The 70,715-nt window shown below is 48.4% G+C and overlaps 2 protein-coding genes across 6 annotated transcripts; one reads left to right on the top strand and one right to left on the bottom strand.

The window, feature by feature from the left end:
- Nucleotides 1-10,814: 10,814 nt before the first annotated feature.
- On the bottom strand, nt 10,815-40,700 carry LOC119843035 (zinc finger protein 271-like). The gene is made up of 8 exons (XM_043497478.1): nt 39,444-40,700; nt 37,556-39,139; nt 33,438-33,453; nt 27,941-28,164; nt 20,168-20,256; nt 15,671-15,797; nt 14,205-14,318; nt 10,815-13,779 (listed from the first exon to the last, which is right to left on the bottom strand). Exons 1-8 carry the CDS (start codon nt 39,520-39,522, stop codon nt 12,779-12,781), a joined length of 3,234 nt encoding a protein of 1,077 aa, XP_043353413.1. The 5' UTR covers nt 39,523-40,700; the 3' UTR covers nt 10,815-12,778.
- A 3,848-nt stretch (nt 40,701-44,548) lies between these two features.
- LOC119842476 (zinc finger protein 566-like) lies at nt 44,549-66,191 on the top strand. 5 transcript variants are annotated; one of them, XM_038370674.2, is made up of 8 exons: nt 44,549-45,665; nt 47,793-47,879; nt 57,331-57,564; nt 58,399-58,421; nt 59,180-59,292; nt 59,598-59,630; nt 60,419-60,532; nt 61,671-66,191. In XM_038370674.2, exons 1-8 carry the CDS (start codon nt 45,444-45,446, stop codon nt 62,489-62,491), a joined length of 1,647 nt encoding a protein of 548 aa, XP_038226602.1. In that variant the 5' UTR covers nt 44,549-45,443; the 3' UTR covers nt 62,492-66,191. The 5 variants fall into 5 exon arrangements, with proteins under 5 accessions (XP_038226602.1, XP_038226600.1, XP_038226601.1 ...); XM_038370672.2 differs by having other exon boundaries at nt 61,668-66,191; XM_038370673.2 differs by having other exon boundaries at nt 59,177-59,292.
- Nucleotides 66,192-70,715: the final 4,524 nt, after the last annotated feature.

The raw sequence follows: 70,715 nt of genomic DNA, 5'->3' as shown, positions 1-70,715 counted from the left end.
TCCAACCATTCCAGTTCCGCATATGGCACAGGGCTGGATGCCACCATGGCAATGCTGATGGTCTGTCACGAGCATACTGCCTGGCGTCCCAAGTTGCCCAACTCTATGGTGTTGAGCAGAGGGGGGAGATATGTGACGGGGCAAGGCGAGATGACTATGGAAGAGTAGTCTTATTGGGATCCGGGAAGTGGGTGGGCGAAGCCCATCCACTGCTAAAGGATCCCCCCCAGCCTAAAAGGGGGATCCACAGGATCTAGATACCCAAAAAATTCTGGGGGACAACTAATAAAATAACAGGGACAGGAGTGCGGTCAAAGGGTCAAAAGAAGGGAACCAGAAGGGGACACCGAGCAGAGAACCCCGGACAGCGCCCACTGCTCTTCAAAGGCGTCAAGGGAGTCAGAGGACGCCGCCCAGAGGAACTCTGCCCGGATACGTGAACGGACCGAGGATCGGAAATAGGCCCTACAGTCACAGGAAACTCCATCGGCCAACCTCCTCTCTCTGGTTTTGTAGATGGCCATTTTAGCTAGGGCCAGGAGGAGGTTGACCAGGAGATCCCGTGACTTTGTGGGGCCACGGATAGGGAGTGCATAAATGAGAAGGTGAGCGGAGAAGTGCAGCCAAAAACGTAATAAGATATTGGTGAGGAGCCGGAATAGGGGCTGCAGCCTGGCACACTCCAGGTATACATGTGCCAGGGTATCCCTCACGCCGCAAAAGGGGCAGGTGTCTGGGATTGAAGTGAACCGTGCCAAGTACACGCCCGTGCTCACGGCTCCATGAAGGAGCCGCCAACTGACATCCCCGGCGGGCCTTGGGACTAAGGTGGAATATAGGCTGGCCCACCGGGGCTCCTCACCCTCCAAAGGTGGCAGGAGGTCCCGCCATTTTGTATCGGGGCGGGACACGAGGGTGCGGGTGTGAAGGGTGTGTAGCACGAGTGTGTAGAGATGTTTTCTTGGCGTGGTTTGAAAGCAGACCGGCTGCATCTCGTGCAGCCGGCTTCTAGTGAAGGGGTGAAGAGGTCGGTTGGGTCCACGGGGCAGGGGTCCAATTAAAAGGTCCGGCGGGCCTGGGGTAATGGGTGGGCGGGGCGTGCCCTCGTGCAGGATCCGGTCGAGATGAACCCGAGCAGTGGGCAGCAAAGCGGCCTTAACCTCCTGAAGTATGCGCCGGGGAGTACAAGGTCTGGAAAGCCCCATGCGCTGAGCAAGCGTCAGGGGATCCAGCCAGTCTCCCCGGTCATAGTCCAAGAGGTCTCCGACTCTTGTGACCTCTGCCAGGACCAAACTCTGGCGCACCGAGCGGGACTCCACCACCTGCAGACGGAGCTGGGGGTTGTGTAGCAGGGGCTCCGCGAGGAGATCTGCCCCCTCGGTGGCCGCCACGGACCTGGTCGTTGTAAAGAGTTTCCAGGTCCGGAGGAGGTCCTGGTAGAAGAATGGCAGCCCGGAGAGGTCTCGCGGAAGACCTCTCGGATGGAGATAAAGGAGCTGCCGGTCGTATCGGAGCCCTCGGAAGCGGCGCAGGAAGGCGTGCGCCAGTATGCTCCACGCCGGACTACGTGCACCATAAAGGAGCCTCTGCAGGCTCTGGAGGTGGAAGACATGGACCTGAGTAAGCATACATTTTAGGCCCTGCCCTCCCTCCTCCAGAGGTAGATGGAGAACCCCTGCAGGGACCCAGTGCAGTCCTGACCAAAAGAACTCCAGAATCGATGTCCGGAGGTTGGTCAGGAAAGCCGGGGCCGGGACCAGGGTGTTGAGCCGGCACCAGAGCATGGACAGGACTAGTTGATTAAGCACTAGCGCTCTCCCTCGAAGGGAGAGACACCGGAGTAGTCCTGTCCATTTCCGGAGCCGCTCTATCACCCCGCCCTCTAAATTCTGCCAGTTCTCCGGCAGAGAGGGATGCGTGGCAGAAAGGTAAACGCCCAGATAGAGCAGCAGACCCGTGCTCCACCGGATGGCCTGAAGCGCGGCTGGGAGGGAGCTCACCTGCCGCCAGTCCCCTACCACCAAGCCAGAGCTCTTGACCCAGTTGACCCGCGCAGAGGAGGCTGCCGAATAGATGGCCTGGCAAGCCTCCACCCGCACCAAGTCGCCCGGGTCCTGGACCACGAGGAGCACGTCATCAGCGTACGCCGATAGGACCAGCCGCAGCTCCGGCTCCCGCAGCACCAACCCTGTCAACCTTCTTCGGAGGAGACAGAGGAAGGGCTCGATCGCTAGAGCGTACAGCTGGCCTGAGAGGGGGCACCCCTGCCGTACTCCTCGCCCGAAGCTGACCGGTTCGGTCAGGATCCAGTTGAGCCTTACCAGACACTCTGCGGAAGCGTACAGCACCCGGAGAAAATTCACAAACCTGGGTCCGAAGCCAAACGCCTGCAGAGTGCTCAGGAGATACCCGTGATCCACCCGTCGAACACCTTCTCCTGATCTAAGGACAGGAGGGCGAACGACAGACCATCCCTACACCCAAGTTCCAATAGGACCCGGACCAGATATAGGTTGTCGAAGATGCTGCGGCCCGGGACGGTGTAGGTCTGGTCTGGGTGGACCACGTCCGCCAGCACGGACCCTAGCCGCAGGGAGATGGCTTTTGCCACGACTTTGTAGTCCGTGCTGAGGAGCGAGACAGAATGCCAATTTCGTAAATCGCTGACGTCCCCCTTCTTCAGCAATAAGGTGAGCACGGCTCGCCTGCACGAAAGAGGGAGGACCCCGCTCTGCAAAGACTCGGCCCAGACGGTGACTAGGTCTGGGCCCAGGACGTCCCAGAACATGCGGTAGAACTCCACGGTCAGCCCATCCATGCCCGGAGATTTATTGGTGGGCATGCGACGGAGGGCTTCCGAGAACTCGGTCAGAGTGAGAGGCAGCTCTAGTCGGTCTCGGTCGCCCACGCTGACCGTCGGGAGCTCCTCCCAAAGCACTCTGCAAGCGTTAGGATCGGTCGGATCCGGGGAGAATAGGCTTGCGTAGAAGGCTCTCGCCCTCTCGCACATCTCCACCGGATCCGTGAGAGGGGTGCCATCTTCTGCCAGTAGGCAGATGATATGTTTCTTAGCCCCCCTCTTTTTCTCCAGGGCATAGAAGAAGCGGGAGCCGCAATCCATCTCCCGAAGGAGATGGATGCGGGATCGAACAAAGGCACCCCGGGCCCGATGGTCCTCGAGGGTCCGGAGCTCCTCCCGCTTCTCCCGGCACGCTCCGCAGAGGGGTGGATCCTCGGGGCTGGCGGCCAGACGCCTCTCCAGCTCTAAGACCTCCTGTTCCAACTGCTCTATCGCCGCATCCCTCCGTCGGCTGGCGCCCCGGGTGTAGTCACGGCAGAAGAGCCAGGAGCGCACCTTCCCTAAGTCCCAACACCGCCGCGCCGAGGGAAAGACACGCCGCTGCCCTCACCAGGCCAGCCAGAACTCCCGGAAGGATGCCACGAAGCCTGCATCCTCCAGCAAGCTGTTGTTAAAATGCCAATAGGCTGGCCCCGGCCTCTCCGCGCAGAGGGAGGCTGTCACGGTGGCTATATGATGGTCAGAAAATGGGGCCAGCCGGATGCTGGAGGAGTGGGCTCGTGAAAGATGAAAGCGTGATAAATAAATGCGGTCCAACTGGGAGTGGCGTGACCGATGGGCCTCCACACGGACAAAGGTGAACGTGGAAGTGTCATCCGGGTGGTGGTCGCGCCAGACGTCCACCAGGGAGTGGTGTTCGACTATCTCCTGGAGGACGGCGACGGCGGCCGGGCTCTGCTCGGTCCCCGAGTGGTCCCGCTCCTCAAGGGTGATGTTAAAGTCCCCTCCCAGGACCAGGCACTCCTGAGGATCCAAGGTGCCGAGGAAGGCGGATGTCTGCTGATAGAATTGCAGCCGCTCCGGGCTCGCTGCTGGGGCATAGATGTTGACGAGGTTGACTACGAGCCCCTCCATGCGGACCCGGAGGTGCAGCAGGCGACCTGGCACAACCTCGGTGACCCCCAGCACCTCGGGCCGTAGGTCGGGGGAGAACAGGGTCGCCACTCCAGCCGTATGAACTGTGAGGTGGCTAAAGTAGACCCTGTCCCCCCAATCCAGCCGCCAGCTGTCTTCGGCGGTCGGATCCGTATGGGTCTCCTGCAGGAAAACCACAGAGTACTTCCCCTCTCGAAGGAAGGAGAGCACCTGGGACCTGCGGAGACCCATCCTACAGCCACGGGTGTTCAATGTTGCGATGGTAAAGGGTGCCATGAGGAGGGCTGGGGGGGATCCTCGCCAGCAGGGATGCTCGTGGCTCCTGGCGGGCCGCACAGCAGTCCGTGACCCACCCCGTAGGTGAGTAAGGAGTCACGGAAGTGGTGGACCCGCTGGTAGGCCGCGGCGCTCTGCCTCCCGGTCCTTTTACCCTCCCCCATGAGGGCCCTTGCGGCCCGGAGGATTTGATTAAAGTCCCCCCATCGCTGTAGGGCAAGCTGGACTTTGTTGCGGGAGCCATGGACGTCTTCTAGAAACTCCCGCAACTCCTCTCGCAGCGCATGGGGGGCTGGGGTTATGGTCTGGTTACTCCCGACGGGGCCCTTGGTACAGCCCCGTGGCCCACCGAGACGGGCAGACAGCGTGCGGACCCCCCGACGGGGCTCCTGATGGGTTGACCTGAATGCTGGGGCGATAGGGGGCGGCGGAGGGAGGATAGCAGCCCCTGGTGGATCGGGACGGATAAACACAAAGGCCACTCCCTGGGAGTCATCTGTTGGAAAGGGGAAGGAGACAGTCCCAGGGGTGGCAATAATATCTCGGGAGGTGGGCGGGATAAGGGCAGGGGCAGGGATAGAGGTGAGAGTCTGGGTCGGGAGAGGGCTCTCACTGATGCCGGGCGCAAGCTCTCTGGTGGATTTGGCAGCCACGGCATCAGGAGGTGGACTTTCTTCTGTAGGGTCCTCTCCCGGGAAGGAGGTCGAATGCTCCTCACCAGCGCGGGATGCCCCTGGTGGCTCAGGTTCCAGCCGCGTGGCATTGGCCGTCGCCTCAACTGGCTCGGCGGCTCTCAGCGGGGTGCCCTCTGCAGCTGGGTTGATGGAGGAGTCCAGGGGCTCCTTGGAGGTGGGAGCAGAAGCAACGGTTAGGGGAAGGGAACATGGGGAAACGGGGGCTGGAGTGAGGTCGCCCAGATCGAGGCCCGCTGGCATAGGATCGTCCTCCCCCTGGGTGACCGGGGTCAGACCCAGGGCCTCGATCTCCTCATATATAGACGGGAAATTGTTTTCCGCTACCCCAGGATTCTCCCCGCCGGCACCTGACGCGACGGTTGCTTTGGGGCACACTGGGGTTTCAGATGGTGCCTCGGGGGTCTTGGAGGGGAGGGACTCCCATGGAGGGGAGATACTGCCTTCCAGTGCTGCCACGTCTTCCCCAGCTGGCTCTGGTGGATGGAAAACACCCGTGGGTAGAGCAGAAGGCTCGGCATCAGTGCCCCCCTTCCTGGTCTTCCAGGGGGCCTCTGCATCAGATGGGAGGAGCGGAGCTCGAGCCTTCCGCTTGCCCCGCTTCCCCTGGACTAGGGCCCAGCCCTCCATGGCATCATCCAGGGGCTGGCTAGCAGGGGTTGTGTCAGGGGGCAGAGGCGATGGCTCAGGGACTCGAGGGGGTAACGGTGGGGCAGCACAAGGGAGGGAAGATTCCCCTTGGGGCGGGCCCTCTCCCATGCTTGGCGGTGTCCCTGCCGCACCCTCCTCCACAGGCCCCGCCAGATTGCAAACAGCGGGGGCGGGATTCTCCCGCTCGTCTGGGCAGAGGTGGGGAGGTGCCCCTTGGGCCCGAGCGGGAGCAATGGTGGACTGGGAAGGAGGAGGGGTGGTTTCGGGCGCCGGGTAGCCAGGGGTGTTGGCGATGACAGGGCCGGTGCCCTGCCGGGGCTCAGGGGTCCTGGATGCCCCTCCTTCCTGGGCCAGGGGGCAGTCCCTCCGGATGTGCCCCATCGCCCGGCAGAGGTAGCACCGGGCCTCCCCCGTGGAATAATGCACCCGGTAACGGGCCCCCTGGTAGGGGACTAGGAAGGACCCCTCCAGCGCCTCTCCGTCACGCGCCGCCGGCGGCAGTTGAAGCTGCACTTGCCGGCGGAACGAGAGGACGTGACGGAGGGCGGGGTCTTTGCAGCCCAACGGGAGAGGGCTGATGACAGATATGGGCTTCCCCAAGGTAGAAAGGGCGGGTAACAGGGCGGCATTGGGGAGAAAGGGAGGGACGGAGGTCAGGACCAGGCGGATGCCCAGGTCCTCTAGCGGCTCTAAGGGGATGAACACGCCCCCCACCGCCAGGCCCTTCTCCACCGCCTCCTGGACGGCGGCCTCCGATGTTAAGAAGACGACCTTACCATACATTTTGGAGGCCGCCACAATGGCCGTGGGCCCCACCACCCTCGCCAATGCCCGCACATAGGTCTCCACGTGGGGTGAAGCGGGCACCAGGAGGCAACGACGCCGTGCTTCCTGGTCATGGTGGGAAAGGGGCCCCGGCCGCTATAGATGGTAGTGGAGGCGGTGGGCTGGAGAAATGATGTAGCGGCAGGCGGGGGGGCTGCCGCCACCTGGGCGTATGCTCTGGGGGCCGGGGGAGGGACACCTGCAGAGCTGGTGGCGGGAACAGCGGGGAGGGGTGCCCCAGCTGGAGATGGGGCCGGGGCATTGGGGGCAGCCCCTGTCATGGAGGGCCTGGTCTTTTTAGCGGGGCCCTTCCCCTTCTTCTTCCCCGGCCCTTCCCGCCGGCTGGGGGGACTCCTCCCGAATCTGAGGGGGTGATAGACGTGGCAGCAGTGGAGGTCACTCCGGTGCCCGTCGCTGCTGGTGCCCCAGCGGGGGCGATGGCAGATGGTTTGGCAGCGGAGGTAGAAGCTTGGGGGGGTGACAGAGGGGTAGGTGGGGGAGGGGGAGCTCGGGCTGCTGGAGGGGTCTCACCCATCTCATCCCCCGCCATCATGAGCAAGGAGGAAAGGGGGGACACCAAAAGGAGGAGAGGAGAGGGGAAGCAGGTCGACTCTCCTCCCCGCTAGGCTGCAGGCAGGGGAGGAGGGCGCCAAAAGGGGTGGGCTGGATGGGGGGCAATCGGGGTTAGGGGTCAGTCACCGACACAAGGTGGAATTCCGGCTCCTCTTGGTGCACTAGGGGAGGGGGGGATACAACAACATTCGGGGTGCAGTGAAAAGGGTTGAAACTAAAATGGGGAGTTGCACAAGCACATGGGAGGGGGCATGGGCACACGGAGCGGCTAAGCGGTCTGGAGGTAGAACAGGGAAGCCAAGGGGCTAGCTTCAGAGGTTGGGGCGGGACAAACAAACAAAGGCTGCAGAAGGAAATGGGCGGGGCAGGCAAACAAACTGAAGGTAGTAAGCAGGGGCTGGGGCAAAGGGGGGGGCAAAGCTGCAAGTAGCAAATGGTGCAGGTTGCAAGGGCAAAGCTGTGGGATAGGCAGTCCGGGGGGGGGGGGGTATGTGCACCCACGTGCACTTGCACAAGTCTTTTTTAAGCTGGCTGCTGCTTCTGGCCCAAAGGGTGGAAATAGGGCGTGGCAAGCCAAGCAAGCAGCTGAGTCCAGAGGCAGGAGCTGAGGCAGATGGTATACAGCCAGTGGGGGTGGTGGAGGGGGCAGCAGTGGTGGTAGTAGTGGTGGGGGTTGGGGGGGACACAGATGGATCGGGGGGCAGCTCCACGCCACACCCCCTGTGTCCCTGGAAACACAGTCAAGACCCCCACCACAAGAGCACAGTTTGAAAATTACTCAGTCTTAGGGCCCCCTCCACTGTGGTCTGCAAAGTCTCTAGGTGTTCCCCCACTGGTAGATGGTCCTCTTCTTCTCCTCCTTGGGCTTCAGCAGCTCCAGGCAGCAGACTCCGCAGCAGCAGCTGCTCCAGGAACTCCAAGTGGTGGTCCAGGCAGGCAGAAAGGACCCCTCTCAGGTGGTGGTGGTGTCCACAACAGCAGTGGCTGGGGTCCCTCACTCCTCCTCTCTGGGGAGTGGGCTAGCAGCCCCTCCCCCCCGGGGCTGCAGTTCGAGCAGTAGCAGCCCCCAGAGTGGGGGGTCCAGCAACCAGGTAGCAGAGAACAGGGGGTGTTTGGCCCAGTCAGGGGAGCAGCTGGAGCAGCAGGGAGAACTTAGGGTCTAGCAGCAGGAGCAGCAGCTTCCCACCTCCCTCCAAGCTAGAAGGCCATGGAAGAGTCGTGGGAGAGAGAGAGAGATTCGCTCCAGGCTAAACAAATCCCTGGTACCAGGATAAGTGAAAAGGCAGCTGCTCTAGGTCAATTAAGACACCTGGAGCCAATTAAGAACTTTCCAGAAGGCAGGGAGAAGGCTAGGTTGATTGGGACACCTGAAGCCAATCAGGGGCTGGCTGAAACTAGTTAAAAGCCTCCCCGTTAGTCAGGTGGGTGTGCATGTCAGGAGCTGTGGGAAGAAGTTGCGCGGTTGGAGAGGCTGAGTAGTACACACCATATCAGGCACAAGGAAGGAGGCCCTGAGGTAAGGGTGAAGTGGAGCTTGAGGAAGTGAGGGCTGCTGTGGGGGAAGTAGCCCAGGGAATTGTACATGCCATTTTTCTAAAAGGTCAGCTACCATAGCTGATACTATTAGGATCCCTAGGCTGGAGCCAGGAGTAGAGGGTGGGCCTGGGCTCCCCCCCACACTTTTGCCCCTGATTAATCACTGAGACTGGGAGACAACAGAGACTGTGCAAGGAAGGATAACTTCTCCTCACCTCCCTCGCTAGCTTATGATGAAAATGGCTCAGTAGATTGTGACCCTTGTCTCTAGAGAAAGGATTACGTGGAGGGTCACAGTGAGTCTCTGACGCTAGCGAAATCCGCCAGGAAACGCGGGACCCACGGAGGCAAGGACAGAACTTTGTCACATCTGGTTCACAGCCTTTGGTTCACACTGTTAGTTATGCCTCGGGCTCCAGCAAGGCCTACAACACACTACTCAAAACTGCATCCTGATCAGAAAATTGAAGCTCCAAAGCATTTATTGCTCTGAAATATCAAATTCCACTACCATCAGTTAAATGTGCCATCTGTCCACCCCTCTTCCCAGGCTGCTTAATGTTCCTTCTTCCTCTTGGAGCCTGCCCTGTACTCAAGATGTTTTAACCTGTGGTTAAAAACAAAACAAAACAAAAACTTCATTGCATGGCATGCATGTTTATTGTAGTGGCAGATACAGAATAGAAAAGGCAACAGAAAAAAGTAGTTTAGCTCCCAGTTGGACCAATGCCTTGAGCTTCTCGCTACTGTTACATATTATTAGGTAAATTGCCCGAATTAGGCTACAGAGTCATTTAAAAATGCATAGAGATTATAAGGCATTTGTGGCTATTTCGACTCACACCCTCAGCATGGTTAACCCCTTGGGGTACAGAGCAATTACTGCAAAAAGTGTATTTTGGAGCACACTTTGTGCTGATCTGCAATTGCTATACAAGAGAGTTTAAGGCAAAGAGAGGGCTCTATTTTTGCAAGCATGTTGCGAGGCAATGCAGCTTTCTCAGGGCCACCCATATAAGCGGTGTTTCCTTTCCACTCCTGTTCCAGGTGTGGGGGCACCATCCTGGCAAACTGCAGGGCAACAGAACTTCCCAGCTTATCCATTGCCTTTTTGAACAACAACCTCTTCTGCCTTTAAGGGGACACACCTTAGGGGATCGTCCTCCAATGTAAGGACCTCCTGCAGAGTCGCACATGCAATTACGAAGCCCCCCTCTGCCATTCCTCCCACAAACACCCAGCCAGCCAGATCCCCTCCCCAGCTCACAACCAGGATTGATATAGGGGTCCTATAGAAGAGCAGTTCTCAACCAGGAGTCCGAGAACCCCTGGGGGGGCCGCAAGCAGGTTTCAGCGGGTCCGCCAAGCAGGACTAGTGTTAGACTCGCTGGGGCACAGGGCAGAAAGCTGGAGCCCTGCCACCCCAAGCCCCATCACCCGGGGCTGAAGGCAAAGCCTAAGCAGCTTAGCTTTGCGGGGCTCCCTGTAAAATGGGGCCACATGGAACTGCCCTGCTTGCTCCCCTCGGTTTTTATATGCAGAAAAACAGTGTTGTGGCACAAGGGGACCATGCAGTTTTTATAGCATGTTCAGGGGGCCTCAGAAAGAAAAAGGTTGAGAACCCCTGCTATAGAAGGTGGAAAACGTCTCACCATCCCTATAGTCACCCCCGACTGTGAGGAGCCCACAGAAATGGTATTCCGAAATGGAGTAAAAAGCAACATTTGATCTTTGTTGCCATGGAGACTATAACTGGGACAATACTTGTGCTGTTGATCAGCACACACACACACACACACACACACACACACACACACACCCCACCTTACTCCTTGACCATCGACAAGAGTGTGGTCTGTTGCTGAACTTCTGGCAAATCTCTGAGCAGAGATAGAGGACATGCTCAGTGACTTCGTGGCTGCAACCCAGCACAGGCAGAAGACTGAAAAGTAGAGGGATAGTTACCTTCACCATGGTATCGAGGACTGGAAGAGGTAGAGGGACCTGCTGAAAGAACACATTGACAAAGACAACCTGCCCATGCAGGCACAGATGCTAGAGATGATGCAGCGGCAGACAGCTCTACTGGAGAACAGTGGGGCTAAAGTTCACAGCCACCACCCCAACCTAGCCATGTGCTGTGGCCCCTTGAGAACTCAGCAGTGGGAACGCTCCTTTGCTTCCCCAACTACACAGGACAGGACTTTCCTTTGCCATCTCACACCACAAGACATGTAGAATGGTTCTCCCCTCTCCAAACATATTTATGACCCCGTCGGCACAAAACTGTGCACTCAGCACTTTCAGCATGTCTGCCACAGTTTTATTGTTTCAAAATTTGTGCCGGGCTGTTTTCAACAAAGGTTTTTATTTACGGCTATCTGTTATTTATTTACAACTGAAGTTTCATAAAATCCCACACAAAGCACAATAAAATCCTACATAAAAAAAAATTAAAATCCTACCACAAAGTTACATACATTTTTCCCCACTACCCCTTCGCCTTAAAGAAAGAGAACAATACATCCCTGACGATGTGTCCCTGACCAATTGTGGCATTTAGCAGAGGCAGCCTCTGTGGCTGTTCATAACATTCACAGAGTTTCTCTACTTCCACCTCTCGCCAACATCAGATGTTGTGGGAAATGCAGCATGCACATGTCACATGAGGCAGATATTGCTCAGCAGCCTCCAGCCTTGTCACAAGGCACCTCCACCTTCCCTTCAGTCTTCCAGATGCCCACTCCCCTGTCATTCTGCAGCTACTCGGGGTGTAAGTTAAAGAGCTCCTTTCTCCTCTCCAAGTGTCCAGGAAAAGGATTCATCAGCCAGGGAAGCAGAGGACGAGCTGGGTCTCCCAGAGTGACAGGAGGAATCACATGATAAATATCCGTAGCAGCACATGGCACCAGTTCCGGCCTCGTTGCCAAAAAGAAGGCTTGAATGTCGAACAACACTGGTGTCGTGGAACTTTCCAGACCATCCCACATTAATACTGGTCAAACTTTTCCACAGTGATCAACCAGACCTTGCAGCATCGTGCCCAAATATCCTTTTCTGTTGACAAACTCTGAGATCTGGTACAGGGAGGCAAACAATAGGCATATGGGTACCATTAGTGGCCCCAAAACAATTCAGGAGCCCCAGCCTTTCAAATTATTCAATAACTTCCTGTGTTCTGCCACGCTTTAGGACCTGGCCTAGCAGTACCCTCTGAATAGTTGAAACGCCGTCATTGGAGGTTTTTAAGACCAGGTTAGACAAACAAGTGTCAGGGACAGGCTAGATAATACTTAGTCCTTCTGTGAGTGCAGCAGACTGGACGAGATGACCTCTTCAGGTCCCTTCCAGTCCTACAATTCTATGATTCTATGACAGCCCCAATAGTTGATTTACCAACACTGAACTGGTTAGCTGTTGCCCAGAAGCCATTGGGAGATTAGCAAGCTTCCAGATACTGAAGACCACAACACTTTATGCTGAAGGGAACTCTCCAGTTGGTGCCCTGCCACTTCCGCTCATGGGCCAGCTCTGCACAGTTTTCAAGGTACATGGCCTTTGTCATTCTGAAGTTCTGCCACCATTGCTAGTCATCCTTGGTCTGCATGACTATCCTGTCCCACAAGTCACTGCTTACTGGGCAAGCCCAGAAGAAACAGACTACTGAGGAAATGTTCCAGAAAATGGTCTTGCGGAAGTAACTGCTTGCTTTCGTCCTCCTCGTCTTCTATTTGCGTCACCCATATTGGTGCAGCACGACCATGGCTGTCTCTCAAGGCATCCAAAGCCACCCACCCAGCTGCCTGACCGCCAATACCTGTGCATAGGCCTGTTCATGTTAATGATTGTCAGGGTCACATGTTCCCTTCATGCTGCCTGCCAGAGGCTTGAAAATGGTGCTGGCTCACAAAAGCCAGATGAATGATGGGATGACATGAGAGTAATCCTGAAATCTGTTAGTTTGACCCCAAATCCCAGAATTCCAGTGGCTTTGGGTAGCTATCCCACAATGTATCAGGAGAAAATCCCAGAATACACAGAGCCAAGCGGCAGAACATAGTAGCATGGTACATCTGCCCAGAATGCAGCACTGTGTGGATTCAATTATTCAAAAGGGGAGGAGCTTAAACTGGCATAACAAAGCAGTGTGGTAGAACTGCTTTCAGGATAGTTATTCCGGATTAAAGTGGACAAACATAATCCAAAATATATTTCAGGCGTAGTCAAGTTCTTAGCTAAACTTAGTCAGGGCAATTATTCAGTTCTCCTCCTAATGCATAATAAGGGGTGAACTTTCTGTGCAGCTTTTCCCACACTCAGGGTTTTTACAAGGCATTTCTCTCTTGTGGATTCTCTGATGAGAATTAAGATGGGAACGGCTGCTGAAGGTTTTCCCACAGTCAGGGCACTTATAGGGTCTCTCTCCTGTGTGGATTCTCTGGTGTATAATAAGGGCTGATTTTACACGACACCTTTGCCTACAGTAAGGACATTTATATGGTTTTTCTCCTGTGTGGGTTCTCTGATGCGTTATCAGGTGTGAAGAGCAAGTGAAGCCTTTTCCACAGACAGGGCATCGATAGGGTCTCTCTCCCGTGTGGATTCTCTGATGTACAATAAGGGCTGAGCTGTCACTGGATCTTTTCCCACAGTCGGGGCAGCTAAAGGGCTTCTCTCCTGTATGGAGTCTCTGATGTCTAATAAGGTCTGAGCTCTGATTGAAGCTTCTCCCACAGTCAGGGCATTTATAGGGTTTTTCTCCTGTGTGGATTCTCTGGTGTTTAATAAAGGTGGAGTTTGCAGTGAAGCTTTTCCCACATTCCTGGCATTTATAGGGTCGCTCTCCAGTGTGGATTCTTAGATGTGTAACAAGGTTTGGGCTCTGGTTGAAGCTCTTCCCACACTGGGGGCATTTATATGGCTTTTCTCCTGTGTGGATTCTTTGATGTATAAGAAGGTGTGAATGACTACTGAAACTTTTCCCACACTCACTGCATGTGCTTGGTCTCTCTCCCATGTGGATTCTCTGGACTCTGGTTTTCTTGAGGTGCTTCAGACCTCTCCCACAATTAGTGGATTTATCCACTTTCTTCACCTGCTGGTTTCCCAGTGGCCTCTCTTTGCTACACTGACTCTTACAGGTTTTTTCTTGCCCAATACTCCAACAGATGTTTCCTTTGGATCTTCCTAATAGTGTTCCATGCTGTTTCACTTGCTCAGGATCTCCCAGCTGAGGATTCACCTCTTCATGCTCATTCTTGATCCCATCAGCTGTTGGGATAAAGAGGAAATCCAGAGATGAATCATTCTCTGTGTCGAGAAGTAAGGAAAACTCAGAATGGAGAAATGGAAAGGTTGGGGTATGGGAGGGAATAAACCAAATTAATTGTTGGGCAAATGGAAAAATTCAGGAGTTGAATTCCCCCAAATCCTTTCCCAGAGTTGAGAGAGAGGTGGGAACCAATTCAGCCACCACATCCCACCTGAACATGCAGAAGAAAGGGTGGTCAGCAGGGAGGAAGTTAATGTCAGGTGTAAGTCAGGGTGCGTGGGAAGCCATGAATGACATATCTTGTGGATATGACACCTACTGGAGACAATCCAGAATTAGGAGCGTACATGAGGACTTTGTGAGAATCCCAGCTGTTTCTTCATTCAGCAATGTTTTCTGAGTTGGTTTTAACTAACACCTTTACCTGCGTGGCTGTATCTCAGGATTCCCCTTTCCTCTGAGCCCTGGAGATCCGTGAGCCACGGCTCTTCTCCCCGTTCCAGCTGGGAGATCACTTCAGGTTTGGGAATCGGAAATCCTGCTCAAGGGGAAAGTAAACAGGTGAGAAGTCTCATGGCTTGTGTTCTACTGGAGGTCAGACTATACAATTACAGTGTCCCTTCCAGTCTTATCATCTACGATTCTATGAGATCAAAGTGAATAACGGTTGTGGAGAACAGTTCCAAATAAAAAGTTTAGTTATTTTGACCCAGTCACTGTTTGTGCTGGTGAAACAGGCATGGGAACATAGTCACAGAGTTCCTTTGGGATTCACATGTTTGTGTCAGGTTTCAGAGTGGTAGTCGTGTTAATCTGTATCAGCAAAAACAATGAGGAGTCCTTAAGGCACCTTCAGAGGCTAACAAATTTATTTGAGCATAAGCTTTTGTGGGCTAAAAGCCACTTCATCAGATAAATGGAGTGGAACATACAGTAGGGAGGTATAAATACACAGCATATGAAAAGATGAGAGTTGCCTTACATGTATGTGTGTGGGGGTGAGAGGGGTGTTGCACCTTTAGGACTTCCAGACACTGGGAAATTGGATCGCTAAGACATAGTCTTGATGTTAAGTCCTTTGCTTGCTTCTATATCTCCAGAGACCTCTCTCTGGATAGAGCCAGTTCCAAGAAGGGAGGGGAAAGAGAGAGTCTGTATGCACATGGGGGTGTGAGTACGTGTAACTCACACACCTTCTAGGTGTGGTGTTCTGTCTCAGTGCCACTAGAGGGGACAGAACACCACACTTACAGAGATTAATGAGTCTGTTACAGCCTTAGCTAAGAGTCATATGGCTTTTAGCTCATGCAGTGGAGGCTCATGCATTTAGCTCCAGAGGTCCCAGGTTCGATCTCGCCTGCTGACAACCAGGATCTGTCAGTGTTACCTACAGACAAGCAAATTCCGCCTTTCTGCCCTTTGAAAGTTCTGGGGTTGGAGGAATTAACATCTCCAATATGTATCTGGCTCCCCTAACCCCAGGGGAGGAGGTAGCCAGTCTCTCTCACTCAATTCTGGGCACCTGAAGAAAGTGCCCAGCGCCGACAAAGGGAAAACAGACTCATACCAGCTGCATGAGAGAGATTCAGCCAGCAGTGGAGAGTTGGAAAGCATGCTGGGGGAAAAATAAAAGTTCCTCACATGAGGGTGTAACCCTGCAGTGGGGCAAGTTAGCAGGAAGCAGATAGTCACAAAAGAAGTTGCCCTGGTAAGAGTTCCTCAGTGCTGTGCCTGGCACCACTATCACAAAGGCAGGCTGGGTGGGGGTGTAGCCTGATCCCCTTTAAATCTAAGGGACCAGGAAAGAACCTTGACCAGAAGCCAACTGGGCACTTCAGAGACAGTCCCCCACCCATAACTTCTACTTCCCGAGGGAACAGGGATACTTACCCAGCGAGGTCACATTATCATAATTCTCCTGCATGACGTCCCTGTACAAGGCTCTCTGACTCGGGTCCAGTAGAGCCCATTCCTCCTCGGTGAAATACACAGCCACTTCTTCGAAGGTCACTGGCTCCTGAAAATGACAATTGTCCCCCATTTGGTAACTGCTGCCCCAGCCCCAATCCCACTATTGATGGGGGAAGAGGGCCAAACAAAGTAAAAGCTCTGGGAGGAGCACAGTAAAACAATCCCACCCTGTGCAGAACAACCTGGAGGTTTCTGGGTGTGAGGAGAAAGAGAGTCCTTGTCACTCCTAGCAAAGGGGGAGAGGGTCATTTGCATTTATCACACGCCTACTAGCCAGATACTGATACAGACAGAGACCCACAGCAGGGTCCAGGGACAGAGCCCTAGTAGGAACCCAAACACCTCCCCCATTCCCAGCAGCTGGATGTGGGGAGGAGACTGCGGGGAGGATTAGGAACAAAGGATGCAGGCCATACTTACAGGATGGGGGACTCTGCCCCGGGAAACAATGACTCTGAAAAAGATTTCGGGGTCATGCTGTACACAAGCTCCATATGCGATGCTGTGGCCAAAAGAGCTAATGTGATCCTAGAATGCATAAACAGTGGACTCTCGAGTAGTATCAGAGAGGTTATTTTACCTCTGTATTTGGCACTGGTGCAACCACTGCTAGAACCCTGTGTCCAGTTCTGATGCCCACAATTCAAGGAAGCTGCTAAAAAGGAGGGGGTTCAGAGAAGAACCATAAGAATGATTGAAGGATTAGAAAACCTGCCTCATAGTGAAAACTAAAGGATCTCAATCTATTTAGCTTGACAAAGAGAAGGTTAAGAGGCGACTTGATTACGGTCTCTAAATACCTACATGGGGAACAGAAATATGATAATCGGCTCTTCATTCTTGCAGACAAAGGTATAACATGATCCAATGGCTGGAAGTTGGAACTAAACAAATTTAGACTGGAAATAAGGCATACATTTTTAACAGTCAGAGGAAATAACCATTGAAATTATTTACGGAGGGTCATGGTGGATTCTCCATCACCGGCAATTTTAAAATCAATATTGGATGTTTTTTCTAAAAGATCAGCTCTAGGAGTTATTTTGGGGAAATTTTATGGCCTGTGTTATACAGAAGGTCAGAGTGGATGATTACAATAGTCTCTTCTGGTCCTGGAACCTACGAATTCTGACTAGCAGGGGAAAATTGGTTGTAAATCTGAAGTTTTGAAGGCAATTTGTGGGAAAGTAATCATGATATGGTAGATTTCATGATTCTAAGGACAACGGGCTTCAAACTAGCCAACTTTAACAATCTCAGAGAACTGGTAGGTAAAGTCCCCTGGGAAAAAATATAAAGGAAAAAGAAGTTCAGGAGAGCTGGCAGCCTCTCAAAGAGACAATATCTAAGGAACAACAGCAAACTATCCCTATGTGAAGGAAAGATAGGAAGAACAGTAAAAGGCCTATATAGTTCCACTAGGAGCTCTATAATGACCTGAAAATCAGAAAGGAATCTGACAAAAAGTGGAACCATGGACAAAGGGCTAAGGATGAGTACAAAAATATAGCACAACCATGAAGGGACAAAAATCAGAAAGACTAAGGCACAAAATGAATGACACTAAGCAAGGGACATGAAAAACAATAAGAAAAGGTTCTATAAATACATCAGGAGAAAGAGAAGAATAAAGGAAAGTGTAGGTCCTCTGCTTAGCTGGGAAGGAGAGCTAATAACAGACGACACCAAGAAGGCTGATACATTTAAGGCTTATTTTGTATCAGTCTTCACTAAAAAAGTTAAATGTGACCAGATACTAACACAATTAATACTAATAACAAGGGGGAAGGAATGTAAGCCAAAATAGGGAAAGAACAGGTTAAAAAAATATTTAGATAAATTAGATGTGTTCAAGTTGGTAAGGCCTGCTAAAATTAATGGTAGGATATTTAAGGAACTAGCTGAAGCAATTTCTGAACATTAGTGATTATCTTCAAGCACTCCTGGAGGACAGATGAGGACCCAGAGGATTGGAGAAAGGCAAACATTGCACCTATCTTTTAAAAGGGGGGAAAGCTGGGCCTGGAAAATTATTGACCAGTCATCTTAACTTCAATGCCTAGAAAGTTAATAATAACTGGAACAAATAATTAAACAATTATTTTGTAAGCACCAAGAAGATAATAGGGTTATAAGACAACATGGATTCGTCAAGAACAAATCATTCCAAACCAACCTAAATTTCTTCTTTGACAGGGATATTGGCCTACTGGATATGGGGAAAGCTGTAAACATGATATATCTAGATTTTAATAAGGGTTTTGACACAGTTCCACATGACATTGTCATAAGCAGATTAGGGAAATGTGGTCTAGTTGAAATTACTATAAAGGAAGTGCAAAACTGGTTGAAAGACCATACTCAAAGAGTATTTCTCAATGGTTCATTGTCAAACTGGGGGTGGGTGGAGGAGATGTATCTACTGGGGTCCCATAGAGGTCCATCCTTATTCAATGTTTTCATTAATGACTAGGATAATAGAGTAGATAGTATGCTTATAAAATTTGCAGATGACACCAAGATGGGAGGAGTTGTTAGCACTTTGGAAGACAGGATTAGAATTCAAAACAACCTTGACAAATTAGACTGAAATCAACAAGATAAAATTCAGTAAAGACCAGTGCAAAGTACTATATTCAGGAAGGAACAATCAAATGCACAGCTACAAAATGGGGAATAACTGGGCATGCATTGTACTGCTGAAAAGGATCTGGGGGTTACAGAGGATCATAAACTGAATATAAACCAGCAATGTGATGCAGTTGCAAAAATGGCTAATATCATTCTGGGGTATATTAGCAGGAGTGTTGTGTATAAGACAGGCGAGGTAATTGTCCCGCTCTACTTGGTACTAATGAGCCCTCAGGTGGAGTGCTATGTCCAGTTTTGGGTGCCAAGCTTTCAGAAAAATGTGGACAAACTGGAGAGAGTCCAGGGGAAAGCAACAAAAATGATGAAAGCTTTAGAAAAAGCTTTAGATTTAGTTGGGGATTGGTCCTGCTTTGAGCAGGGGGTTAGACTAGATGACCTCCTGAGGTCCCTTCCAACCCTGATATTCTATGATTCTATGAAAACAGGATCTCTACGGAAAGGTTAATAAGACAGGGTATGTTTAGTCCTGAAAAAAGAAGACTAAAGGGGGGACCTGATAGCAGTCTTCAGATATGTGAAGGGCTATTTATAAAGAGGATGGAGATCAATTGTTCTCCATGTCCTCTGAAGGTAGGACAAGAACTAATGGGCTAATCTGCAGTAATGGCAATTTAGGTCAGATATTAGGAAAAACATTCCAATTATAAGGGCAGATAAACTCTGGAATAGGCTTCTGTCAAGGTTCCTTCCCCACTCTGAACTCTAAGGTACAGATGTGGGGACCTGCATGAAAACTTCCTAAGCTTACTTTTACCAGCTTAGGTTAAAACTTCCCCAAAGTGCAAACTATTTTACCTTTTGCCCTTGGACTTTATCGCTACCACCACCAAACATCTAACCATTATATTACTGGGAAAGAGCCCCTTTGGAAACGTCTTTCCCCCCAATATCCTCCCAAACTTTACACCCCCTTCCTGGGGAAGGTTTGATAAAAATCCTCACCAATTTGCATAAGTGACCACAGACCCAAACCCTTGGATCTTAAGAACAATGAAAAAGCATTCAGATTCTTAAAAGAAGAATGTTAATAGAAGAAAAAGTAAAAAGAATCACCTCTGTAAAATCAGGATGGTAAATACCTTACAGGGTAATCAGATTCAAAACATAGAGAATCCCTCTAGGCAAAACCTTAAGTTACAAAAAGACACAAAAACAGAAATCTACATTCCCTTCAGCATAGCTTATTTTCTCAGCCATTTACAGAAATCAGAATCTAACACATATCTAGCTAGATTACTTACTAAGTTCTAAGACTCCATTCCTGTTCTGTCGCCGGCAAAAGCATCACACAGACAGAGAGAGAGGCTTTGTTTCTCCTTCCCCTTAGCTTTTTAAAGTATCTTGTCTCCTCATTGGTCATTTTGGTCAGGTGCCAGCGAGGTTATCCTAGCTTCTTAACCTTTTACAGGTGAAAGGGTTTTTTCTTCTGGCCAGGAGGGATTTTAAAGGTGTTTACCCTCCCCTTTATATTTATGACAGCTTCCAAGGGAGGCTGTGGAATCCACATCATTGGAGGTTTTTAAGAAAAGGTTGGACAAACACCTGTCAGGGATAGTCTAGGTTGACTAGGTCTTGCCTCAGTGCAGGAGGCTGGACTAAATGACTTGCCACGGTCTCTTCCAGCCCGACATTTCTGTGGTTCTATGATCTCTCCTGGGGCTGCAGATCTGGGTGCCCCTTTCACATTCCTCACCCTTGTGTATTTATTGCCTTCGCCTCCTTCCCAGCACATACCCCCTCCACTGTGCACTGAAAAACCCCTACCTGAGCCGCCGCTACTGCAGTCATTTCCCTTTCCCGTCCCCCAAGAGGATGGGATGATCCGGAGTGAAACACGGACATTATTCTGCAGCCTGTCAGGGCGAGAAGGGAGGTTTCAGAAGGGGCTCTAGTCCATTTCACTCCCCTAGTCTCCACAGTGTCTTTCCCTGCAGACAGACACTCTAGACTGCGATTCAGGAAAAACCCTGGGTCACTTTACTACTGCACATAGCCGGCCCATCTCACCAAGACTAAACCCACCAAGACATTTTTAACCAACCCCCCTCCCTCCCCAGGAACAGTCTCTGAAGCAAATGCTAGAAAAGAACAGAATCAGAGGCTGCGTAAGGGGATTCCCTCTCCCCGACATTGTCCTTGTGGGGATTTTATATCAATATTCAATAATTTGAGAGAAAAGTGCAAAATCTGAGAGTTTATATAAATATTTGGTAAATAAACAGCAAGTGCTTATTCCCAATTAACATGGGCAGCAGGGAACCTTGGGCCTCACCACTTTACTGAAGGCTGAGGGGAGGAGGATGGAGACGGAAAGTTCTGTGATGGTTGGAAGGGGCAGCAGTGGGGCAGGGGCAGGTGACTGATTGGCAGCTCGTGGTTGGGGGGAGGTGAGTTGGGCTGGCAGGAGCTGGGAGAGGAAAAACTGGGGCTGGACAATCTCAGTTGAGGGCACTTGCTCCACCTACTTGCCCTGCTTGGCCCTCCAATCTAGGTTACTGACTCAAGGCACGTTTCCCTCAAAAACGAAGAGAAGGTGCTAAAGTTAAAAAAGCATGGGGAAAATACCCAATCTAAGAAGATTTTTAAATCAGTGTTCCAGAAATGGAGAAAAAGAACAGCAACATTTGAATGGATTTTATGTCAACATTCAATCATTAGAGAGAAAACGGCAAAATTTGACAAGATTTGATATTCACATTTAACAGTTAAAGAGCAATGAGAGATGTTAGAATGATATTCAATTATTAGATGAGAGATTGGGAAAGTTTGAGAGATTTTATATTAATGTTTGATAATAGGTGATGGGTCAAAATCGAAGTGCATTTTATATCAGTATTCGAAAACTGGAGAGAAAGGTGCAAAATCTGAAGAGACTTAATTCTAATATCAGCTAATTAGAGAGACAAGGCAAAATCATTAATAGCAAACTAGAAAATGGGGCATAATTTTAGAGGATAATATGTTAATATTTGAGCACTCGGGAGAAAATTGGCTAAAATCTAAATAGTCAATAATATGAGAAAAAACAGCAGCAATCTCTAATTGTGTGAGAGAAAAGGGGAAAAATTGGAGGGGATTTTATATGAATATACAGTAAATAACGAGAATGACCACCACGTTCCCACAGTCACACACATCCCAGTGCTCTCCCAAACTCCAACTACTTACCACATACTGACACCGCCCCATCCCACCTGGGGAATGACTCAGGGCAACAGTTTTCCTTCAAATCAAAATCAGGGGAATTTTCTGCATTTCAAAAAGGAAAGACACCCCCCAAATCTGAGTGGAAAGGTTATAGCTAGATTTGAGAATTAGAGGATAAATAGCAAAATTGGAGGGGATTTGACATTAATCTTCGTAATGAGAGAGGAAAAAAAGGTAAAACCTGGGGGATTTCATGTGAATTTTTCTTTTTTTTTTTTTTGGTAATCAGAGAAAGAAAAAGAGGAAAACTGAATCGCTTTTTTCTACCAATATTCAACAATTATCTGGATAATGGTAAAATCTAAAGGCAATTTTATGTCAATATTTGATCATTAGAGATTAAAAAGAGCAAAATGAGGAGTGTTTGTGTCCATATTGAATAATTAAGAGAGGGCAAGAGGGAAATCTGTGGAGATTTCTCACCTATATTTGATAGTGAGAGAGATAGGGACAAAATCTGAGGGGATTTTATATGAGTAGTCAATAAGTAATTAGAAAATGCTGGTTCTCCTCCCCTCCTGCACCCTTCTGCCATTCATATGGACAACAAGAAGTCCTGGATGATGATGCTTTAACAGGAGAAGCAGGCGCAGAGGGTGGGAGAATGGACCTGGAAGGTCTCAGGCAATTGGGAGTGGGAAAGGAACCAGAAGGCGGCATTGCAGCGGGAGGGGGCAGTAGCGGGGTTGGGGTAGTTGGTGTGTTAACATTCAATAAGTCTGTGAAAATGGAGCAAAATCGGTAGAGGATTTTTATATCCATGCAGTAGAACTTAGATTCTATCAACCCTCTTCTTAAGAAAGTTCAGTTACATAAAATCATTTTTCCTGATAGAAAAAATAAATTTATATAATGAAAGTGATATTAATGAAGAACATGTTGACATCTCTTCCCACTCTGATGCCTTGGAATTACTTTGCAATGGTTTGAAAGACATGAACAAAGCAATGTAATATTGAGACATTCGCTTCTATGAACTCCTCAATAAAAAATACTTCATGAAATCAGAGTTCTATTGATTTAATAATTAGTTGGAAGTTGAATCCCAGTCACTCAGGGTCCAGCCAACTGCCCTGTAAGCAGCCGGGTGGTGCCACTCCCCTATGTTCTGTTCTATTCAGTCCTTACAGCACTCTCATTCCCATAGGGTCCCAGCACTGTCTATCCGGGCCCCAGCCTCACAACTTGCATTTGTTAGGAGTGATTCTCTCTTTCTCCCCAATGAGAAGAGTGGGGGGGGGGGAGAGGTTAAATTTAATGTTTTATTTATTTTGGCCCGGATCCACCAAGTCTCAATTTTAGGTACCACTGCAATCCACGAAACCTCCGCTCAGATGCTGCCAAACCATGTAGGTGCCTAAACTCACTCTCATCCTAAGATTTTGCAGTAAAAAGTCCCCTAGGCACCTATGTTTCTGCCTCTGAGCGTGCACATTGCTGCCTCATTCTAGGTGACTAGACCCTTATCTCCCACCCTGAGTGAGCCACGAACTGGGGAAAAAGTAACTTTTGGCGGCCTAAGTCATATGCAGGTCCTGATCCGGTAGGTGTATGCAGAGGTCGCCTGTTTCTACACAAAAGAGCTCAGTTGGGACAAGGGAGGACACCTTCACTTATAATATTTAGCCTGTTGGTGAGAGTGCTCATCTGGGACATGGGAGACCAGGAATTCAAGTCTCCTGTCTGCCTGATGAGAAGGGGGTTGAACAAGGGTCTTCTATGTCCCAGGAGAGTGTGCTAACGTCTGGCCTATAGTGTGATTTTCACTCTTTCTCTGGGCCAATTAATATTAATTATTTAATTAAAGTGGAACAACTTCATTAGGAGAAATGGAGGGAGGGCCCACATCAGAATGGCCCCTAGCCCAGTGGTTACAGCACTCTCCGTAGGGGTAGCAGACTTGAACCTGGGACTCCCAAGTACTCTAACCAGTGGGCTAAAGAAAGCAATCCTCCTCTCCTGGCTGTTCTGGGTGGCATTTGTTTGCCTCTGCGCACACTACCAGATCTGGTCTCTGCATTTAGAGACTCCCTGATTTTCCCCTAGTTTGTGGATCGCAAGCAGATTGATGCCTCCATGCAGCTGGGACTTAGGTGCTGAACTCCAAGCAAGGTGTGGTGTTTAGGACACGTCCCTCTCATCAGCTTCTCCCACTAGCTAACTTGGGCGGCTCCAATCTGGCTTTTGTGCAGCCCATTCTAAGCACCTCTCTCTCCCCATTGATTGGATATGGAGCCTAGGGGACTAACACAGGCTTTGGGGATCACAGCGTTGTTACTTAAGTCCATTTGTGGATCCAGGCATCGGATGCCAGCTGCAGTTTGTGGGCTGATTATTGAAAGCAGGTCTAAGAAGTCTACTGGCACTGGGCATGCAGATGGGGGATGTTTGTGGTAGTTTTGAGCTCCTGTGGGAGTTTGTTCCATGGCCCGAGAAAACTGTCTCCTACACAGAAGAGCTTTCCTTCTGCCGCAGACAGCTCCTTTTGCCTGAGGAGCCGAGTTGTTGCCGATGGTCATTATCCCAGAGCTTCAGGCAACCTTTAGGAATCCGGGTTCTAGACTGAGTGCCTTGAAGACAAAGGGCAGACTATGAACAGGGAGAGGCTCCTGGCTTTTATGTTCATTAAATATGGGCAAGAGAGCAAATATGTCAATTTTAATGTACATAAATGGGAAAACAGTTTCCTGCTGAAACAAGGGTAAGTGGCTACAGATAAAAAGGGTAGAACCTCCTCTCTCATCTGAGATTTTATATTGAGAATTGAGAATTATTAGTGAGAAAATAGAGCAAAATCTGAGAGGGATAATTGGCCAAGAAAAGCCAGGCCCACACTCAACATGATGGTATTTCTCTGTTTGGATGTAATAATAGCTTTTGAACACTGTGGCCGATCAATTCCAAAATGTCAGGAAATATTCTACCCACCGGTGGGTAGAATATGGATCTTGATGAAAATCAGAAAATAGGAAGGGGGAAAGAGGAGACACATAACTGGAGCCCATGGCATCTGGTTAGCACACACATCACTTTAACCAGGACTGTAATTGTCTATAGATTTGGTTGATGGCAGCCATTGATGCCTTCCACTAAAGCAGTGGTTCCCAAACTGGGGTTCATGGATCCCTGAGGGTTCGCGAAACATAACAGGGGGTTCTCAGGAAAAAATTCCCTAATGGTGGACAGAGTTGTCCCTAGGGATCCCGGGCAGCACGGGGCCAGCAGCCTGGAGCTCCTAGACTTCCAAAAGCTAAGCAGATCAAAGCAAGCATATCTAGCACACTGAAGAGATTTAAATTTCAAGACTTCTTATTAGAAATGGAAAGGGAGGTGGATATTTTCTGCTGTTTTTAAAATTAAATAGGCAGCTGGTATTGTTTTTAAAATTATTATGTAGAACAAGTTTAAGCTTTGTTGTAATATGAGTTGTTTGCCTGGACTGCTCAAGACCTGAATGCTTGTATAGGAGTTGGCTTCTTAAATACCTTCATGCTGTTTCACATCTGTTATTCCTTGATGAAACATAGGAGCCTTGTCTTATAACAGGCTTATCCAAACTGATACAAGCTATGAAAGTGAGATCTTGGCAGAGTGTTGCCATTTTCATAATTTAATAAAATACTGTAATGATAAATAATAATTAATAATAAATAGTATGCAATAAGCATGTCACAAAAACAAATTTTATATTTCCAAGATCACTGCTTTTATAATTTATGCTCAGGTAAAGGAGAAAATCCCTGGAAATATTCATTTTTAAGAGGGGGTTCACGAGACTTGACATTTTAGTGAAAGAGGTTCACGGGTTGTTAAAGTTTGGGAACCACTGCATTAAAGCAATAGGCCCATCTCAGCTCTGCCCTTTGTCCAAATGGAGTTTAAAATGTTGCAGGGAGTCCGTGAAATAGAGGGGGACAGGGGAGGGGAATTGAGGTATGCAAGGAGCTCTAGATATGTGCAATCAGTTCCTACTACAGAAGCAAGATAGTATGTGTCCCCTTTTTTAAATTTAATTAATTTTTTTAGCACCCATCATTGCAGTAATTTAGGGCTGTATTTTCAGAGGTGCTGAGCAGCACCCACCACTCAGCTGAAGTCAATGTGAGCTGTGGGAGCTCAGCACCTCTGAAAAATCAGGCCCCCTGTGACTTGATTGACAAGGAGAGTGATTTTTTATTGGGACAGTTTGAACAGTTTTGCATTTGTTTATTTCTGTAATATTTAGCCCCACATGCTTTGAGGAAAAAATCTGTTTGTATAAGATTCAGCAACCTCTCCCCACTCCCAATCTTCAATGAGAAGCTGAGAAAGCTCCCACTACACTTGGGAATCATCCAAACAGCCCCCACCAACAACAGGAGAGACAAGACTTAACCACCATTATATGTCTCTGAAGGAAAAAAACAAACAGAATTATTGTTTTCATTTTTAAATAAAGACCCCCTCCTCACCTGCAACTGACCATTTTTCTAACAGAGGGTCACGCACTTTGGTGCTTCTTTAGACCAAGTTCATTGCATACCAGCATCTCCTTGCTCTTATCCATTCTTCCCCACAAGTGCCCTGTGTTCTACACGCCCATCCCCTTCTATTTCAAAGACTCCCTAGAACCCCAATGCCAGGGGTTCTGTGTGTCACAGAGAGGAGAATGGGGACATGCCAGGGACTCCTTGTATCCCTAGTTTCACTCTTTTGGTTTTCCAGATTTCACTCAAAACAACAGGGTTCTGTCCTTTTGAGTCCTAGAACATTCCCTAAAATCCTGGAATCGATCAGATGCAGCATTCAAAAGTTGAAGTGTTACAACAGACTGGAAAACAATATCGAGTTGAATGCAGGCCCTCACACACTCAGCCAAAAATTCTAGGAAAGAATCAGGGGTAATTTGCCACATTCTTGAATGTTAGAAACTTACTAATGCTCCAATGTTCCAGAGTCTTTTAGGCTTAAGACTCTTTTGCAATACTAAAAAAAAAAAAGACGAAAATCCTGTCCAGGTCTTTTTTAATGTACACAAGGAAGCAAAAAATCAACAGAAAACCAATTTTTTTTGTTTTGTTTTATAAAGTCATTCTTAAAAACCCTGGGTGCATCCTCTCACCAGCTCATCTAAGTTGCAGTTGAGCAGCTATAAGGCTTTTCCAGATTAGGCTGAAGGCAGCAGGATCTGGCCAAAGGTCTCTTTCCCACAAAGTTCTACTCGCACCTGCTGATGGGAACATAACCTGCTAACACTGGGGACTGAAAAGTAGCCCTTTGGGAATGAAATTTGGCAGCCCTTTTCCCCCTGCAAAGCATCCTTATTTGTAGAGCTGCAGTGAAGTCCTGGGAGTGTCAAACAGAGATTTATTATTGGAAATTACAGGCTTTTTTTGAAATGCAATATATTCCCTGAAGAGTTGGCTATTCAGAATCCCCTCACTCTGCGTTTGGCCATCGGAAAGGAATAGCTAGTTTCCTCGGATTAGCAAAACCGTTAAGGGCCTGATCCTTCGAAGAAAACCATATGCATCATTTTAGGGGGTGTCACATGATTTGCAGGAAGGAGCCCTCAGTCCAAGCCAGGTTACACATGATGTGTCAGATGGAGCAAACATATACCAGTCAGCACTTTAACACTGGGGAGGTTTACTGGGTTCTGTGGAATCGGAATTAATCCCATGGTTATTTCTCAGGGGCTTGATAATGTGGAAAGATTTTTAAAACTACGAATAATCCCTCTCCTCTCTTCTCTGTGCCACCCACTCTTCTCTCCCGGTTACTTCCCTAAATGTGCAGAGATGGTTAAAATCTGACACGTTTCTTGTTGTCCCCCACATTCCCTCCCTCCTTTTTTCTATCCATCCCTGCCTGATTTTTCAACCCTTTCCTTCCTGACATTCCTGCCTGTCCCACAGAGACACAGAAGAGAACCCCCCAGGGGAGCCCATTCATGACCCCACTGCAGCCCCTCTGAACCACTGTGCTCCCCTTCCTCTCCCCACCCCCGAAGTCCCCTGGTTTTTGCTCCTGGAGCAGACCCCAGGCAGAGGAGGGCAGTGACTTCAATGTTAAGGCCAGTGAGATCCCACCTCCAGCTGCATTAAAAAACAGCGCTCAGACATGGGTGCTGGAACTAAGGGTGTGGCCGCACCCCCCCCCCTGCACCCCCCTCCCCCCGCCCCCGCTCTTGACGTGGTGTCCATCACATACAGGGTTTACAGTTTGGTTCAATAGTTCTCAGCATCCCCACGGCACAAATTGTCCCAGCATCCCTGGCAGGGTTGTCTTGTGCGCAGAGTCATTTTCCTGCCCAGTCCCCACCGCTTCCCCCAGTTCTGTCCCAGTCACCTGGCATCTCCCCTGCAGGGGCTGGTGTCGGCAGGCGCAGCAAGAGCAGCAGAAACATCTTGCAACAAGCTGCAGGGCCTTTGATTGCTGCGGCTGCTCTGTCCTCTTCCTGTGCCCGTGGATACCAACCCGGGCTGCAGCACGTCCCGGGCAGGGACTGGGGCTTTCTTTTCCAGAGCTGGGAAGAACCCCGGCATGCTGACCTCCCCCCCTCCCCCCCTCCCCTGCCACACACACAGACCCTCCCCTCCTTCCTCCGCCCCTCCCCAGCCCTGCTCTCCTTCCACAGTGACTCTGCCCCCTCCCCGGCTGGGATCCGGGGCTCGTGTCTGGGGAGGGTTTTCCTAACCAGAGCTAAATTCACCGAGTGTCACAAATACCCTATGAGCGGCCCCATGGCTCTAGCTGATTTGTTCTCCTCCCCCCCCCCCCCCCCCCCCCCCACGGATCTGGCCAGGTGCTTTTCTTTATGTTTGCAGAGGAGCCATGCCCCAGCCTGGAGCCTGCAGGATGCGCTCAGCTGTCCGGGGGGCCCTCAGCCCGCTTCCCCGGACCGCTGGGAGGAGTGTTTTTGCTGCCCCAATATAATGTCAGAAACTGCTTCCTCGGCACACTTTGCTAGATAGCAAAAACGGACACGGAAAATGCCCTTTTTTTTCTGCATCTCCATTTCAAGTAGCAAATTCTGCCAGCAGAGGAGAGTCTCCCTTTCAGAGTTTGCCACCTCTCACCTTTCTCTGCACGGTTCTGACCCCCCCCCCCGGCCCCCTGAGAACTTCTGGCCTCCCCTTTCCCCTAGAAGTAGCAGCATGGGGGGGGAGGGGGAGCCTGCAGAACCTTCCTCACTTCTGCAAGCAACATGATTTAACCCAGTGTGGTTCTCAACCTATTTTCCATTGTGGGCCCCACATACAGCTCTCTGTGTGTTACGTGGGCTGCAGCCATGCAATATATATATTTGTTAGTCGCTAAGGTGCCACAAGTACTCCTTTTCTTTATGCTACCTCTATGGCCCTGAGGATGTCACATGGGCTGGAGCAGGGTGCTGATTGGGTCACAAGTGGCGGACTCATTGGTTTAACCCATGATGTAAGCCCACTATTGACATCCAGTCTTTGGTATTTAAATGGTCAAACCCATAGGAAATAGTAAAAATTTTGATCTGTAAGGCTATGCAATTTTGGTTAAGGGTGGATAAGTTGCTATAATTTTAAATCATTGCTTGAAAACTCATTCACCATAAAATATCACTGACTCAACTTAATTTTTCCACACTGTCCACTTTGCTGTGGTGTGACTATGTTGTTGTAGCTCCAGCAAAGTATTTATCTTGTCTACTCATCAGCATAAACTAGTCAGTAGGCCTGCATTTTTGGACATATGTTTGGTATACCAGTGGAAAGCCATAAGAAATGTAATTCTTGAATTGCTCTGGTTCAGCCTGTCTGTTGATAGAGGTCACAATGATTATCAATAAGGCAGCACAAAGACACTGAAAGTTTGCAGTGACACTGTGACAGGTGTGTATACATTTATACGGGGAAAAAAGTGGGATTAAAACTAAGAGAATATGATAGGCTTGGATTGATTTGATTTTTATAGATAAATGTTGATAAGTAATTTCATTGCACACACACAAACCAATTCAAATATTTCTATCAATAATTATTGAAATTTACAGGTAGCAAAGTAAGAAGAATGCTTCTTGATAACTTATTAGAGTGTGATTTAAGGTTATTTACTTTGTATATTTCGACATGTGATGTGTTTTAATGGTTAATAAAGCTTTAACTTTGTAATCACAGTATCTGCTGTCATTTAATAATTATTGTCTAAACTGTGAAAATTTAAATCTATAAAAATCTAAAAGCATGTTTAAAAATATCTATATTATCAGTTGAAATAAAAAAAAAATCTAATTCTGCCAAGCCTATATATAACTTAAATACTAAGTGTAAAATTCTCAAAAGCTCGTGACTTAGTAGCCAAAGTCAATAATACATGTTCCAAAACCATTTAGGCATTTATGGAAATTTCATAAAAGTATATGCAAAACAATTCCACTGGTAATAAAGGTTAATGCTCTTTTGTTGCTGTTAGGTTTGTTTTTTGTTTTTTCATTTTGTTATTCATTTAAATGTGAGTGCCACACACACAGGGAATTTCATTATCACCCACTATTCTGCCCATGGTCCAGTGTTAGATTGCTAACTTGGGATGCAGGAGACCTTGGGTTACCTTCCTTGCTGTGCCACAGACTGTGTAACTGTTGACTATTGACTTAGGCCCAGACCTACAAAGTGAGTTAGGCACTGACACCCCAGATTTAGAAGCCTAAATCCCAGTGTTAGAAGGCATTGCATCCCACAAATCTCCTGCTCAGCTGATGCCTAACCCAGTAGGTACCTAAACTCACTCAGCACCTACGTTTTTGCAGTAAAAGTTCCCTTGGCACTTAAGTCACTGCCTCTGAGCATGCATGCCCCTGCCTCACTCCAGAGCCAGGTCTATGTTACAAAATTAAATTGACATACGCATAGGCGCCAACTTCTCCTGGCGCTGGTGGGTGCTCGACCCCCCCCACCCTTGGCCCTGCCCCCACCCCTACCCCATCCCCATTCCAACCCCTTCCACAAAGTCCCCGCCCCAACTCCGCCCCCTCCCTGTCCCATTGGACTCCTTCCCCAAATCCCCGCCTGGGCCCCTGAGCGTGCCGTGTTCCCACTCCTCCCCCCTTCCTCCCAAAGCTTGTTGTTTTGCGGCAGCAAGCGCTGGGATGAGAAGCCGGGATGCAGCACGCTGAGAGGCGGAGGTGATGAGAGCTGGGGCGGGGAACAGGGGAGCTGGGCTGCCAGTGGGTGCAGAGCACCCACCAATTTTTCCCTGTGGATGCTCCAACCCCGGAGCACCCGCGGAGTTTACGCCTATGGACATACCCCACCTTGCATTGACCTGATTGTGCAGATGTCTACACTTGGTCTCCCACCAATGTAAGTTGAGCTCTCCTTTACACTGACATAGTAACACAACCTCTCTGAGCGGCGTTGAGCCATGGTTGATGTCCAGAGGTCAACGCAATGGGAATGTAGACACTGTGTTACCTATGTCACCCCAAATGTTCCTCCAACAGCTGTCCCACAATGCCCAGTGCTGACCTCTCTGGTCACAATTGTGAACTCCACTGCCTAGGGGTCACAGAGACAGGAAGCCACCCGCCCCTTTAAAGCCCAGCAAATTTTTGAAATGCCTTTTCCTTATTGTCCATCATGATGAGCAAACCTAGGAGCTCTCAGTTGTTGTGTGCAACTGCCCAGCTGACCATGCCGGCTACATGTTCCAGGCTCACTCCAGCCTGGAGTAGAAGGAGAGATTGGATATCCTGGGCCTACAGGGAGAAGAGGCTGTGCAAGCACAGCTATGGACCAGCCAGAGAAACATGGACATCTCTGAGAAGATTGCATGGGGCATACAGGAAAATGGGCATGACAGGAATCGGCATCAGTGCCATGTGAAGGCAAAGGAGCTGTTGCAGGCATATCAGAAAACCAGAGAGGCCAATAATTGATCCAGTGCCAAGCCACAGACCTGCTCCTTTTACAATGAGCTGCACGCCATACTTGGCAGATACCCCACCACTACCTCACACACCACTGTGGATACCTTGGAGCATCCCGAGTTCCAGGTCCCAGTTATGAACAGCAAGGAGGAGGAAGAAGAGGAGGGTAGGGGACATGCTACAGGGAGGTCCAGCTATGCCACAAGCCAGGATCTCTTTGAGACTCCAGTGAGTCCCAACAGTCAAGCGTAGTCAAGCCTGATGCAGGGAAAGGAACTTCAGGTAAGTGTGTAAATTTATTTCCCAATACAGTGATAGCACCCCCAATTTAGCAGGATACAGCTATTGACTTTTCATTAATTTACTATTGCTAGAAGAGGTAGCTGGGTACAGGAGTGGCAGAAGCACCTAAAAGTGGGGGGGGGGGGGCACAAGCACCCAAACTGAGCCCCCATCCTCTGCGCCATGCTGTCCCTGAGGCTCCACCCTCACATCACCCATTCCCCCTAACCTCCCTCCCTCACATTTCCCCTCCCCCAAGATCCCACCCCCACACCATCTCTTCCCACGAAGCTCTGCCCCGCTTTGCCTTTTCCCCCAAGGCCCCACTCCTGTGTCACCTCTTCCCCTCAAGACCCCCCCCCCCCCACTTGCTCCTCTCTCTGTCCCCTGCCCCCATCACTTGCCCTTACCACTGGTAAAAAGTGGAAGGGTCATGGCCCCCTGCCCCCCCCCTTTTCCAGTGCCCCTGGGTGGGTAAGCAGAGCAGTTTATTTATGTACATGGAGATATCCCTTGAATCCTCCTGAGAGATCTCGGATAAACTTTCATGGAGGTGCTCTGCAGTCCTCTCCCCATGGTTTCTAGGGAAGTCAATCTTATCTCTTCTTCCACGGTAGGACACTTTCATCCTACTATGTTAAACTGACTAGTGGACTACGGGCCTGGGCGGTTTTGTTACCCTCAGGAGTGAGATACCAGCTAAAATCACACCTGTCTGTGGAAAAACAGTGCCAGTATTCACTGCTAGTGCCCTATACTCATAGTTTCATGCAACCAAGCAATTCCCTCCTCATTTCCCTCTCCCCGGCTGGGCCATACGCACTATGGCTGGTGCTGTGAGTAGCACTGTGCACAAGCACTCCCAAGCGGAAGTGTCAATAAGCATGTCTTGTTTAAAACGTCATGGGAGCAAGGGAAGGGAGTTCTGAATCTCAACTTCCACTTTCCGTTGTGACAATTGTACCTGTGTGTTTTATCCAGACCTACTGCCCCTCTTGAGGGGTTCCCCTTTCACACCCGAAGAACACCTGAGCCAGATAAGTAGGAGAAAGAAGAGAATTTAGGATGACATGTTCAGTGAGATCCTGCAAGCCAGCGCTGCGTCTGACAGTGAACAGAGGGTGTGGAGGATGAATATTGTAGACTGTGTGGAGAAGGAAAGAGCGGACAGGAGAAAGGCGCAGGAAAAGCAGAGGGAGATACACTAGGACATACTGGGGCTTCTCTGGCAAGCAAGCACAATTGCTTGTGGACCTACAACTTCAACAAACACGGGCTCGCCTCCCTTTGCAGTCCATAGAGAACTCCAGGATAGCACCTCCCTACGCCCCTCCTCAACCTTCTACATGGCATCAGGGGCTGCATCCGTAGCACTAGCACTCCAGGGGACATTAAGGACAACCACAGTGTCACATACATCAACCGTAGCTCTCACAGGTCAGTGTATGTGTAGCTAAAATGGACATAAATGTTTCTTCCCCTTCTTTAAGCTCTGTTCTATAAATGTGCTAAGGTTTTAACATATTTGCTTTTAATTGGCAAATAAATTTTAGTGTTTCCATTGCTCAATAAAACTGTATTGTTTGGAAAACAATTCATCTTTATTAGTCCCCAACATATGTTGCACAATGCCCGACAGTAGTGAAAGCACCCACTTACTTGTTGTCGTCGTACACTGCGACACAACTCATAAGATCAGCGACAAACACAGCATATCATAGAGGTACAGCAAGCATCACAGAATTGCATTGTCAGTGTTCGCAAAAAAGAAAAGGAGGACTTGTGGCACCTTAAAGACTAACAAATTTATTTGAGCGTAAGCTTTCGTGAGCTACAGCTCACTTCATCGGATGCATTCGGTGGAAAATACAGTGGGGAGATTTATATACACACACAGAGAACATGAAACAATGGGTTTTATCATGCACACTGTAAGGAGAGTGATCATTTAAGATGAGCTATTACCAGCAGGAAGGAGGGGGGAAGGAGAACCTTTTGTGGTTATAATCAATTGTCAGTGTTATATTCATAGATGTAAACCAAGCACCACACAATGCCTAACTGGCCCCAAAACAGAAGGACCAGGTAGAGCACAGTGCACCACAACACATTACTGTGGCTCATTATTAAAGCACTCTTTCAAAGCCTTCCTGAGCAGTATAGCTCTGTGTTGAGATGTTCAGATAGCCTTAGTGTCTGGCTGTTCAAATGCTGCAGATGGTCACTCCACTTTACCCCTGCTGCAACTTTTCCCCCTTTGCTTCACAAAAATTATGCAGGATACAGTTGGCAATTAACCATTGGGATATTTTTCTCACAGAGGTCCCATCTTGTGATTAAACAAAATCAGTGCCCCTTCAGCCTACCAAAAGCCGCAATGGTCATTCTACATCTGCTGAACATGTAGTTGAATCTTTCCTTGGTACTGTCGAGGTGGTGGTCGGGGGGTGGGTGAGAACCTTGCTCATTCTGCTGTCTAGGTGCTTGCTCTGTTCCACCAGCCGCCCACCACTCCACTCAGCCGGTCGCCCTGCCAGGGTGAGAGGTGAGCTCACACAGATGCACCTCTGAACTCTGGGTCTTCCCTGACCAAGGACAACCACTGTGAGTGGCATGCCCTGGAGGGAGAAGGGAGGGGCATGTTAAAGGAACTTTTGGTTGCTGGAATTGGTTGCTGACATACTCTGGGGTGGGTGTTTGGCTCATGGTTTTGTTTATGAATCCTGTTTGCAGCATTTTCCCAAATTAATGCCAGGGAGAATCCCTCCTTTTATTAAAAATTTCTTTTCTACACTCAGACTCAGTGCTTGTGAGAGGGGAAGTATTGCCTCTTAGAGATGCCCTGGGATGGTATTTAATTGTCCCAGGTTATTGGACAGGGGCTGGAGCCAGTTTGTGTTGTATTGTTGAAAAGGAACCCCTAGATATTCAACCCGGCCCTTGTTGCTGCCAACTCCACCTGGCAGAAGGGTTGCATGTATCTGCTTAACTTTACTTACGTAACTTGCCCCTTTGATTCAACTGACTTGCACTCAGGTGTTTGCAGCATTGGGACCTCTGAATAAAGAGTCCTGAAAGATGGCTAACAGAAGAAGTTATACATTTAGTGAGACTCGCTCTCAACAAATTTTCCTTTGCCAGCAATAAGTATCTGGATCCTCTCTGCAAATTGGACAGGATCCACCTATTGATTTGGGAATTGCTGTCTCCTGTTTCAGCTCTGCTAGAGAAAAGCGTCCCCTAGAGGAAGCCAATCTCACTGACACAGATGGTGCATTCTCTGCTGAAATTCTCCCCAAGGGAGATACCACAGAGGAGACTATAACCAAAGTAAACACACTATTTAGTGGCTGGTTTGGTCTGTTTTTTCTTCCATAATAAACTGCTTATTGATCATAACTCTGTGTTCTCTTGGTGCTTTAAGACAGAGCGTCTAAATCATAATAAGAGTCTTTAAGAGACAAATGGCATCATATCCTGTCATTTAGCCAACCTGATTTGTTTCTGCAAACCATGGGCCTTTCCTCAGCTGCTGCAAATGGGCAAGCACCCTAACTCACCTGTAAATGTCCCTTTCATAACCACCTCACTCAGCTCAGCAATGTAGTAGGAAGAAAGCCTGAGACATAAGCCCTTGTATCAGAGGCCTGGTATGAGGCGGGCCCTTCTCACAGAATCTGGCAAGAACAGGGCTGATATTGCAGAAATATACATTCCTAAGAAGTGATAGTTACAGAGTGCTTACGCAAACAATCCCGATATCAAGTGGTACCAGAATATCCCAATATCAAGTATGGTACAAAACATTCCCAAGGATAACAAGAACACGCTGACCCCTCCTAAAAGATAAGGTCAGGATGACAGTACGTAATACAGATGTTTTGATTGAACCAACCTGTACAAGGTGATAGGTAATAACTCCCTATGTCAGGGGGTAGTAACTAACTGTCAGAGGCAGTACTAACTTCTTTGTATCGGAATATAAAGATGCATCTCAGAGGGAGTATCTTTGTCTGGGCTAGGGAGGAATGGAAAGTCCCCCCGTTCACTGAGCTAGTCCATTGTTATGGGCATATATGTATTAGTGGTCCGGTAGAGTCTGCAGGATACTAGTACCGTGTTTTGTCGACAATAAACCTGGCCTGGTAACTTCGTCCCTTAATGGATCTTGTGGTCATTGGGTGGTTTGCTCAAGGTCTGCTATGCTGGCTGTCTGCGCAGAGCTGGGGCAGCACACAGGAACAACACTCACAGGCAGCCGAACATCTAACCACAAACTCTATCCCCAGCCAACCAACTGCATAAGGACAGAGCCTAGGCTGCAGGAACCCCTCCTCAAAGAAGCTCAAGCTGCTGTTTCCTGGGGAGACAAGTGTCTCTGTCTCGTTTCCTCAAGACTGTTGCACCCCTGGTGCCTCTTCTGATTCTGGCAGCTGGCTTGATCCTGCCCTGCTCAGGGCTACTACTCCCCCAGGGATAAACCCATCTACTCCTGTGAAGTCTCAGCTGAGTTGTAAGAGCTGCCCAAGGACTGAGTCTTTCCCAGCACCCAGATCGGGGCAAGGTCTCTTCCAGTGGTCTCTGATGTGCAGCAGGAGCCCATCATTCCAGCCTTCGGACAAGGCCAATGTCTCTCGCCCTCTGAGAGGTCCCTTGGCCAGTTTGTTAGAAGGTGGCGCTGGAGGTCCCCAGCTGGAAACACCTTCAGCCTCATTTTCAGAAAGTGCTGGGCAGTTACAGCACCAAGTGAAGTCAGCAGCATCTGCAGAACATGACAGCCCAGGCTGGGGAAAATGAAGGCTCAAAGAGACTTTTCAGGAGGTCTCCAACTCCCTTAAAGCCCATTTTTTTACTCCTTATTCCAGACAAAGGAGTCTGGAGAGACTCCGGTGTCATGTTGGGGTCGTGTCACCAAAGCAAACGCAGGAAGTCAAGGGGGCTCAGATTCATGGGAACCACAGAATGAGGTAAATTTACGGCAGGGTCAGTGTTTCCAATCCCAGCGGAGGCTTTTATTCCCCTGGGGACATCCGGGGGGGGAGGGGAGTGGGGCGGGCAGAGTTTCTATTGTCCCCAAACAGAGCACTGCAGTAGAAGAGGGAAAGAGGGTGACCAGATAGATTTTTAGCTTCACCTTCTCCCTCTGGTCTTAGTGCTGGGACCTTCCCCACTCTTGCCCTTCCCACCATTCTCCTCCTCTGCCCCCGACCCTTCTCCCTGCTCGGGGGAGTTGAGGGGGTCTCAGGGCATTGCAGGAGTCAGGAGACTGTGTGATGGATGGGCAGTGCTGAATGGGCTCTTAGGCTCCCCCATAGGGACAGATCTGGTCACACCTGAAAGGATCAGGTCCAGATCTGTGTTTGCTTCTTAGCCCTGGTACCCTGACTCAGCATCTCAGCTCCCTGCAGAGGGGAAATCCAGTCTCTGGTCCTGTGAGCCACAGAACTGACCAGTACAACTAGAGAACTCTAAGCCCATATTGCCCCAACACCTCCACTCCTGCCAGACGTTGCTGCAATGAGCTTGGGTAACTCAGGGAATTACAGACTCTACAAACCACCCCACATCCCAGCTCCCAGCTCTCTCCCCACAAACACCAAACAACTGATTCACCCTCCTCAAGCCTCCCTCTGTTTCCTGCAGCCCCATTCCCAAAGCACCCAGCATCATCCCCCCTCCGGTGCTTCCCCCACACAGACAGACCTCTCCAACACAATGCTCAAGTGAGGTTTACTGCAATTTTTTTTAATGCTGCAGAGTTCCAGTCAAGGTCCGTCATGGATTCCCATCCCACCTGGCTTCACTGGTGGTCTGAGCATTCTCTGTAAAGTCGACATTTACAGTGTTTCCCATGTGGAGTCTCCGATGTTTCAGAAGGGCCGAGCTCTGCCTGAATCTTTTCCCGCATTCCGGGCATTTATAGGGACTCTCTCCAGTGTGGGTTGTCTGATGTCTAATAAGATGGGAGCTGTTGGTGAAGCTTTTCCCACAGTCAGAACAGTTATAGGGTCTTTCTCCTGTGTGGATTCTCCGATGCTTAGTAAGGGCTGAGCTCTGACTGAACCTTCTCCCGCAATCAGAGCAGTTATAGGGTCTCTCTCCTGTGTGCAGTCTCTGATGTGTAATAAGGGTTGAGCTACCAGTGAAGCTTTTCCCACAGTCAGGGCATTTATAAGGTTTCTCTCCCCTGTGGATCCGCCTGTGGGCAGCAAGGTTGGTGCTCCGAGAGAAGCTTTTCCCACAGTCTTTGCAATTGTAGAGTTTCTCTCCCGTGTGGATTCTCTGATGCTTGAGAAGGTCAGCACTCACAATGAAGCTTTCCCCACAGTCACATTTATAGGGTCTCTCTCCTCTGTGGATGCTCCTGTGCGCAGACAGGGCCGAACGCTGGCTGAAACTCTTCCCACAATCGGGGCATTTATAGGGTTTCTCTCCTGTGTGGATCCTCTGGTGGGTGACAAGGGATGAGCTGTTACTGAAGCTTTTCCCACAGCCTTTGCATCTGTAAGGTCTCTCTCCCGTGTGGATCCTCTGATGAACTGTCAGGGCTGAGCTGACACAGAAGCTTTGCCCGCACTCAAGGCATTTATAGGGCCTCTCTTGTAAGTGTAGTCTCTGATGTTTAAGAAGGGTGGAGCTCTGCCGGAAGCTTTGCTCACATTCGGGGCATTTATAGGGTCTCTCTCCGGTGTGGATCCTCCGATGTGCCGTGAGGTTTGAGCTCACTCTGAAGCTCTTCCCACAGTCAGGGCATTTATAGGGTCTCTCTCCCGTGTGCACTCTTCTATGTTTATTAAGATCCGAGCTCACACAGAAGCTTTTCCCACAATCTTTACATCGATAGGGTTCCCCTTCCACGTGGATTCTCTTGTGTACAGCGAGGGCTGAGCTCCAGGAAAATCTTTCCCCGCAATAGTCGCATTTGTAAGGTGTCTCTCCCGTGTGTATTCTCTTGTGTTCAGTAAGGATGGAGCTCCGCATGAAGCTTTTCCCGCAGTCCTCACATGTAAAGGGTTTCTCTCCCGTGTGGCATCTCCAATGTGTGATAAGCTGTGCCCTCCAATTGAAGCCTTTCCCACAGTCGGCACACTTATGTGGCTTCTCTCCTGTGTGGATTCGCCGATGAATGGCAAGGCGTGAGCTCCAGTGGAAGCTTTTCCCACAGTCAGGGCATTTATAAGACTGACTCTCACCAGCTTTTTCCTTTTCATGATTCTGGGAAACTTCCCCTTTGGTGCTTCCTGAGAACATCCCATGCAGATCCATTCGCTCGGGACTTTCCTGCTGAGGTCTCTCATCTTCATTCTCCCTGCTGAACCCATCAGCTCCCTTCTGAATCCAGATGTGAGTCATTCCCTGTGCTGCAAAGGTGAATGGCAAATACAGGTAAAACAAACAAAACCAAACCAGCTGATAAGCTCAATACCCAGCCAGCAAAGGAGAAGGAGCAGAGGGACCAATTCTTCCTCCTCAGCTCACCTGAACGTGGAGGAGAGGTCACTACTGGCTGGTCTCAGTCAGAATGGATGATAGGCCATGAGTGATGTCTGCCATGAGGCTATGACACCTGCTAGCTACTTTTCTGACTGAGCTGAGAAGAGGCAGGGATCAGAGCGCTTACAGGGGCATTAGCAGTTTTGGGGTTTGGTTCGACTTATTCCTCACCTGTGTGGGAGTCGCTCATTGTCTCCTTTTCTGAAGGATCTTGAGGGTCTGGGGCACTGGGTTCCTCCCCTTGGTCCATGTGGGAAATGAGGTCTGGTGAGGTGGTGGGGGCGGGGGGGGGGCAGGGGTAGGGTCTTGCTCATAGGATGGAAAGGGGTGATTATCAGAGTTTGTTATAGCTCCATTAACCATTTCCCAGAGAGAACATCCCACCCGGTCCCATCCAGCCTCTTTCTTTCCAGGAGGGACATTTCATTCTTAAAGATGGAAAAATGTTCATGAAGACCCCATGGGAAAGCCTAGTGACTGAAGGGAAACATGCTGTGTGTCTCCTGGAATAAACTTAGGGATCTCCAAACATGGGACATTGATTACTTGGGCAGAGAGCAGATAATAAGCCACTTGTCACAACACTGCAGAAGGCCAGAGAACCTCAGTAAATGTGGTATATCTTGACTGTAATACAGAAAACCTCAGGGGAGGGAACCAGAGACCCTCAGGAGAGGGAACCAGCCCAAGGCAGGAGACACAAGGAGTCTGTGTCTATTTAAGCCCTGTGGATATTCAGATACTCATATGCATAGGACAGATAGGAAGTATGGCAAGAGACCTTGCTTCACCAGGAGATCTTGAATGATCTGAAACTCAAAAAAGAGTCCTACAAAAAGTGGAAACTAGATCAAATTAAAAGCATGAATATAAACAAATAACACAAGCATGTAAGGACAAAATTAGGAAGACTAAGGCATAAAACGAGATTAAACTAGCTAGAGACAAAGGGTGACAAGAAAACATTCTACAAATATATTAGAAGCAAGAGGAAGATGAAGGACAGAGTAGGCCGGTTACTCAATGTGGGGAGAAAGACAATAACAGAAAATGTGGAAATGGCAGAGGTGCTTAATGACTTCTTTGTTTCGGTTTTCATCAAGAAGGTTAGTAGCGATTGGACATCAAACATAGTGAATGCCAGTGAAAATGACATAGGATCAGAGGCTAAAATATGGAAAGAACAAGTTAAAAATTACTTAGAAGAGTTAGATGTCTTCAAGTCACCAGGGCCTGATTAAATACATCCTAGAATACTCAAGGAGCTGACTGAGGAGATATCTGAGCCATTAGCAATTATCTTTGAAAAGTCATGGAAGACGGGAGAAATTCCAGAGGACTGGAAAAGGGCAGTTATAGTGCCAATCTATAAAAAGAGAAATAAGGACAACCCGGGGAATTACAAACCAGTCAGCTTAGCTTCAGTATCTGGAAAAATAATGGAGCAAATAATTAAGCAATCACTTTGAAAAAACCTAGAAGATAATAAGGCGATAAATAACAGTCAGCATGGATTTGTCAAGAACCAACCTAATAGCTTTCTTTGACCAGGTAATAAGCCTTGTGAATGGCGGAAAGCAGTAGATGTGGCATATCTTGACTGTAATACGGCTTTTGATACTGTCTTGCGTGACCTTTTCATAAACAAACTAGGGAAATACAATGGAGATGGAGCTACTATAAAGTGACTGCATAACTGATTGGAAAACCATCACCACAGAGTAGTTATCAGTGGTTCACAGTCAAGTTGGAAGGGCATATCAAGTAGGATCCCACAGGGATCATATCTGGGTATAGTTCTCTTCAATATCTTCAACAATGATTTAGATAATGGCATAGAGCAGAGGTGACCAACCTGTGGCTCCAGAGCCACATGCGGCTCTTCAGAAGTTAATATGCAGCTCCTTGTATAGACACTGACTCCAGGGCTGGATCTACAGGTGCCAACTTTCCAAAGTGCCGGGAGGTGCTCACTGCTCAACCTCTGGCTCTGCCACAGGCCCTGCCCCCACTCTACCCCTTCCAGGGCCCTCCTCTGAGGCTTCTGTACCCTCACTCCTGCCCCCTACCCCCCGAGTCTCCTGCATGCTGTTCGGGAGGTGCACAGAGGGAGGGGGAGGCGCCAATCAGCGGGGCTGCCGGTGGGTGGGAGGCGCTGGGAGCAGGGGTGGGGGAACTGATGGGGACTGCTGACGAATTACTGTGGCTCTTTGGCAATGTACATTGGTAAATTCTGGCTCCTTCTCAGGCTCAGGTTGGCCACCCCTGGCATAGAGAGTACACTTATAAAGTTTGTGGACGATACCAAGCTGGGAGGGGTTGCAAGTTCTTTGGAGGATAGGATTAAAATTGATAATGATCTGGATAAACTGGAGAAATGGTCTGAAGTAAATAGGATGAAATTCAATATGGACAAATGCAAAGTACTCCACTTAAGAAGAAACAATCACCTGCACACATTCAAAATGGGAAATGACTGCCTAGGGAGGAGTACTGTGGAAAGGGATCTGGGGGTCATAGTGGACCACAAGCTACATATGAGTCAAGGATGTAACACTGATGCAAAAAAAGCAAACATCATTCGGGATGTATTAGCATGAGTGTTGAAAGCAAAACACAAGAAATACTTCTTCCGCTCTACTCCATGCTGATTAGGCCTCAACTGGAATATTGTGTCCAGCCATGGGAAATACCAAATTTTTACATTTCTTTCTGATCTGGAACAAATTTAAAAATCACAGAATTTTCCCTGAAGTTCCAGTTTCACACAGCTCTAACTATAGTGATTGATACTTTAAAAAAAAAATCCTGGGATAAAGTCATGTTTCCTTTGCTCTGTTCCCTACATTTTGTAAACCTAATAGTTCTTCAGTTGTCTATAGAGTCTTTTAGAAATATTAGAATACTTGTGTACTTCTAATATTTTTAAAAAAAGAAGAAAACCAAAGTCTCTTTCAGATCCTTTTTCATTGAGCACAAAGGGGGGGAAATTGGTCACGAACCCAGTTGTTTTTTTGGGTAACCTTTAAAAATTGCGGGTACATAGAATCACAGAACTGGAAGGGACCTTGCTCATCTAGTTGAGTCCCCTGCACTCGTGGCAGGACTAAGTATTATCTAGACCATCCCTGACAGGTGTTTGTCCAACCTGCTCTCAAAAATTCTCCAATGATGGATATTCCGCAACCTCCCTAGACAATTTATTCCAGTGCTTAACCACCCTGACAGTTAGGAAGTTTTTCCTAATGTCCAACCTAATGCCTTGTCTGAATTATAGTTCAGCAACTGTCAGGCAGGATTTGGTCACAACTATGTGCCTGATAAAGCTCTAGTTACATCCCTCTGCCACTAGTTAGTGACACTAATAAATAAAATGCTGACGAGAAAGGGAAAGTATGCACGTTATGGTCTGAAATTTATATTTTGTGGGATAAAATCTGAAAGGCCTGGTCTCTCCAATGAAACATTGCTATTTTCCAGGAAGTTATGAAAGCATGGGTGTATCCAACAGAAATATTATTTAAAGAAACAGACTTTTCTGAAGCATGAGAGTCTAAAATTTGATAGGCTCTTTCTCCCCAGTCAAATATGATTTTTGAAGCTATTATGAAGTGACGTGATTGATAAAGATTTTAAAAAAAATACAGACTATCTGGCAGCAGAAATATTCCTTTAACAGCTGAACATTCAGGATCCTTCTACTCTGATGTGCCCTTGATAAGGAATAACCTCTCAATACCCCCATCCTCCCGAGTGATCTGTGCAGATCATTTCAGTGGGGATGGGTGGGTAACATTTTTACAAGGTAGGAAGAAAGTAACACAGTCCAAATCCTTTTACTCCTGATGTGTATGATAGAGCAAACACTTCCCTGCTGGCACGTTACAACCAGGGAGGTTTATCTACCAAAGCAAAATTTGAGGGGACTCCACAGCTTCTCTTAGAGAGGTTGGCAGTGGGGTTATATTTGTAAATGAAGAATAAGAACATAAGAACGGCCATACAAGGTCAGACCAAAGGTCCATCTAGCCCAGTATCCTGACTTCCAACTGTGGCCATGGCAAGGTGCCCCAGAGGGAATGAACAGAACAGATAAGTTAAGTGATCCATCCCCTGTCGCCCATTCCCAGCTTCTGGCAAACAGAGGCTAGGGACACAATCCCTGCCCATCCTGGCTAGTAGCCATTGATGGGATCAATCCTCCATTACCTTATCTAGTTCTTTTTTGAACCGTGTTATAGTCTTGACCTTCACAACATCCCCTAGCGAAGAGTTCCACAGGTTGACTGTGCACTGTGTGAAGAAATACTTCCTTTTGTTTATTTTAAACCTGCTGCCTTTTCATTTTACTTGGTGACCCCTAGTTCTTGTGTTATGAGAAGGAGCAAATAACCCTTCCTTAGTTATTTTCTCCGCACCCGTCATGATTTTATAGACCTCTGTCATATCCCCCCTTAGTCATGTCTTTTCCAAGCTGAAAAGTCCCAGTCTCATTAGTCTCTCCTTGTATGGAAGCTGTTCCACACCCCTAATCATTTTTTGTTGCCTTTTCGGAACCTTTTCCAATTCCAATATATCTTTTTTGAGATGGGGTGACCACATCTGCACACAGTATTCAAGATGTGGGTGTACCATGGATTTATATAGAGGCAACATGTCTTTTTTTCTGTCTTCTTATCCATCCTTTTCTTAATGATTCCCACCGTTCTGTTCGCTTTTTTGATGGCTGCTGCACGCTGAGTGGACGTTTTCAGAGAACCATCCACAATGACTCCAAGATCTCTCTCTTGAGTGGTAACAACTCATTTAGACCCCATTATTTTATATGTATAGTTGGGATTATGTTTTCCAATGTGCATTACTTTGCATTTATCAACATTAAATTTCATCTGCCATTTTGTTGCCCAGTCAACCACTTTTGTGAGATCCCTTTCCTAATGATTCCCAACATTTGGATTGCTTTTTTGACAGCTGCTGCACATTTAACCAACCCCACCCCATCCCCTCCATCACTACTGCACACACCCTCTCCCCTCTCCTGTGAGCCACCCCTTTGCCTCTCCCCTGTTGTTCACCTAACTTTCGAGATGGTTAAACTGACCACATTTCACACTGTCTCTCTACTTCTCTGTCATATTTTTCACCCTTAACCTTCCTGACAACTCTACCCTCCCTCAGACAAAAAAGGGACACCCCCTTGGGGGGGGAGTCTGTTCATGGTGCCCCTTAAGTCCCTCTTCTTCCTCCCCAATTTCCCCATCTGAAGCCATCACCCCCCAGCTTTGCCCCTGGGACATATCCTGACCAGTGCTCGGGGCAGACTGAGACCAGCAGCGCCTTGCTGTTAAGGCAGCTCCACTCCCTCCGGCAGGCGCGTTAAACAAGGGAGCCGATTCCCAGGGGCCGTTGGGGCAGAGTCACTTTCCTGGCCGGCCCCAGCCCTTTCCCCGGGTCTCCCCCCTCACCTGCAGGCTCCGGCTCGGGGGCTGGTGTCGGCAGAGCCCGGGGCTGGTTCCAGCCCCCGCAGAAAGTCCCTCCCGGCTGGGCCCCGAGGGGCTTGATGCCGGGCTCTCCCCAGCACAGACGCAGCTGGGAGGGGAGCAGTAGCGGCTCAGCCCGAGCTCCCAAGGTTGGCAGCAGCAGCCGCCGCTTCTTCTAAGAGCCGAGCGGAGGAGCAGCTCGCCGGCAAGGGGATGATGCCCAGACTCCGATCCCTCTCTTCTTTCCTCGCCCCCGCCCCTTCCTCCCGCACCAGCCGCCCGCTCTCCGCCGCACACCGCTCCCTTCCTGTGCGTCCCTCCATATCAACTCGGGCTGCAACCGCCCCCCCGGGGGCTTTCCCGGGTTGGACCCGAACCTTCCCAGGCCCTGGGGTTAGAACCCCGGCGTCCGGGCTCCCCAGCCCTGCCGCTCCCCTTCCATTCTCCCCAGCCCGGCTCTCTCCTCCCGCTCCCCCAATGGATCTGCAGACCTGGCTGCCGGGGATCAGGGTATTTTCTCTCCCCTCCAGGCTGACTTTTGTCTCAATGCTCCCAGTGTCACAAAGACCCTGGCGGGGGGCCCCCCAGGGCATGAGCCAATCCCTGGCGGGGAGACGCCCCAGCATTTCCCACCACGACCTCGCCTTACTCCCCCTCGCCCCCAAGCCAAGCAGAGACTAGAGTCCTTTGTATGTGCGGAGCAGCCATGGCCGGTCACGGGAGCCCAGTGCCGAGCCTGCCAGATACACTCTCCTCCTGCCCCGTGTGCCTGGAATATTTCATAGATGCCAGCTGTGGGCACAACATCTGCCCGCGGGCCTGCACCCCAGACCCCCTGGAGGAACCGGAGTGGAGCCCTTGCTGTCCTAGATGCCAGAAACCCGTCCTGCATGTTTCATGTGCCACATACTGGGTAATAATAACCTGAGCTGCACTCCATGCTTGTAAAACTGAGCTAGCGCTTTGGCAGAGAAGTATTGACAGAAGTGCTGCAGCTGCAGCTGGCATGCTAGCCATGTGCACACAGACTGACTGCTGCCTGGGGCTTCCTTCCTTCCTGTGGAGCCCTGGCTCCTCCTCCAAAGTTCCCTGCAGGAGGCTCTGTGGAGCGTGGTGGGGATGATGCTATTGCCCACCGAAGCATTTGAAAATCAAGAGATTGACTTAAGAATCGTGAGATTTTTTTAAAAAAAAAATAACACACGTGGAGATCTCTTTATTTTAGGGTGACCATATTTCCCAAAGGGAAAAATCACAATAGATCATGAGAATCAAATAAATCAGAAGAGCTGGCCATATGGGAATCATCAGGCAGCTCAGTGCATGGGGTGGGGGAGAGGAGAGAGCAGAGGTGGGACATGAGGTAGACCCAGGGAAGTGCTGACAGTGTCCTGCCAAGGGGATCAGGAACCCATCTCCGTGGTTTGCCCCAGGGACCCTGAGTTCCCCCTGTGGGCTCAGAGGGGGAACGACCCAAGGCACTAAGGTGAGAAGCGATGGGCTAGTCACAAACTAGAGAGAACAGCCTTGCTGCAGGGTGGGTGTGACTGAACCAGAAAGAGGCTGGGGCTGGGGGCGGGAGATGTAGGTGGGGAGCTATAGCCCAATGCCCACTGCAGAGCATGGTGCCAAGTCTCAGCCTCTCCTCCGAAAGTAAGCAGATATTCATAGTGGGTCATCTTTATGTGAGGGGTGTTTGTTTGGAGCCAGGATGTGTGGGTACAGTGTGTGTGTGGGGCGGGGGAATTGAACACATGGGGATTTTAAGAGCTGGGATTTTGGTTGGCGAAGTATTTGGCTTTGGGGTGATGGGGATGTGGGATACATTGATAGTGTGCACCCAGGGTCTCTGGAGAATATATGGGGTGTGTGACAATATTTGGAGCTGGGCTTGGGGGCACATCAGGGGGTTGGGAAGGAGTTTGGAACTGTGGAGGGGGGAGGAGAAAATTGAGGAGGGGAGGGTCGGCAGGTTTTGGAGCTGTGCTTTTGTGCTGTATCATTACTACTTCCAGTTCTCTCTGTTTCTGTAAGGACAATCCAGCCCCTTATTGCCATCCCCTCTCCCATCTGCTGTAGCTTTAAAGCAGTGATAGTGGTTTAGGAGCCAAATTAGTGATCACTATTAGCCAAAAGAGCCACAGTTGTGTGAATTCATTGTTTCATTTACTATAGTACTATATAGTCATATTTAAACAGTATGACAGGGGAAATATATATATATTATATATATATATATATATATAATTTTGCGGAAATTGTGGATCCCACAATATTAGACTTCCACCACAATTTTGATGCTGAATTCAGGTGTATGTATGTTACCTTTTAACAGTCAGTCTCACTGACAGCCCTGGGTGGCCAGGGCTCCAGCTGTCAGCCCCAGGCATGGCAGGGCTCCAGCTGTCAGCCCCAGGCATGGCAGGGATCCAGCTGTCAGCCCCAGGCATGGCAGGGCTCTCGCTGTCAGCAATGGGTGGCCGGGGCTTCTGCTGTCAGCCAGCTTTTCCATATTACCACAATTAATAAAGATCCATTATTACTTTTCTGCGATTTTCCATTTCTTGTCCACAACTCAGCTGCAATTATTTGACAATCATCTTGTGATTCAAGGAGAGCTTTATATATATATATATATATATATATATATATATATATATATATATATATAAAATTCTCAAAGCAAATAAGTTAATAACTTAGTGCAAGTTAATATCAAAATTGGTTAATAACATAGTAAAAGCATCCTGATTGGTTAATAACTTAGATTGGTTAATAATGAAATCACACAGTGTTTTACTATCGTGTGCTGCAGAGAGCCGCAGGAGAGACATTGAAGAGCCACTTGTGGTTCTCGAGCCTCAGTCTGAGTATCGGTGCTTTGAAGAAAGAAAGCTAAGGGCCAAATCCTGCCCTAGGATCTGTGCGAGTGTGTGCCAGGGATACTGCTAGGCAGAGGGGTCCCTGAAATCCGGCAGCTGTGACACTGTCTGTAAAATCAAACCCTCTTACACCTGACTCCCACCCCCGCTTTTTCCAGGATATGTCAAAAGAGCGGCTGGCCTGTCTGATAAAAGAGAGAGAAGAAGCCAAAGCTGATGAGGAGATGCAAAGTGAGAAGCTGCTGGTAGGTGCCCAGAAACCCTTCCCCAAGGCTTGCCTGGTGTCAGAGTACCCTGAGTGACATGGCAACACAGGGCTCATCCTGCCAGCCCCATCAGGGAACCATCTCCATTGCAGCCCAGGGAGAAGGGCTGGATCGGTCAGGGGTTGGGTCATGTGATGCCCTCGGAGTGTGAGTGGCTGCCATGTAGGAAAGCATCTGTCTGGGTCTTGACCCAGAAAAACCCCTGCCAAGCTGTTCAGATATTACGGGGACCAGGGTTCCGGTAAAAGGTGGCTCAGGGCCTCCATAGGAAGAAAATACTGGGTCCTGAAGGGCTCTTTCATCTGTCAGAGAAAAGCATAATAAGAACCCATGGCTGGAAGCTGAAGCCAGACAAATTCAAATTAGAAATAAGACACTTTTATAAAAAAGTGAGGGTGATTAACCAGTAGGACAAACTACCAAGGGAAGCGGTGGATTCTCCATCTTTTGATTCCTTCCAATCCAGAGTGGATGCCTTTCTGGAAGACCTGCTTTAGTCAGATACCGGTTGTTGGGTTCAATATAGGAGTCACTGGTTTGAAATTGGACAGTGTGTGATATACCGGAGATCAGCTAGATCAGTGGTTCTCAACCTATTTACCATTGTGGGCTGCCCTACACAGCCCCCCACTCTGTGGCCTTGCCCCCCACTCTCCCTGGGCTCTGCCCCGAGGCCCTGCCCTATCTTAGACTCATAGATTCATAGATACTAAGGTCACAAGGGACCATTCTGATCATCTAGTCCGACCTCCTGCACAGCGCAGGCCACAGAATCTCACCCACCCACTCCTACGAAAAACCTCACCTATGTCTGAGCTATTGAAGTCCTTAAATCATGGTTTAAAGACTTCAAGGAGCAGAGAAGCCTCCCTCAAGTCACCCATGCCCCATGCTACCGAGGAAGGCGAAAAACCTCCAGGTCCTCTCCAATCTGCCCTGGAGGAAAATTCCTTCCCGACCCCAAATATGGCGATCAGCTAAACCCTGAGCATATGGGCAAGATTCACCAGCCACATACTACAGAAAATTCTTTCCTGGGTAACTCAGATCCCATCCATCTAATATCCCATCTCAGGGGATTAGGCCTATTTACCCTGAATATTTAAAGATCAATTACTTACCAAAATCCCATTATCCCATCATACCATCTCCTCCATAAACTTATCAAGTAGAATCTTAAAACCAGATAGATCTTTTGCCCCCACTGCTTCCCTTGGAAGGCTATTCCAAAACTTCACTCCTCTGATGGTTAAAAACCTTTGTCTGATTTCTAGTCTAAACTTCCTGGTGGCCAGTTTATACCCATTTGTTCTTGTGTCCACATTGGTGCTGAGCTGAAATAATTCCTCTCTCTCTCCTGTATTTATCCCTCTGATATATTTATAGAGAGCAATCATATCTCCCCTCAACCTTCTTTTAGTTAGGCTAAACAAGCCCAGCTCCTTAAGTCTCCTTTCATAAGACAAGTTTTCCATTCCTCGGATCATCCTAGTAGCCCTTCTCTGTACCTGCACTAGTTTGAATTCATCCTTTTTAAACATGGGAGACCAGAACTGCGCACAGTATTCTAGGTGAGGTCTCACCAGTGCCCTGTATAATGGTACTAAAACCTCCTTATCCCTACTGGAAATGCCTCTCCTGATGCATCCCAAAACCGCATTAGCTTTTTTCACAGCCATATCACATTGGCAGCTCATAGTCATCCTATGATCAACCAATACTCCAAGGTCCTTCTCCTCTTCCGTTGCTTCTAAATGATGCATCCCCAACTTGTAACTAAAATTCTTGTTATTAATCCCTAAATGCATAACCTTACACTTCTCACTATTAAATTTCATCCTATTACTATTACTCCAGTTTACAAGGTCATCCAGATCCTCCTGTATAATATCCCGATCCTTCTCTGAATTGGCAATACCTCCCAGCTTTGTATCATCTGCAAACTTTATTAGCACACTCCCACTTTTTGTGCCGAGGTCAGTAATGAAAAGATTAAATAAGATTGGTTCCAAAACCGATCCCTGAGGAACTCCTCCAACCTGCCTCCCTCCAACCTGACAGTTCGTCTTTCAGTAGGACCCATTGCAGTCTCCCCTTTAACCAATTCCTTATCCACCTTTTGATGTTCATTTTGATCCCCATCTTCTCCAATTTAACTAATAATTCCCCATGTGGCACAGTATCAAATGCCTTACTGAAATCTAGGTAAATTAGATCCACTGCATTTCCTTTATCTAAAAAATCTGTTACTTTTTCAAAAAAGGAGATTAGGTTGGTTTGGCACGATCTACCTTTTGTAAAACCATGTTGTATTTTGTCCCATTTACCATTGACTTCAATGTCCTTAACTAATTTCTCCTTCAAAATTTTTTCCAGGACCTTGCATACTACAGATGTCAAACTAACTGGCCTGTAGTTACCCGGATCACTTTTTTTTTCCTTTCTTAAAAATAGGAACTATATTAGCAATTCTCCAAGCATTCGGTACTACTCCTGAGTTTACAGATTCATTAAAAATTCTTGCTAATGGGCTTGCAATTTCAGGTGCCAATTCCTTCAATATTCTTGGATGAAGATTATCTGGGCCCCCCGATTTAGTCCCATTAAGCTGTTTCAGTTTTGTTTTATTAAAAACATTAAAAAGGGCTGTATCCATATCCAAATTATATCCCGGAGGTCTATAGCACACCCCAAGCACTATCGTAGGAGAGGTTTTACTAGTTATCTTCCCCAATGTAATTTTTGCCCAGACGGACTCTGTCTTATCCATTGCATCGCTTCTTATTTCTTTACATTCTACCTCATCATTGATATACAATGCTACTCCACCACCTTTACCTTTGTTTTTGTCTTTTCTAAACAGCACATACCCTTCAATACCTGTAGTCCAGTCATGACTACTATTCCACCATGTTTCTGTTATCCCTATAATACCTGGTTTCACTTCCTGCACCAGTAGCTCTAGTTCCTCCATTTTGTTACCTAGACTCCTTGTATTGGTGTACAAACATCTTAATTTTTGCTGTTTGGCCTCACTCACATTTTGTACCCTATTAGGCACAGTCATTCTACAGCCAGTATAACCTATTAGACTAGTATCCACACTGCCCTCGCTCCTTATATACATTCTCCTACCCACGGCTGTATCCTTTCTTACTTCGTCTTCTTCCCTCTCAATGCTAAAATCTGGCGTGGAGATTACCTGGACATCTCCCAACCATCTCCCCTTAATTCCTAGTTTAAAGCTCTCTTTATCAGTTGTGCCAGCCTTGATCCTAGAAGTCTATTTCCTTCCCTACTCAGATGAAGTCCATCCCGAGAGAACTGTCCTCTGTCCATGAATGCCTCCCAGTGGCCATACATGCCAAATCCCTCCTCATAGCACCGTTTCCTAAGCCATCCTTTGATAGTCATAACCTTTGTTGCCCTTCTCTAGGAAGATGCAGAATCCCACTAAAGATCACCTGAGCCTCAATTTCCTTAAGCGTCTTCCCCAGCCTAGCATAGTCTCCCTTAATACTTTCCAGCGAGAATCTAGCCGTATCATTTGTTCCCACATGAAGGATAATTATGGGATTCTTTCCTGCTCCCTTTAGGATCCTTTTCAACCTCAGGTCTACATCCCGTATCTTAGCACCCGGAAGACAGCACACCCTTCTATTCTCAGGATCAGCTCTAGTTACAGGCCTGTCTATTCTTCTCAATAAAGAGTCCCCGATCACATATACCTGCCTTTTCCTGGTGACAGTGCTATTCTCCAGTCTCTCCCCTGTTCCCTCTGGCTGCAAGTTCTTTCCATTCCTATTTTCCCTTATAATCCTCTTCAACCCATCCTGTATCCTCCTGGGGCTCATATTTGGTGTAGTCTCCCTTGACTCTTCCCCTTTTAGATTCATAGATACTAAGGTCAGAAGGGACCACTCTGATCATCTAGTCCGACCTCCTGCACAGCGCAGGCCACAGAATGTCACCCACCCACTCCTATGAGAAACCTCACCCATGTCTGAGTTATTGAAGTCCTCAAATCATGGTTCAAAACTTCAAGGAGCAGAGAAGCCTCCCTCCAGTCAACCATGCCCCATGCTACAGAGGAAGGCAAAAAAACCTCCAGGGCCTCTCCAATCTGCCCTGGAGGAAAACTCCGTCCCGACCCCAAACATGGCAATCAGCCAAACCCTGAGCACATGGGCAAGATTCACCAGCCAGATACCCAGGAAAGAGTTTTCTATAGTAAATCAGATCCCATCCATCTAATATCCCATCTCAGGGGATTTGGCCTATTTACCCTGAATATTTAAAGATCAATTACTTACCAAAATCCCATTATCCCATCATACCATCTCCTCCATAAACTTATCGAGTAGAATCTTAAAACCAGATAGATCTTTTGCCCCCACTGCTTCCCTTGGAAGGTTATTCCAAAACTTCACTCCTCAGATGGTTAAAAACCTTCGTCTGATTTCAAGTCTAAACTTCCTGGTGGCCAGTTTATACCCATTTGTTCTTGTGTCCACATTGGTGCTGAGCTGAAATAATTCCTCTCCCTCTCCTATATTTATCCCTCTGATATATTTATAGAGAGCAATCATATCTCCCCTCAACCTTCTTTTAGTTAGGCTAAACAAGCCCAGCTCCTTAAGTCTCCTTTCATAAGACAAGTTTTCCATTCCTCGGATCATCCTAGTAGCCCTTCTCTGTACCTGCTCCAGTTTGAATTCATCCTTTTTAAACATGGGAGACCAGAACTGCACACAGTATTCTAGGTGAGGTCTCACCAGTGCCTTGTATAACGGTACTAAAACCTCCTTATCCCTACTGGAAATGCCTCTCCTGATGCATCCCAAAACCGCATTAGCTTTTTTCACAGCCATATCACATTGGCAGCTCATAGTCATCCTATGATCAACCAATACTCCAAGGTCCTTCTTCTCTTCCGTTACTTCTAATTGATGCGTCCCCAACTTATAACTAAAATTCTTGTTATTAATCCCTAAATGCATAACCTTACACTTCTCACTATTAAATTTCATCCTATTACTATTACTCCAGTTTACAAGGTCATCCAGATCCTCCTGTATAATATCCCGATCCTTCTCCGAATTGGCAATACCTCCCAGCTTTGTATCATCTGCAAACTTTATTAGCACACTCCCACTTTTTTTGCCAAGGTCAGTAACAAAAAGATTAAATAAGATTGGTCCCAAAACCGATCCCTGAGGAACTCCACTGGTAACCTCCCTCCAACCTGACAGTTCGCCTTTCAGTAGGACCCGTTGCAGTCTCCCCTTTAACCAACTCCTTATCCACCTTCTGATGTTCATATTGATCCCCATCTTCTCCAATTTAACTAATAATTCCCCATGTGGCACGGTATCAAATGCCTTACTGAAATCTAGGTAAATTAGATCCACTGCATTTCCTTTATCTAAAAAATCTGTTACTTTTTCAAAAAAGGAGATTAGATTGGTTTGGCACGATCTACCTTTTGTAAAACCATGTTGTATTTTGTCCCATTTACCATTGACTTCAATGTCCTTAACTAATTTCTCCTTCAAAATTTTTTCCAGGACCTTGCATACTACAGATGTCAAACTAACTGGGCTGTAGTTACCCGGATCACTTTTTTTTCCTTTCTTAAAATAGGAACTATATTAGCAATTCTCCAATCATTCGGTACTACTCCTGAGTTTACAGATTCATTAAAAATTCTTGCTAATGGGCTTGCAATTTCAGGTGCCAATTCCTTTAATATTCTTGGATGAAGATTATCTGGGCCCCCCGATTTAGTCCCATTAAGCTGTTTCAGTTTCGCTTCTACCTCTGATATGGTAATATCTACCTCTATATCCTCCTTCCCATTTGTCATGCTACCATTATCCCCAAGATCCTCTTTAGCCTTATTAAAGACTGAGGCAAAGTATTTGTTTAGATATTGGGCCATGCCTAGATTATCTTTAACCTCCGCTCCATCCTCAGTGTTAAGCGGCCCCACTTCTTCCTTCATAGTTTTCTTCTTATTTATATAGCTATAGAACCTTTTACTATTGATTTTAATTCCCTTTGCAAGGTCCAACTCTACTCGACTTTTAGCCTCTCTCACTTTATCCCTACATCTTCTGACCTCAATTAGGTAGCTTTCCTTGCTGATCCCTCCCATCTTCCACTCCCTGTATGCTTTCTGCTTCTTCTTAATCACCTCTCTAAAATGCTTGCTCATCCAGCTTGGTCTACAACTCCTTCCTATGAATTTTTTCCCCTTTCTTGGGATACAGGCTTCCAATAGCTTCTGCAGTTTTGATTTAAAGTAATCCCAGGCCTCCTCTACCTTTAGATCCATAAATTCTTCAGTCCAATCCACTTCCCTAACTAATTTCCTTAATTTTTGAAAGTCAGCCCTTTTGAAATCAAAAACCCTAGTTGCAGATTTATTTTTGTTAATCCTTCCATTTAGTTTGAACTGAATTAGCTCATGATCACTTGAGCCAAGATTGTCCCCTACAACCATTTCTTCTATGAGGTCCTCGCTACTCACCAAAATTAAATCTAAAATGGCATCCCCTCTAGTCGGTTCAGCAACTACTTGATGAAGGAATCTATCAGCTATCGCATCTAGGAAAATCTGAGCCCTATTATTATTACTAGCACTGGTCCTCCAGTCTATATCTGGGAAGTTAAAGTCTCCCATGATCACGCAGTTTCCATTAGTATTTACTTGATTAAAGACATTAAAAAGGGCTCTATCCATATCCAAATTAGATCCCGGAGGTCTATAGCACACCCCAAGCACTATCGTAGGAGAGGCTTTACTAGTTTTCTTCCCCAATGTAATTTTTGCCCAGACGGACTCTGTCTTATCCATTGCATCGCTTCTTATTTCTTTACGTTCTAACTCATCATTGATATACAATGCTACTCCACCCCCTTTACCTTTGTTTCTGTCTTTCCTAAACAGCACATACCCTTCAATACCTGTAGTCCAGTCATGACTACTATTCCACCATGTTTCTGTTATCCCTATAATATCTGGTTTCACTTCCTGCACCAGTAGCTCTAGTTCCTCCATTTTGTTACCTAGACTCCTCGCATTGGTGTACAAACATGTTAATTTTTTCTGTTTGGACTCGCTCACATTTTGTACCCTATTAGGCACAGTCATTCTACAGCCAGTATAACCTATTAGACTAGTATCCACACTGCCCTCGCTCCTTATATACATTCTCCTACCCATGGCTGTATCCTTTCTTACTTCATCTTCTTCCCTCTCAATGCTAAAATCTGGCGTGGAGATTTTCTGGACATCTCCCATCCATCTCCCCCCAATTCCTAGTTTAAAGCTCTCTTTATCAGTTGTGCCAGCCTCGATCCTAGAAGTCTATTTCCTTCCCTACTCAGATGAAGTCCATCCCGAGAGAATTGACCTCTGTCCGTGAATGCCTCCCAGTGGCCATACATCCCAAAGCCCTCCTTATAGCACCACTGCCTAAGCCATCTGTTGACAGTCATAATCTTGTCAGACCTTTGTTGCCATTCTCTAGGAACAGGAAGGATCCCGCTAAAGATCACCTGAGCCTCAATTTCCTTAAGTGTCTTCCCCAGCCTAGCATAGTCTCCCTTGATACTTTCCAGCGAGAATCTGGCTGTATCATTTGTTCCCACATGAAGGATAATTAGGGGATTCTTTCCCGCTCCCTTTAGGATCCTTTTCAACCTCAGGTCTACATCCCGTATCTTAGCACCCGGAAGACAGCACACCCTTCTATTCTCAGGATCAGCTCTAGTTACAGGCCTGTCTATTCTTCTCAATAAAGAGTCCCCGATCACATAGACCTGCCTTTTCCTGGTGACAGTGCTATTCTCCAGTCTCTCCCCTGTTCCCTCTGGCTGCAAGTTCTTTCCATTCCTATTTTCCCTTACAATCCTCTTCAACCCATCCTGTATCCTCCTGGGGCTCATATTTGTTGTAGTCTCCCTTGACTCTTTCCCTTTTCCTGTAGGACTAGCCTCTCTTTTCTTATAGGACTAGCCTCTCTTCTCTTCTTCCTTACCCTTCCACCTTCAACAAGTACCTGCTAAGCCCCTTCTTCATTTTCCAACTCTGCAAACCTGTTCCTACGCTCTATTTCTCCTTCACTAGCCCGTCTTTTCCTCTGCCTGGTTCTTTTAGTCACATGCTTCCACTGACCACTTTCCTCACCCAGTCTCCCCTCAAAATTTGCCAGCCCTGCTTCCATCTGTGAGTCTGAGCTTTTCCCTTCAGATACCTCATATCTTTGCTCCATCATCTGCTCAAACCCCTTCCTAAACTCAAGAAGACTTTCCACCTGCGTCTCCAAACCTCGGATCTTTTCCTCCATCAGCTCTATCAGACGGCATTTCATGCAGAAAAAACTCTTATCGGGTCCCCCCCTCCAGGATCATGTACATATCACAGCTTCCACATCCAGTCATCCTCAAAGTGTCTTCCACTACAGGAGTCACTCCCACAGCTGCCTCTGTATCTGTCATCGTCTTCCCACCTAAGTCCTGTTAATCTGGGAAACACAAGCCACACCAAAAAGACCACCCCCCCCCAGCAAAAGCAAACCCCAAACAAGCACCACAATACAAACTTCTCCAACAGAACTCCCACTCAAACTCCCCTGTTTACAGCTCTGTTTGCTAGCTCCTGTGCTGCTGCAGCTGTCTGCCACTGCCTGACTGGCTGGCTACCTTTATAGGACCCCTAGTCAGAAAAGCCCCGCCCCCTACTCAGGGCTCAGCTTCTCTCCCAGCACAAGGCCCCTACGCACACACACACACACACACACATACTAAAAATTCTTGGCCTCTTCCCCCCAAGGCCCTGCCCACTGCTTACACGGGGTGGGAGTGGCAGAGAAGAGGGAGCAGGGGGTGAGGAGGGGAGGTGGTGGAGCGGAGCGAGTGATGGGCTGGGCCTCCAGGGGGAAGAGGCCGAGCGGGGGCGGGGCTTCAGAACGGAGCATGGGCAGAGCATGAGGTGGGGCTACAGTCCAGGTGCCGGGGACCCTTCTGAGTATGAGCCCGGTGCCACTGTAAACCCAGTGTCACTGGCCGCAGCTGCGTGCTCATTGGGCTGCGGGTTGAGAACCACTGGTCTAGATGATCTAATGGTCCCTCCTAACCTTAAAATCTTGAAGGTAGAGCACCAAAAGGAGATAAAATGTGGGCTGACTGGATGGAGATTTTGGTTCAATGCAAGTTGTGAGGTTGAGAGAAAAGACTATCCCATTGTCATTAGCGACATGCTGCTCTCCCCTGCCCTGAGCCCTCCATCCTTCCTGTTCTAAGTGAATTTCCCATCATGCACTGCAAGGGATCCTGGCTCTGGCCAATATCTCTCCCATCTTGCTGGGAGACAAATGTATGATATTCCCCTAGTTACCATGCCACCCTCTCCCTGTAATTGCAGAAACAGATGGAAGCCGAGAGACAGAGGATCCTCTGTAAATGGAAGGATCTACGTGGGTTTCTGGAGAAGCAGGAGCAGCTGCTGCTGTCCCAGCTGGAAAAGCTGGACAGAGCCATTGTCAAGAGAAGGGATAAGAGCATCTCTGAACTGTCCCAGGAGATTTCTCTGCTCAGTGAACTGCTCAATCAGAGGGGAGGAGAGAACGAGCAGGAGCCACTGAGCCAGTCTGTACAGGTGAGACTGTGCTTTTGCAATGACAATGCACAGCAATTCTATGGCAGCATCTCAGCCTTAGATCCCAAAGCAGGTGGGGTTGGGATCATATCCCCATTTTACACAGGGGAGAAACTGAGATGCCGAGAGAGGCAGGGACTCGCCCAAGGTCACACAGTGAGTCTTTGTCAGAGCCAGGAATGGGATCCAGGGCTCCTGGGCACTGTAACCCCAAAACCATCTCTCTCTAAGCGTCTATACTTACTCTTTGAGAGTGAAATTCCTCCCAGTGCAGAGGGCCCGTGTAAGCCCAAATCAGCCCCTAGGTTAAGTGGGGAAGAGGGGCTTGTGTGGGCTCTTAGCACCATGTGAAGTTCACACTGAATATCACAAATGTTTTCTTCTTGTGAAGTGCCTAGGTTGCCAGTGAGGACCTCTCAGCAGGGGTTCCCCAGAGGCTGCTGAGAGTAAGGGCATGGCTATACTCGAATCTTCAAAGCACTGCTGCGGGAGTGCTCCTGGTAATCCACCTCCATGAGGGGATTAGTTTAGAGCGCTTGGAGTGTGGCTCCCAGCGCTGGGGCACTGTTTACATTGGCGCTTTACAGCGCTGTAACTTGCTGCGCTCAGGGGGGTGTTTTTTCACACCCCTGAGTGAGAAAATTACACTGGCACTTTACAGCACTGCAGCCATAGCCTAAGTATACCACCTGGAGTAGATGGCCGCTGCTCTCTGAGTGTCTGAAATTCCCCAAATATCTGAGACTCCAATAGCAACTTGCCTGCAGGAGCGGAGGCCTTCCCCAGCCTGAGACACATCCTCTGACTGCCTCTTCTTTCTCTCTCTCTCTCTAGGGTGTGGGCAGCTCTGGGAGCAGGTGAGTTCTGGGATCCGTCTCCCTCATGGTCACTTAGGCTTGGAAACTGCGTTGAATACACAGCTGCCCACAGAGCGTGACACCCTGGTTTGGTGTGTGTGATCATGTCTCCCCCTAGTGGCTGCCAGTGGCATAGCTAGGAGTGGAAATATGGGTGGGCACCGACTTGTGGGTGGATGAGCAATGACAGACGGTGCTAGCTCGGCTTCTCCCCCAACGCCATGCCCTCTTCCTAGCCCTGGTGCCCACAGACACAGGGCTTCACCTGCCAAGCTGGGCACGCACATGGGGCGGCTCAGAAAATGGCAAGGCAGAGCTGCCGGAGCATAGCTTTCTGAAAGGCGAGTGCACAGCTCCAGCCTGGATTGCAGGTGCCCAAGTGACGCTCCAGGCTGCTGTGGAAGCACTACACCCCTGCTCAGATTTGGGTGGGCCTTGATGCTAAGTGTCTATGCCCCTGATGGCTGCCTCTGTAAGGAGAGAAGCCAGCTACTATCTGACAGCCAATGGGGTTCCTCCTTTAGCTTAAGTGTTATGGGCTTTGTGTGAAAGGACCAGGTTCAAAGAAAGCTCTCAAACCAGCCACTGCCTCGGTGTCTCCCCATGTCCCCATTTTGCTCTGGGCCCACTGAAGGCACAAAGCTCAAGGCAGGTGACACCATTCCAGTCTACAAAGTTTATAACCCCAGAGTTCTGGGGCTGCCGGGCTTGGGTTGTGGACCAGGTCCCTTTGTCACCCCTCTGCTTTTCTCCAGCAGAGAGGACTCGACGCTGCAGAAGCCAGAGTCTGGGTTTGTGGAGCTGGAGAAGAGACTTGGGGATTTCTCTCAGAGAAGTGCCATCCTGCTGGAGCTGCTGCAGGGATTCAAAGGTAAATGGAAGTCTCATGGTGGCATCTCCTTTGGTTAGAGTAACGGTCGCCCTGGAGAGAAGTTGGTGGCTCTTGTGACATCACTTACCCTGGGCACCATCTTGCATTCCCCACCTTGGGTGAACTGCCCTTTACCATGGCAATAGCCCTCTGGGGCTTGCCCTCTCTGCAGCAGCTGCATTGCTGGCCTTGGGCTGCCTTGCTAGCTCATAATTAAAAGTGCAGTTACGTTAACGTCCAATTGGAACATCCCCATGAATGCTGGGGCCTGAATTCTCACCTTTCTCGTGCTCTCCTTCCCCTAGAGACTCTGCGACTGGAGCTGGACAGCGACATAGGTATGTGTCTTTCTCTGACAGACCGTGGGGGCTGACGTCAGAGATTTAACTCCAGGGACGTTATTGAAGGCCTGAGGGGAGGCCATTTCTGTGGGCACGGCTGGTGGGATTGAGCAGGCCCCTTGCTCCTCTATCTCAAGCCTTCCTTCTTTAATAACCTACATCCGGGACCCCCGTTAATGTCAACATTTCACACGTCAAACCAGACAAGCAAAACATTCTCAAATGTTAGAGAATCAGGAACGTTCCTCCCTGGGTGCAAACTCTGAGGGGGAGGCATTTTCTGACATTCCTGCCCCATAGCCCCCAGAACCAATGTGAGAAAGATTGTCTCCCCCACACTCTCTCCCATGGGAGAGGAGATTCAGAGACACAGTGCAGAGAATAATCCATCCCCATTGCTTCCAAGGGAGAGGCTGGGTGGTAGATACCTCTCTGAGTTATTAAACGTGGGCGCACACTCACATAAAATGAGATTTTATGTCTCCTTTCCTTCCCAGGAGTAGCTCTCTGCCTGGTAAGAGCTCTGCCTTCAGCATTGTTAAAAAGGGGGAAGAGGTTGCACAGCTATGCTCTTCCAGAGTTATAAAATTACCCAGTGTGTAAAGATCCCTGGATCTTCTGCTGGAGCAACGGCACATCTTCCAGGAAACATCTGACTTCCCCCAAAAGATCTCCAGGAACATTTGCCCATCTGTTTAGTTTATACAAGTGTGTCCACCCAGTCAGCACATCTGAAAACAACTCTGTAAAACCCTGGACTCACATGTTTTCTTTTCCTGGAACAGGTTTTCTAATTCCAAAACCTGACATGATTGCCCGGGTGGAATGGGACAAAGAACCCTGGGTGCCAGATCTTCAATGCTCTAAGGAGAGAGAGATGCTGAGAAACATCTGCACAGGTGAGGAATGAGTCACACAGATTGGAGAAACCATCTGTCATTAATGTAAACAGCTGGGATTCCCTCAAAGGCCTGGCACGCTCATCCAATGCTACCTCACCTCACCCAGATGAAGAGGGCCCTAACAAATTCACGGCCATGAAAAACACGTCACAGACCGTGAAATCTGGTCTCTCTCCTGTGAAATCTGGTCTTTTGTGTACTTTTACCCTGTACTACACAGATTTCATGGGGGGAGACCAGTGTTTCTCAAATTGGGTGTCCTGATCCAAAAGGGAGTTTCAGGAGGGTCACAAGGTTATTTTAGGGGGGTCACACTATTGCCACCCTTTCTTCTGTGCTGACTTCAGAGTTGGGCGGGATACCATACTATGCTACCCTTACCTCTGCGCTGTGGCTGGCAGCGGCTCTGCCTTCAGAGCTGGGCTCCCAGCCAGCAGCCGCCCACTCTCCAGCTGCTCAGCTCTGAAGGCAGCACTGCCGCCAGCAGCAGCACAGAAGTAGGAGTAGTACTGAAACCCCCCCCCACAATAACCTTGTGACCCCCACCCCCACAACTCCTTTTTGGGTAGAGTGACCAGAAGCAAGTGTGAAAACTCGGGACAGGGGGTGGGGGGTAATAGGTGCCTATGTAAGAAAAAGCTCCAAAAATCAGGACTGTCCCTATACAATTGGGACATCTGGTCACCCTATTTTTGGGTCAGGACCCATACAATTACAATACCATGAAATTTCATAATTAAATAGCTGAAATCATGAAATTTACTATTTTTAAAACCCTCTGACCGTGAAATTGACCAAAATGGACAGTGAATTTGGTAGGGCCCTACAGATGAAGATTGGTGACATATCTTCCTGGTAGATATCATTCATGGCTTCCCACTCATCATGACTGAAACCTGGCAGTACATCCCTTCCCCCCCGTGAGTGTTCTCATGGAATGTGGAAGCATAACTGGTCCCCTCCTCTCTCTGTCTTCTGGGAAAGGTGGGGATGGGGTGGAATTCAGCTCCTGGTTTTTCAATTTCCCCAGCAGATATTTGGGTTTGTTCCCCCCTTTCCTGTTCCCCTTTCTGAGGTTCCCTGTCCTCCAGCACAGAGACTGACTCCTGTCTGGATTCTCTCTCTGTCCCAGCAGGTGATGGGATGATGAGTGGGAACGAGGAGGAGAATCCACAGCAGGAAGGTCTCGAGCAAGTGGAACCTCACGGGACAGTATCAGGAATATCCAAAGCGAACGTTTCCCAGAGTCCTGATCTGGAAGAAGCCCATGAGAATCGGTGCAGGTCAGAAAGGCAGCAGGAAAACTACCAAGGGAAGATGCAGGGTAAATCCACTCACCGGGGGGAAGGCTCGGAGGATCTCAATGAAACGGTGATCCAGCTGAGAATCGGCACTAAAAAGAAACAGCATGAATGTATTGAGTGCGGGAAAAAGTTCAATCACAAATCAAACCTTACTAGACATCAGAAACTGCACACAGGAGAGAAACCATTTATGTGCAGTGATTGTGGGAAAACCTTCACTCGGAGGTCACACCTCATTTCGCACCAGACAACGCACTCAGATCAGAAACCTTATCCCTGCTGTGAGTGTGGGGACAGATTCACACGGTGCTCAAACCTTATTTCACATCAGAGAATCCACATGGGAGAGAGACCCTATAAATGCCCCGACTGTGGGAAAAGCTTCAGTTCAAAATCAAACCGCACTGTTCATCAGAGAATCCACACCGGAGTAAAACCTTATAAGTGTGCTGACTGTGGGGAAAGTTTCATTCAGAGCTCACACCTGTTTGTTCATCAGAGAACACACACAGGAGAGAGACCCTATACATGCCCTGACTGTGGGAAAAGCTACAAGGCGAAGGTTGCTCTAATTTCCCATCAAAAAGTCCACAGAAGATGGGAGCTCTCACTGTGGGGCAATGGGTCTGTGCCCACCTGCAATAAACTATAATTTGCTTCATTTGAGGGTGGATCTGGGTGGGGCAGCAGGTGGCTAGATGGTTTGGGTTCCAGTGGATGGTGGTTTAGGCCAGAATAGGAGGGAGCGCTAGGGAGTGCTACTGGGGAGATGGGTCATATCAGGGTCTGGGAGGAGCAGGTGATGGAATTAATGGGGAGACATTTCTGTGGGTTCCACACACACTTTCCAATTTAGAGAAGAGGTAAACTAAAGCTCCCTTGCAGTTTGTCTCGGAGACACGTCGGCAGTTCCTAAGACCTCTTGGGCAGGAGCAGAGGCATTATTCAGGGAAGCAGGGAGGGGCCCGGTGAGTCTGTAGTTAGCAGATGGTAAGAGATGCTGATCAGAAGTTGCAGAATTTTAGCATCATGTTCAGTGTATTATACATCTCTGCAGACACAGGCAGTCGGCTGGAGATTGGCGGGATTTGAGGTGGAGATTCCCCAGAGAGGTGGAGGTCTTTGTGGGGATTGCGCAGTTCCAGTGAGGGCAGTGTGGTGTAATAGTGAGAGCAGGGGGAATTGCGACTCAGGACTCCGGGGTTCAGATCCCAGCTCTGAGAAGGGAGTAAAGTCTAGATTAGAGTGGGGGGGTGGAAGTGGGAGGCTGGAATGCTAGGTTCTATAACCAGGTGGGTTCCTCCCCTCCTCTCTGTGTATCTGTTCCTCCCATTCCTGCCATGGAAATAATAGTAATCTCCCACCTCCCAGGGAACCATGCAACCTCACTAATTACTGTGTATTAAGAAGGATGCAGGTACCAGAGCAGGGAAAGGTCCTTAATTGGCTGAGGAAAGAAAGGACCAACAGTCAATTTGATGGCATTTATCTGGATGTAATGCGATAACTGTTTATCTGGATGTAATGCGATAACTTTTGAACACCGCATCCAATTGGGCCAAACCCTACTGAGTCTCCAATTGTCTGTAGATCAACGAACTGGTTGATCATTGCAAATCCCAAAGGAATGTGGCCTTCTTGGAAATTCAGAGCCACTTGGATTGATCTCTGGCTAGGTGCTTAAGGTGGTCTATTCAGTTTATATCCATCGCTGGCCATCTTATTTGTGCCACCAAAGTTTCTTGTGCCCATGTGATCCTTGGCTGTGTAGTGACATTCTTTCGTAAACACACTTCAGAACTCATTGGTCTTCCTTTCTATAATATGTTCACACCAAGAAAGCCACTGAAACCAAACCCATGCTGTTGGAGGTAGTTGCTGGGTTTGGCTTTAAATAGCCTAATTTCTGATCTTGTCCTGCCACTGGATCAGGAGCAGTTTATACAGTTGATGAGAATGTGATGTTCTTCAGTCTTCCCCAGTGCCCATTTCCATACAATAGAATTAATAGAACCTTGCTTCTTTAGAGCCACATTTTCGTAGCAAGCTCGATGTCACAACATCCCCACAAAGGCTGCTGAAAGGCCCGAAACACAGCAGCCACTACTACTATATAAGTGCCATCTTTTGAGCATCCTGCAGCCCTGTCCATGACACTGGCCAAATATTTGACTGTTGCCACTTGCTCAGTCTCCTTTCTGGATAGGTTAATACTGAGCTGGTTGCAATCTGGAGCTGGAGGCCACTGGATGGTAATAGCTGGGGATTAATAACCAGATCAATGTGCAATTGAGACTGAACCTGCAAGACAATGTCATTGATGTATTTGAGATCTCAAAGCTGAGTGGTATTCAGCTCACTTCCACTAACTTCTGCCTCCTCAATCTTATTCGTCAACCGATCAGTTGTTGACACTGAACAACGATGGTGTCAGAACTCAGTCTTGTTGAATTTGCGTGGATATAGGACACCATGCTCTGTATCTGCTATTGACTCCAACGCAGCTTTCCTTCCATGATAGAGCTCCTCTGTCAAAGATTCCCAGGGATACCGTGTCACCTCATCAGACCTATGGCCTTGTTCAGTGCACTGAATCAAAGGGCTGGTGGAAATCTGTACCATGGCTGTGCATGGCTCATTAAGTTCAGCCATCTTCTCACAAAGCTATCTCGAGGTAAAGATCCAGTTAATCGTGGAACAATGAGGTCTCAAGTCACACTGTGAATATCGTGACCTTCGCAAAAGTGCTTCTTTAATTCAAGACATTAACCCAGAAGTGAAGATTTTCCTCCAGACTGAAAACAGCATGATGTGTTCGTAATTGCTGCATTCCCACCTCCCAGGGAACCATGGAAGTCACTAATTACTCTGTGTTAAGAAGGATGCAGGAACCTAAGCAGGGAAAGGTCCTTATTTGGCTGAGGAAAGAGAGATCCGACAATCAATTTGATGGCATTTCTCCGTTTATCTGGATGTAATGCAATAACTTTTGAACACCGCATCCAATTGGGCCGAATCCAACTGAGTCTCCAATTGTCTGTAGATCAAAGAACTGGTTGATCATTGCAAATCCCAAAGGAATGTGGCCTTCTTGGAAATTGTGGGCCACTCAGATTGATCTCTGGCTAGATACTTAAGGTGGTCTAGCTGTATATTCAGTTTGTATCCATCGCTGGCCATCTTATCTGTGCCACCAAAGTTTGAGCCAGAATAACACCCTTCTTCCAGTCATAGGGGATGGTATTAGTGCACTGGAGGGTCTGAAAGAGCCTATGCAGCCACAGGACAACAATACTCTCACCTGCCTTCCACAACTCAGGAGCGATGTTACAATCTCATTGATGGCAACTATTGATACCTTCCAGCTAGCAACACCCCCCATCTCAGCCCCATAGTCCCAGAAGAGTTTAAAATGTTGAGGGGGAAATGGGAGCCTGGGAGCCCTTGGCATGGGGGTGGGAGGAACGGGGGAGCCTGAAATAGAGGCGATGGGAGGGAGGCACACAGGGAACTTGCAGAGGGAATAGAATGATGCAAGGATCCCCTAGTGCAGAGGTTCCCAAAGTGTGGGGTGGCCCTGACTTAGGGGGCCGTGGAGGAACATTCAGGAGGGCACGGCGGGCCAGGCCAGCTCCCATGGGGGACGGGAAGGGAGCACCACCCAGCTACATCCCATCCCCAGCTCTGCTCTGGCCCCACCCATAGCTGCGGCCCTGGCTCCCGGCCCTGCACTTGACCTCGGCCCCAGTCTCGCTGCTGCTCCACGTCCGGCTGGGGGCCCATCTGCAGCTCTGCTCCCAGCCACAGACCCATCCGCAGCTGCGGCCCTAGCCTCAGCCTCCTCGTCCCTGTCCATGTTCCCCTCTACCCCCCCCCCCCTCGAGCTGCGGCCCCACTCCTGGCCCTGGCTGTGGAGGAGATGTGGACAGGAGGAAGAGGGGGGACGTGACCCTCAAAAGCTTGGGGATCACTGTCCTAGTATGTGCAGTTAGCTCAGCCGACAAGCAATGAAGTGTGCAACTCTGGTTACGACTATTTTATTATCTGACACTCTCCAGTTCTTTCCCTGCTCTCTTTGTCTGGGTGAGAGGTTACTGCGTAGACAGGAAGGACTATTGCTGGATTCCCTTGTCCCAGTTTTCAGGGAGGGGCTCCAGCTCATGTTGTCACATACTAGGATGATTCCTTAACTGCCCTGGGAGGGATTTTTCTCCATGTTTCTGGATGGGGGCTGGGCGAGTTCTTTTTCTTCTGGAAGTGCAGATTTTGTGGAGTTTATTTCTCATGGAAGTCATTCCCTCTATTGGTTTCTCTTTTTCCAAATAAATTCATAATAAAATATTTGTTGCACATCCTCATCTCCCCAGGCATGTTCATGTGCCCTGGTTCCCAAAGCGCAAGGGCAGAGTGCTAGTAAGTGTGCTAATGATGCGTTAGGACATCACTCAAAGAGATGGCGCTGCTGGGGTGGCATGTACCTTCGCTTTGTATTGCCTGATTTTTAGAGGTTTCAATTTAGCCACTCTCCACATCCTGGAAGGACACCAGGCACCACACTGAGCGATCTTAACTCTGCACTAATTAAGTTTTGGGGCAATTAATTTATAAAAAATATTTTTTCAGCACCCCCACCTACCAGAGTCCAGCTCTCCCCCTCCCCAGATTCTAGCACCTTAGCAATGATTATCCTGGCCACAGAATTCCCTGGCTGCACGTTAGTCATTTCACTGCCCCTGCATCATCTCTGTCTCTCGTCCCTTTGCCTGTCAAGTCTGGTTGTCCATCCCCAACTGTCCTCCCCATGGAGAAAAGAGCATCATTGTGGGTGCTGCAAGTGGAGGAGCTGTGGAGAGGATGCCAGAACGGTGCTGGGAGCAGCATGCAGTGTGTGGGGCCATTTTTTGATGGGGGTGGCAGATGTGGGGGACAGTTGTAGATGTGCGGATTTGGAGAAGACAGAGACGAAGTCCCCAGTATCCTCCATTGCACAACTGTGGCCCCCTCTTCACCCCACTCTTCCCTGCACTATACCAAGCCCTTCCACATTTCCCCTCACTCCTCTGACTCCCAACTGCACAATCATCCAGTATGCACCAGTTGCCTAGCCGCAGTTTTGTTCACGTGATCCAGTAATTTGGGTATGGATGCATAATAAGTGTGTCTAGGAAGAAGCTCCATTTCTTAGCTCCATGGGTGACTTCAAAAGGGATGGCTTCAGTGATATTGTTCCAGTGGTGCGGGTATTGTATTTCCACGCACCCCCAATAGGCACTGACTCATGAGTGCTCCAGGACACCCATGGAAAAAAATGGTGGATGCTGAGCACCCACCAGCAACTGCCCTATCAGCGCCTCCCCCTCCCCCCAGCACCTCCCACACACTGCAGCCCTACTGGTCAGCACCTGCCCCCCCCCGCCCCAGGGCCTCCCACCCGCTGTGGATCAGCTGTGTGCAGTGTGCAAGAGGCACTGGGGGAGGAGGAGTGGGGATGGGCCATGCTCAGAGGTGGGAGCAGAACAGGGCGGGAAGAGGCAGGATGGAGGCACAGTGGGGGTGGGAAGAGGCAGGTTGGGGGCAGGGCCTGGGGGGAAGGGGTAGAGTGGGGGCAGAGCTGGGGGGAGCACCCCCAGCACATTAGAAACTCAACCCAAATCCCAGGCTCCTACAAGATCCAGGGATTTAACTAGCTTATTGTAAAGGTCAAGCTGATGTTTTGGGGGAAAACCTCCGAGCAAGCATTGCTTGATAAAGTGATGTAAAAGGTCTTGTGACTCTTTTCCCCCCACTCCTTCTTGCAGGTGTAATTGTTTTATTTTACGTCTAAATGTCAGAGAATTGAGACTTCCACTCAACTGTTAAATCCATCGGGCCAGCCCAACCATTTCACCAGCAACCCCTTTTTTCCTCCCCTTTTCTTTCTCAGCTAGAAGCATTTCTGCCCTCTAAATCCTGACCTGTTCGGGATTACTCTTTTCGTAAGTCTTCAGAGTAGAAGAACCAACGATTATCTCATCCCTGTTACTCTTTTAACTCTGTATGCAGGCCTCTGTCTCTTGGTTAAGAACACTAAGGACAGCCATACTGGGTCAGACCAACAGTCCATCTAGCCCAGTATCCTGTCTTCTGACAGTGGCCAATGCCAGGTGCTTCAGAGGGAATGAAACAGAACAGGTGATCATCAAGTGATCCATCCCATCACCATTCCCAGCTTCTGGCAATAGAGGCTAAGGACACCATCCCTGCCCATCCTGACTAATAGCCATTTGCTAGGACCTATCCTCCAAGAACTTATTAGTTCCTTTTTGAACCCTGTTATAGTCTTGGCCTTCACAACATCCTTGGCAAAGAGTTCCACAGGTTGACTGCATGTTGTAGGAAGAAATATTTCCTTTCTTTGGTTTGTTGGTTGGTTGGTTGGTTGGTTGGTTAAGGCTTCATCCACAATGAATATTTCATCAGTAAATGTTTATTCGTAAAACCTTTGTCAACAACTTAGATTCATAGATTCATAGATACTAAGGTCAGAATGAGGACCATTCTGATCATCTAGTCCGACCTCCTGCACAACGCAGGCCACAGAATCTCACCCACCCACTCCTACAAAAAACCTCACCTATGTCTGAGCTATTGAAGTCCTCAAATCGTGGTTTAAAGACTTCAAGGAGCAGAGAATCCTCCAGCAAGTGACCCGTGCCCCATGCTACAGAGGAAGGCGAAAAACCTCCAGGGCCTCTTCCAATCTGCCCTGGTGGAAAATTCCTTCCTGACCCCAAATATGGCAATCAGCTAAACCCTGAGCATATGGGCAAGATTCACCAGCCAGATAAAACTTCTTTGGTTTTAGATCCTTTTCTAAAAGAAGGTACAGTGATTTAATTTAAAACTCTCTCCATAAGCCATTTCCTACACCTTCAGAGAATTTGAGGTCTCATCAACATCAACAGCCTGCTACAAATAGTTTGGTGAAAGTTTTGGCTGAAATTCTTTATAAACTCTGGTAACACACTGATGTAGCAAAAGGTGGCATGGATCATAAAATGCCATCACATCTTCGATTTTAAAGTTCTGTTAAATCACTCCATAATCCTCGCTTTGACTTGAATATTAGTAACAAAATGGTTATTCTTATGCTGTTTTGACTATCTTGCTTGTTTAAAAATTCTTTTCCCTGATCAGTCTGTAATTTTAGGGGTATGCGCCCTTCATCAAAAATAAATTCAGAGGCCTTAGATACTATGTCTCCAGTCTTGTCTTTTAGGCCTAAGGCCCAATCATGTTTAGACAGAATGTCTTATCACTGTTAAGATGTGCTTAAAACCACTGTTGTGTTTGGAGATCTGATGCATATCCATCAAATCTGCCTGCCATTATGCATCCACATCTGAACTGATAGCCTTATTTCTTTTAAAACAGAGTTGTGCTGGTTTGTTTAAAAGGGTAAGCATCCTGGTCTGAAAGCCATATTGTGACTTGCCTTCTAGTCAAAGCTTTAGTATGCTTTTTGGCTGCTTGAAAAACAGGGTTCAAAGCTCCCACCCTTCTTGGGGAGTAATACATTTTCTTTAACAGAGCTGCCTGTGTAGCTGTGATGTCTTTTGCTAATATGAGTATGGAGGTGTCGTGTTCACAACAAAAAATTTAAACAGAAAACAAGTTTTATTAATCACTTGGTTAAACACAACATTTTCCAGATGCCCCTGGAAAATGGCCATCATGAACCATACTATTACAGATTCAGAGTAGCAGCCGTGTTAGTCTGTATCCGCAAAAAGAACAGGAGTACTTGTGGCACCTTAGAGACTAACAAATTTATTTGAGCATAAGCTTTCATGGGCTACAGCCCACTTCATCAGATGCATAGAATGGAACATATAGTAAGAAGATATATATATATATATATATATATACATACAGAGAACATGAAAAGGTGGACTAAGAGGCTAATTAATTAAGATGGGCTATTATCAGCAGGAGAAAAAAACTATTACAGATTCAGAGCTTCAGTTTGTTCTTACTCAGCATTTCTTCTTGAGCTCCATGTCTCATCTTGAGCAAAAACAGCTGATATGAGATAAATTCATCCACACAGGCCGACCAATGTGTAGGTTCTCAAAGGCGCTAGAAAAACATCATCCTGCTGTTGAGAGATTTTCAGAAAAGAAACAACTGGTAGGCAACCGTTTTAGATTTCAACAGCTGTGGTCTGTTCCTAGCCCCCAACATCCTCAACCCCTCAATATTTTATACTTTATTTACCTGCAATGTGGCTCTGTCATTCAAAGCACCAAATGAAATTAATAGGCAGCAGATTTAAAACAAACATAAGGAAATATTTCTTCACACAATGCACAGTCAACCTGTGAAACTCCTTGCCAGAGCATGTTGGGAAGGCCAAGACTATCACAGGGTTCAAAAAGGAACCAGACAAGTTCCTGGAGGATAGGTCCATCAATGGCTATTGGCAGGGGTGATGACCCTAGCCTCTGTTTGCCGGAAGCTGGGAATGGGTGACAGGGGATGGATCACTTGATGATTGCCTATGCTGTTCATTCCCGCTGGGGCACCTGGCACTGGCCACTGTCGGAAGACAGGACACTGGGATTTTATGTTCAAGGGAGACCCTCCCCCCAGCCTCAAAAGAGGTCTCCTCTTCCATGGACTCAGACAATGGGCAGGCAACATGCTTGTCTGACAACACAATAGCTTGGTTCTCCCAGTTAGATTCCAGGGACTTCAGCAGCGACTTCACCAAACGGCTCTTCTCAGCCTCCCCTTCCTTTTCCTCAGAGCAGTCTCTGAGGTAGCACTTTCTCTGCAGCAGTCCAAGCACTGTGGGAGCTAAAACAAATTCCATAATTCTCACCGGGATGATGAAG

This window comes from Dermochelys coriacea, chromosome 14 (assembly GCF_009764565.3).
Source record: "Dermochelys coriacea isolate rDerCor1 chromosome 14, rDerCor1.pri.v4, whole genome shotgun sequence".
NCBI classification, from domain to species: domain Eukaryota; kingdom Metazoa; phylum Chordata; order Testudines; family Dermochelyidae; genus Dermochelys; species Dermochelys coriacea.
This window is presented reverse-complemented; position numbering and strand designations above follow the sequence as displayed.

Excerpts from the sequence above, each read along its gene's own strand:
- LOC119843035 (XM_043497478.1), bottom strand. The coding sequence starts at position 39,522 with ATGGACCAAGGGGAGGAACCCAGTGCCCCAGACCCTCAAGATCCTTCA. Across the intron at positions 39,140-39,443 it reads AATGAGCGACTCCCACACAG|CACAGGGAATGACTCACATC; the intron begins GTGAGGAATAAG and ends TCACCTTTGCAG. Across the intron at positions 20,257-27,940 it reads CCCTGCAGGGGAGATGCCAG|GCTGCAGAATAATGTCCGTG; the intron begins GTGACTGGGACA and ends TCGCCCTGACAG.
- LOC119842476 (XM_038370671.2), top strand. The coding sequence starts at position 45,444 with ATGTGCGGAGCAGCCATGGCCGGTCACGGGAGCCCAGTGCCGAGCCTG. Across the intron at positions 57,565-58,398 it reads CACTGAGCCAGTCTGTACAG|GGTGTGGGCAGCTCTGGGAG; the intron begins GTGAGACTGTGC and ends CTCTCTCTCTAG. Across the intron at positions 59,631-60,418 it reads GGAGCTGGACAGCGACATAG|GTTTTCTAATTCCAAAACCT; the intron begins GTATGTGTCTTT and ends TTCCTGGAACAG.